General features: G+C 35.0%; 3 protein-coding genes across 3 annotated transcripts in view; all 3 read right to left on the bottom strand.

The window, feature by feature from the left end:
* Positions 1–700: 700 nt before the first annotated feature.
* LOC138700950 (farnesol dehydrogenase-like) lies at positions 701–20,260 on the bottom strand. Its single transcript, XM_069827398.1, has 7 exons — positions 20,207–20,260; positions 18,072–18,224; positions 12,897–13,065; positions 11,421–11,550; positions 11,220–11,343; positions 7,161–7,313; positions 701–855 (listed from the first exon to the last, which is right to left on the bottom strand). The coding sequence occupies exons 2-7, from the start codon at positions 18,201–18,203 to the stop codon at positions 814–816; spliced, it is 750 nt and encodes a 249-aa protein (XP_069683499.1). The 5' UTR covers positions 18,204–18,224; positions 20,207–20,260; the 3' UTR covers positions 701–813.
* An 8,418-nt stretch (positions 20,261–28,678) lies between these two features.
* LOC138700957 (farnesol dehydrogenase-like) lies at positions 28,679–61,268 on the bottom strand. Its single transcript, XM_069827409.1, has 7 exons — positions 61,161–61,268; positions 52,104–52,370; positions 38,143–38,311; positions 36,268–36,397; positions 36,067–36,190; positions 30,692–30,844; positions 28,679–28,833 (listed from the first exon to the last, which is right to left on the bottom strand). Exons 2-7 carry the CDS (start codon positions 52,233–52,235, stop codon positions 28,792–28,794), a joined length of 750 nt encoding a protein of 249 aa, XP_069683510.1. The 5' UTR covers positions 52,236–52,370; positions 61,161–61,268; the 3' UTR covers positions 28,679–28,791.
* Positions 61,269–68,386: 7,118 nt separating this feature from the next.
* The window catches only part of LOC138700949 (farnesol dehydrogenase-like), a 20,322-nt gene continuing 16,619 nt past the window's right edge, over positions 68,387–72,089 (bottom strand). The window contains exons 6-7 of the mRNA XM_069827397.1: positions 70,090–70,242; positions 68,387–68,546 (exon numbers count right to left, since the gene is read on the bottom strand). Of these exons, the coding sequence (XP_069683498.1) occupies positions 68,505–68,546; positions 70,090–70,242 (195 nt within the window). The 3' untranslated portion in view covers positions 68,387–68,504. The remainder of the gene's footprint in view (positions 68,547–70,089; positions 70,243–72,089) is intronic.

Here is a 72,089-nt window from a genome sequence, read left to right as displayed (position 1 = left end):
AATTATTTAATTTTAGCACAACTGCGCTATCAAACTGAAAACAATCACGATTTGTAGAACATGGAACAAGGGTGGCCATATCATGTGCACATGTTCCTGATATGGCCACTAGGTAGACTTTTGGAATTTGGGACTTTTTGGACAATTAAAGCTATTTTTATGAGGAAAGGAAATTGTTTTAACAAAGTCCATTAGACTGAGTACGAGTAAGGAAAAAAGTGGTTTACATTTTTTTTTCAAAATGGCGGCTAGAAAAATTCTCAAACCTTAGCGTGGCCATATCAGGGAGACCTACCTTATATATGTTTTCCTATACAGACTCTGAATCACCTGAAATATATGTTTTGGATGTCCTTTATTTTCTATTATATTCCATAGTTTATTTCTTATAAAACTATCAAATGCCTTCTAATAATTTATGAATAGAATATATGTTGGCAGGAAAAACTTAAAAAGAAAATTTAAGGGGAAGAATTAGAAAGTGTAAAAAGAGAGAGATCAAGACAAAAAGACAAATAGTGCAACAGGAAAGAAAAGAATGTATAAAAAACAAGTAAGAAAAAAGTAAGAAACTACAAGGTGACTTAATTCTTCGTTTCTAGTAGTCTTCACTTTCCTGAAATTGGCATTAGAATCGGAAATTGGACGCGGGGAAGATTTTAGAAGCGCAAGGAATATGAAATAGGGACACACTAAACAGTTGAATTTCTTATTATGTTAATTTATTGTTACATTGTTTACAAAATATATAATACAATAAGCGTGAAATCTTTAAATGAGGCGAAAATATTTGTGAGTTGTAATGAGAAGACGTCACTCCACCTCTCCCACAGGTTTGATCATAAGCTCGTGTATCTGTAACGATAGAAAAAAAAAACATACAAAACAGTTTCACAAGGCCAGGTTGTCATGGTGATAGTCATTGAAAGTTTAAGGGAGTAAAGTTCTATTTTGTCTTCGAGCAGAGAATTTCTATGAGCACATAAATCTTTTTACTCTCATGTGCTACGCAATATTTTGTACATTACCAATATCTAAACCAGAGAATATAAGACACTTTTAATATTAAAGTAGCTTATAGACCGAATTTTTATAATATGTGAATTGTTTATGAGAGAGTGAGTTTACAAATTTATACTAATAATAAATCTGTAGCCGAAATGTTTCTGGTAATTTTCGATTTTCCAAAAATAATTGGTCCTAACATATATAATTAACCACCCTGAAATCGAAAATCGCTTTTTTGAAATTTTTGTTTGTATGTCTGTCTGTCTGTCTGTCTGTATGTTTGTTACCTTTTCACACGATAATGGCTGAACGGATTTCGATGAAAATTGGAATATAAATCAAGTTCGTTGTAACTTAGATTTTAGGCTATATGGCATTCAAAATACATTATTTAAAAGGGGGGTTATAAGGGGGCCTGAATTAAATAAATCGAAATATCTCGCTTATTATTGATTTTTGTGAAAAATGTTACATATCAAAAGTTTCTTTCAAAATAATTTGCGATAAGTTTTATTCCTTGAAACATTTTGATAGGATTGATATTTAATGAGATAAATGAGTTTTAAAATTAAAATAACTGCCATCTAAGGCCGTGTAATGAATTAAAAAACAAATGACTTCGTCTATAAGGGGCCTTGGACAGCAACAATCGAAAGCTATGAAAGATAGCCTACAGAGAATGTTTCTGTGTTTGTATGAAGTAATATCAGAAGATAATTAACCGATTTGTATAATTAATTATTAATTCATCATTGGAAAGTGTAGTTTCTCTAGATGGACATAATGCTATAATGTTATTACAGTAACTTCTGACATAATATAACATAATATAATATAATATAATATAATATGTAATATTATATAATATAATTTAAGTTATTTGAAGGGTTCAGAACCATAGTGGGCCAAACGCCATTTACTGAATACGTAGAAAACAAGGGTTAAAATTAAGTTATTACCATAATTCAATGGAAACCTATAACAAGTAAAATAAAGTATACACATTAAATCTAAATGATGTCAATCTTCATTAAACTATGGTTGCATGTAATAAAAATTAAGAAACATGTTAAAGGAATTCTCATTGCACCAAATGAGTGTCCCTGGACCAAAATGATCGCATTTTAATTATTTCGATGCAATTTAAATTAAGTAACATATTAAACATTTATCCTTCTATCAAACACGAATGTTCCCTGGATCAAATGTCCTATTTCAATTATGTAATTGCTTTATATTTATTTCTAACGGGTGCAGCGGAGCGCACGGGTACGGCTAGTTTTTTTTTTTTAATAAAGTCATTGTTTGGGTTGCCAAGGACGATGAAATAAGACCAGTTTAGATAGCAGTAATGTGTAAGTGACTTTTATCTTATCTTAGTACCAAAGTGTTGTGTTTATCAAACTGTTAGCAAATGTCAGAAATAACTCATTACTTCAGATGTGAAATAACGTTATGTCAGAAATATTATTTCATCCTCTGGAATGATATTTTATTGACTAGAAACAAATATTTCTTTTATATGCGATCTGTAACTTAGCAATATATCGTGCTAGGACTGAACAAATCATTATGACTAACTAATATTATGAGGGGTGTTTTTTTTTCAACTTCCGATCGTCCCGGTAAACAGCCAATCGAATGGTAGGAGGCGGGGATGCTCGGAGGGCGACTGCGCATCTCCTCCACTTCCAACGTCATTACGCCCAGTGCTGCCAATTCAGCAGTTTTGCCGCTAGATCTAGCGTTTTTCAACATTAGTTTAGTGGGTAAACTTTATTAAATTTGTATTGCTCATATAGGGATTAAGCGGTTTTTTTTAACACTGACAGCGGTAATAGTAATATACATTACAAGAGCGGTATGTTGACGTTTTCATGGTCGAGGAAAAGATTGAAAAAGCGAAACGTAGTTGAGCTTTTTTAATTTACGAGAACTTGAAAACAAACATACCGCTCGTGTATCGTACATTATTTTGTGCGAAGATCGTTTATTACATACTTGAATGACGAATTTCTAATTAGCTGCAATGAAATCTCCATGTTGGTTCCTGTTTAATGTCACCAACTTCGGAACACCAAAATATCTCTCTTCAACATTGTTGCTGTAAAATATTTTCTGTGTTTACTATAGTCCAGCAGGCCGTGATATACGGCTGTCTTTTTTTTTTCCCGCAGTCTATAAATGCGAACTTAAAACAAACGGTAAGGTTATGTAATGATTTATTTTTCATTTTAATATTTTAACAATATTATTTAAATAACATATTGCAGTAATAACATCGGCATCTGGAATCTCGTTGATTTTTTCACGGCTTCCTTAATGTTACTTGTATCAGGAATGCAATAAGTTTCGTGGAGTAGTATACTTTACTTAATTTTTGCAAATATTTAAAAACAATAATTAACACTGAAATTTAGGTGAAATTGCAGTGGTAAGTTTCCAATTTATAATTATTACTATGTTAAACGTCTCTGAAAATAATATGTTAAAAGCCTAAAGCAGTAAAATGAATGTCGCGCTTAAGCGGTAAGAAGAGGGAAATTGTTATGTGTGTTACGTTGGGAATACTGAATGTGGTATTTCACACTTGCCGCGTATTGGTTCTGTGCGGAAGACAAGCAAATACGCACGATCTCGCACAAAATAATCTCTTTTTGCATTGACAATATAGCAATTTAGCGGTTCCTGCACTATATCCTAGCGGTTTTTTTTTAGAATCGAGTTGGCAATACTGATGACGCCATTTTGAGCTGAGTTGCAGGCACGTAAACATGGCTGCTACGATTGATTCTGCCAGGAGCGATTGCTAGTCATGAAAGTTAGGCTTGTTCTTTTATTCATAAGGAAAGATGGGAGGATATAATAATTCATAATTTATAAAAATAATCAGACCCACATAAATGATTTATTTTATAATTATGAAATCATTATGAGTCATGGATCATATTCGCTTATCAGATGTAGAAGTTCGATATGATATAACAAACATGGCCAACAAAACAGTTTATTTAGTTTGTTCGACCCTGCCAACCAATGCACATTGTTGTATTGAGCTGTACTGAACGAGCGCACATATTCTCTATAATGTCTGTCTTCTCTTGAATAGTCCTTCGGGAAAATGGATTTAATAATAAGGTTTCAATAACACACAATTCCGAGCTCATTGCAATACTTCAAATAAATGTTTAAGAATTGCAGCAGCTAACACATGCATTCCGCTCATACAATTACATTGCACTATCAAATCACAGCACATTCCCGCTGTCAATACTGCTCTGTGTAACGTTAAATAGAGCTTCAAACAACACACAACAGAAGCATGTGCGCCTAGGACGGACTAAGGAGGAAGGCACTTGCGCGCGCATCATATTCTCGCTATTTCAACGTCTTTCATGTAGCTCCGAGAAATGAGAAGCGTTGCAATACTTGCGGTGTGCATCCTGCGGATGGTATTACGCCTATACATACATACATATATATGTACATACAAATGGCTTTTAAGGAACCCGAAGGTTCATTGCCGCCCTCACATAAGCCCGCCAGCGGTCCCTATCCTGTGCAAGATTAATCCAGTCTCTATCATCATACCCCACCTCCCTCAAATCCATTTTAATATTATCCTCCCATCTACGTCTCGGCTCCCTAAAGGTCTTTTTCCCTCCGGTCTCCCAACTAACACTCTATATGAATTTCTGGATTCGCCCATACGTGCTACATGCCCTGCCCATCTCAAACGTCTGGATTTAATGTTCCTAATTATGTCAGGTGAAGAATACAATGCGTGCAGTTCTGTGTTGTGTAACTTTCTCCATTCTCCTGTAACGTCATCCCGCTTAGCCCCAAATATTTTCCTCAGCACCTTATTCTCAAACACCCTTAACCTATGTTCCTCTCTCAGAGTGACAGTCCAAGTTTCACAACCATACAGAACAACCGGTAATATAACTGTTTTATAAATTCTAACTTTCAGATTTTTGGACAGCAGACTGGATGATAAGAGCTTCTCAACCGAATAATAACACGCATTTCCCATATTTATTCTGCGTTATTACGCCTATACAGTATTCCAAAAATCAAAATAAATTTTAATGTACGTAATCCCATTTTGAGAAATACAGCAAGCATAGCATGCCCTGAGAAATCGCCCCTGGATTCTGCCGTCAAATGCGAGTAACGTAGTGTAATTTGGTTTCTTCAAGCGGAAGGGAATAGTGCAGCGGAAATTCATCGAAGAATGAGCCGAGTATACGGTGAAAACTTCATAAGTGATGGTAATTTAAAGAAGGCCGAACCGATGTTCAAGATGAAGGGGGGGGGGGACGAGGACGAAAATGTGGTACTTAACCCAAAAGGAGTGCTTTCTTGGATGCCTATCTTCTGGAAAACTTGGGATTGTCCCAGACGATTTTTTCCTTTCTTATATAGTTCATTTCCACATTGGTTTTGGCTGTTAAATCCGTTAAAAATGTGTTTAATTATTGAATAAACTCGTTATTAATACACGAATGGTAGCAAATTACGAAATTTGTTGCTATCATGTGAAATATATTATATAAAATTGTCAAAATTGGTAAAATTATGTTAAACTAGCCGTACCCGTGCGCTCCGCTGCACCCGTTAGAAATAAATATAAAGTAATTACATAATTAAAATAGGACGGTTGATCCAGGGAATATTCGTGTTTGATAGAAGGATAAATCATTTAATATGTTACTTAATTTAAATTGCATCTAAATAATTAAAATGCGATCATTTTGGTCCAGAGACTACTCATTTGGTGCAATGACAATTCTTTTAATATGTTTCTTAATTTTTATTACATGCAACCATAGTTTAATCAAGATTGACATCATTTAGATTTAATGTGTATACTTTATTTTACTTGTTATAGGTTTCCATTGAATTATGGTGATAACTTAATTTTAACCCTTGTTTTCTACGTATTCAGTAAATGGCGCTTGGCCCACTATGGTTCTGAACCCTTCAAATAACTTAAATTATATTATATATTATATTATATTATATTATATTATATTATATTATATTATATTATATTATATTATATTATATTATATTACATTATATTATATTATATTATATCAGAAGTTACTGTAATAACATTAGAGCATTATGTCCATCTAGAGAAACTACACTTTCCAATGGTGAAATAATTAATTATACAAATCGGTTAATTTAGCTTCCGATATTACTTTATACAAACACGGAAACATTCTCTGTAGGCTATCTTTCATAGCTTTCGGTTGTTGCTGTCCAAGGCTTCTTATAGACGAAGTCATTTGTTTTTCAATTCATTATTCGGCCTTAGATGGCAGTTATTTTAATTTTAAAACTCATTTATCTCATTAAATATCAGTCCTATCAAAATTTTTCAAGGAATAAAACGTATCGGAAATGATTTTTAAAGAAAGTTTTGTTATGTAATATTTTTCACAAAAATCAATAATAAGCGAGATATTTCGATTTATTTAATTCAGGCTCCCTTATAACCCCCCCCTTTTAAATAAAGTATTTTGAATGCCATATAGCCTAAAATCTAAGTTACAACAAACTTAATTTATATTCCAATTTTCATCGAAATCTGTTCAGCCATTATCGTGTGAAAAGGTAGTAAACATACAGACAGATTGACATACATACAAACAAAAATTTAAAAAAAGCGATTTTCGGTTTCAGGGTGGTTAGTTATATATAGTTTTTGGAAAATCGAAAATTACCAGAAAAATTTCGGCTACAGATTTATTATTAGTATAGATTAAATATAAAATAGATAATACTCCTGATGTGATAATTCATTGATATTGTCGACCTGGTTGGCGAGTTGGTATAGCGCTGGCCTTCTATATTCAAGGTTGCCGGTTCGATCCCGAGCCAGGTCAATGGCATTTAAGTGGGCTTAAATGCGACAGGCTCATGTCAGTAAATTTACTGGCATGTAAAAGAACTCCTGCGGGACAAAATTCCGGCACATCCGGCGACGCTGATATAACCTCTGCAGTTGCGAGCGTCGTTAAATAAAACATAACATTTAACATCATTGATATTTCTATTTTCTGAGTATCTGTATGGTTTAGAATAGATTATCTATTTACACAGAAAACCTAGCTCTAAACAATGCTCTAGGAGCCCACCTGTACGTGTGGCGGCACTCCCAGGACATAGAGGACGGCATCAGCGACGTCCTCAGAAGCTAAGAACGGCATGTCCTTGAACTTTTCCATCATCTCTGGCGTGATTCCTGAAGCTTCGCCTATTTCAGTTGTCACAGCTCCAGGACTGACGCTCTGAAACAAAGAACGCTTGTTATGGCAGGACTGCTTGTATAAAGTACCGTCAGACGATCTAGACGGGCTTAGAACCTCGTACTGCGTAGAAGGAAGAAAGGTAGAGATGTTAAGAAACGGTGGAAAGATGAGAATGAATGAGGAATAGAGTTATACTGGGTGTTAAAAAGAATTTAATATGTTGAGTGTTCGTAGTATTCATCGAAATAAGACAAAACATCTATAAACATGTGTCCCAAAATTAATATGTTCCGAGATATGAGTAGGGTACAGGTGCCTAATTCCGTGATACCCCTAGTCCCGTGATAAAATTTCAATTGAATGCCATGGAGTTGAGGTCTCTCACTTATAAGTTTGTGAAATATTGTAGATTATAATCAGCTGAATCAATGTGCATGATTATTTAAACATTATGAGACAATAACAATGCTACAGGATTTTTTTTTTTTTAGATTTTTAGATTTTATTTCATAATAACATATACATAAAAACGTTACATTAAAATACCCCGAAAGAGCAAAGCTCGTGTTCGGGGACAGTTCCGTTACATAGATACACATACTTTGTACACAAAATACTTAAGAAAAAGCTCACATAAAGATGATAATAAAATTAGTAAATAATAATACTAGTAATAACTGAGTGAAAAAAGAGACGATGTTTAGATTGATGGATTAATATTAAATTATTATTAGTAGTATAATTAGTGCAGGTCACGTTGATATAGTAACCAAGATAAAATAGAAAAATACACTTAGGATAGAAATAAACTTGTTTTACAATACATGGTACATAATATATATACTGGGAAGTCTGTCATATAAATTTTTTTATTCTGGATCTGAAAATTTCATTGCTTAAAGTAGTCAATTCTGGATGAAATTTTATTATCGAATTATATAGATGTGAACCATAATTTGTACTGTGTAGTAAAGCAGCAGATGTGAAATATTTAGGTTCAACTAATTTAAGAATTTCATTTCGTCTTGTATTATGAGCATGTGGCTGAGCTACAAATTTCATTCTATTTTTATGATAGAATTTCATTAAAGAGTATTTGTAAATTTGGTCGATTCTAAAAACATTCAATTCGGAATGGATCAAATTTGTTGGATAATCCAGTCGCCTTTTCAAACAAATTTTGATTATACGTTTTTGTAACATAATTAGAGGAAAAAGAGCTTTCTCATTTTCAGATTTATTTTCATATTTCTCCTTCCTGGTTCACTCGACCAGTGATGTCAAAGCTAAATTGTGAAAATTAATGTCTGTGAAAGAAAACAGTTCGTGGAAATAATGATAGAAATAACTTATAGAAAACATCAAGTATGATTATAATAAAATAATAGAGCATATATTTAACTTAATTATTGCTGTTGTTAGGAATATAAATAATGTGAAATAATTGTGTTATAATTAAATTTGTCCACACATGTGGAGTAACGACTAGCGCGTCTGGCCGCGAAACCAAGTGGCCCGGGTTCGATTCGATGGGGAAAAGTTACATGGTTGAGGTTTTTTCGGGGTTTTCCCTCAACCCAATATGAGCAAATGCTGGGTAACTTTCGGTGCTGGACCCCGGACTCATTTCACCGGCATTACCATCTTCATCTCATTCAGACGCTAAATAACCTAAAATGTTGATAAAGCGTCGTAAAATAATTTCATTTTTGTTTTGGTTTTCCGATAAGCTCACTATAATGTAATAAGTTTCGATTTGAGCATCTATGCTTATCTTATGTTGCAATTGTGAATACAATAAATGTAACATTCAGAATTGCAGCATAAGATAAGCATAGATGGTCAAATCGAAACTTATTACATTGTCGTAAAATAACCTACTGAAATAAAAAATAAGTAATTAAATTTATTAAAATATAATTTTGTATTGAATTTAACTTCCAATTTATTTTGTTCATAATATATCAATATGTATTATGCATTCCTGTAGTTACACAAGTATTTCCTATGAAATTTGTCACGTAGGCTTTTTTCTATGTTGTAATTTTTTGCTTAATCCGTATTAAAACAATGTACCAAGACTTTAATGTATTTTTCCAAATACACGTTTGTTTTCTGAGCTATTAATGAGGATTATTTTAGTATCACGGAATTAGGATATCACTCACGGAATTAGGAAACCACTATCACGGAATTTGGATCCCTGTCACGGATTTAGGGGCCACTGTATAACAATGAAGAATCATATATTATATACCAAACTTGTGAAACTGTTGACACTGAATGTTGTAAAAACTGTAGTTAAAGGTCCAAATAACGTTATTTAGGTATTACTTGAAAATTTTTAGTACAATTTTGGCATAAATATAGACTTTATTAAATATGTCACTTAATTAGGCAACCTTGGTATTCCCAAGAAACTAGTTCGATTAATTAAAATGTGTCTCAGTGAAACAAACAGCAGAGTCCGTATAGGTCAGTTTCTATCTGATGCTTTTCCAATTCACTGCGGGCTAAAGCAGGGAGATGCACTATCACCTTTACTTTTTAACTTTGCTTTAGAATATGCCATTAGGAAAGTTCAGGATAACAGAGAGGGTTTGGAATTGAACGGGTTACATCAGCTTCTTGTCTATGCGGATGAGGTGAATATGTTAGGAGAAAATCCACAAACGATTAGGGAAAACACGGAAATTTTACTTGAAGCAAGTAAAGCGATCGGTTTGGAAGTAAATCCGAAAAGACAAAATATATGATTATGTCTCGTGACCAGAATATTGTACGAAATGGAAATATAAAGATTGGATATTTACCCTTCGAAGGGGTTGAAAAATTCAAATATCTTGGAGCAACAGTAACAAATATAAATGACATTCGGGAGGAAATTAAACGCAGATTAAATATGGGAAATGCCTGTTATTATTGGGTTGAGAAGCTGTATCATCTAGTCTGCTGTCAAAAAATCTGAAAGTTAGAATTTATAAAACCGTTATATTACCGGTTATTCTGTATGGTTGTGAAACTTGGACTCTCACTCTGAGAGAGGAACATAGGTTAAGGGTGTTTGAGAATAAGGTGCTTAGGAAAATATTTGGGGCTAAGCGGGATGAAGTTACAGGAGAATGGAGAAAGTTACACAACACAGAACTGCACGCATTGTATTCTTCACCTGACATAGTTAGGAACATTAAATCCAGACGTTTGAGATGGACAGGGCATGTAGCACGTATGGGCGAATCCAGAAATGCATATAGAGTGTTAGTTGGGAGACCGGAGGGAAAAAGACCTTTGGGGAGGCCGAGGCGTAGATGGGAGGATAATATTAAAATAGATTTGAGGGAGGTGGGATATGATGATAGAGACTGGATTAATCTTGCACAGGATAGGGACCGATGGCGGGCTTATGTGAGGGCGGCAATGAACCTTCGGGTTCCTTAAAAGCCATTTGTAAGTATTAGGCAACCTTACCCTACTTGTTCATCAACATTACAAGATGTGCTCAGTGTGATTTCTATTAAAAAAAAAGAACATTCAATATTCTGAGAAATGGTAATGTTCAGCTAATCAAGGAAAGATGAAAAATATATAACTTATAATTGCTTACTTATATTTATGTGAAATAGATTCTTTGGTGGCCATTTTACGTGTAAGTCATTATATTAAAAAATAAAAATAATGACTTATAACTTAAAAGTTATAAGGGAAGAATGATGACGTGCTAATCACAGAAGCATATACAGTATATCAGAAGTAGAATGGAAAGTTAAGGTAATAGAGAGGAAAGACGAATGTAAGCGTCCATAATGGAAGTACAGGAGACATGTCAAAAGGCACGCATTTGGAAGACAGAATTAATCCCTGTTGGTTACATTCAAAAGGTCTCGCAGCGGTGACTTAAAGGAAATTGGACTATTTTAATGCAATCATGTTTCAAGATATACTCACAGTGACTCTTATCTTTGACTTCTGGTTCACCAGCTCACGACGAAGACCTTCTGTAAGAGCTGTGACGGCGTGTTTGGAGGAAGAATACATTGCGACTGGATCTATCATCTTATGACCTGTAATACTGAAAGAAGTGACCTCATTAGCTGTTGTCTTCTAAGCATGTAAATAACTGCACATAAGTGCAGACACGTCACTAACCTGTTGATGTGTATGATGTGGCCGTCGTCCACGCCTTTCTCCTTCATGGACTGCAGAGCCTCTTTGGTGCACATGCTGAGGGCCAGGACGTTGAGGTCGTATATCTTCCTCCAGTTCTCCACGGGGCCACCTAGTGAACACATTCATATTAACGGACCTATCTAATAGTTGGCCTACGGAATCGCTATTAAGTTCATTTCATGTGCATTATTAATTAGAACTGAAGCTGAGAACGAGTCTTATGTGGCGTTAATACAATCTATGTTAACTGTGTGTGTTGCTAGGTTACTAATTCGTGATAATGCTAAATGTGACATAAGCAAATCGCTATTAAGTTATTTTAGGTTGACTGTTAATACTTATCATATAATATTTTGTCGTGATAAGACGTTTTTGGCCAAGGACATATTATAATTTAACGATCAGAGGGATATTTCATATTCTTGTGCCCAAAAACGCTAAAATTATGGGCGTCACAGATACACAATTTTATACAACATCGTAAAAGCTAGAAAATAAAAATAATGGATCTCAAAGTAGTAGAAGAAGAAATCTCCTGTCTAGCTGAAAATGGGTCAACGAGACGAGTAGATATTTTAGCGTACAATGCTGACACTAAACAGGGCATCATTGTGGACCCCACGATACGTTTTGAAGTAGAATGTCATCAGTCAGCCGAGGTCCACCTTGAGAAGAAGTCAAGTATTTCAAGCTGAAATATGCCTTAATTCACGTTGAGGTATTCGGCTTGCTCATAGGTGCTCGAGGGACTATACCAGCTTTTTTTCGAATAATTTCGTCGGCAGTTTGCTCTGCCAACATCTCTGAGGGATGATATTGTGATAATTGTGTTAAAAAAATCCTGCCAAATCCTAATTAATCACATCGTGCCACATTAATAGCAATTGTAATTTTTCACGCCCTTTTGTTTGTTTCTCTTCTTTAAAATTTAATATCTATGTTTACATATTATGTATAATAAATTTTTTTGAGGAGATACTGAGTCCGTAAGGGATAACCTCAATGGGTGGCAGGTTACTATTATTATTATTATTATTAGAAATTCAAGTGAGGTTATTTAAATTGTTGATGCTATGATACCAATTTGTGCTGAAAGAAGTTCATTTTTTGTACTTTATGAATAATTTCATGTATAAATCACGAGATTTTACTGCAGAAAATTGATGAGTTTATTCACCGATAAGCGGGCTGATGTTTTCATATGTCGGTTTTAAAATGACGCCTTAATATTCGAAACCTGTTTCTAGATGTACTGATACTGTATTATGTGAGTATTATAATACAAGATATGACAAAACTGTTTTAAGAAAATCCTGCTAAACTCATATCGTAACTTATTTATTATTATTTAATGTTAGTCTGGATTCAGTTTCGTTGGAGTTGCTAAATGGTATTACATTTTGTACAATTGTGTAATTACACAATCTTTCCCTTTGCTTTCCTAGTGTGAAATACCTGACAACGTGTTAACAGAGGCAACTCCAGCATTGTTGACCAGAATGTCAGTTCCTTCAAGGTTATCCTTGACCCACTTGAATGCCTTCTTAACTTCTTCCTCTTTGGTGACGTCGCACTTAATTGGGTACAGCTTCCCTGGGGCTGACTTCAAGGTCGTCGCCATCTCCTGCGTAATACAGAATGCAGTAAAGGTTTGCTCTGTAGCATATCCTGCATGCAGAATGCTGCTGCGAGATATTTTTATGTAGGCATTAAACGATCATTTCGTTTTCATTGCAACTGCTTTTCTTTACTTTACAATGCGACATTTTTCTCTAAACTATTCGGCACTCCCCTGGGTTCATGCGTGCATTGAAGCAGGGAGAGGATATTTTGAGCATTTGCTGTAAATTGAGACTAAAACTTTGTAAATGTACCATATCATTTGGATTTAAATATCATTATTTTTCCTTGTGTTTGAATAAATCATCAACTAGTCATTTCCGAACATCCGTTTATGACATTTATTTCTTGTTTTGGTTTGGTGTGGAGAACTCGATCCCTGAGTTTGTACCAATACTTTTGTTACGCCCTGTATATTGATTAATTTCGAAAATGACCATCTTGTGCGAATGTAAATTAAAACTATTTATGCAGAAAAGACGAGAATTTAATCTTGAAACACCTGTGGCTTTCGTCGATTATGTGAAAGCTTTTGATGCAATTAATGTAAATTTATTTATTTATTTATGTATTTATTTATTTTTACTAGCAGAGTTAAGGGAGTTAGACCTTGTATTCCACTCAGTGAGTATAAGGGAACGTAGCAAATATAAAAATAATACCTATATATAATTTATTTCAAGAAATAGTCTGCCCAGGCATCCTGGGTTGCCAAAAACACAGAATAACACACATATAAGAATAGTAACGATTACAGTAAGATAGATGAGTCAAATTGAAATGTGAACTAGGAGCTTAATTTTAAGAAATAATAAATTTGTACATATATATGTAACAATCACACACTAACGAATAGAAAAGGGGGGGGGTATTATGATATTCCGTATAAATGATTTTTCAGAATTGCCACAGACCCTTTAATGGTTGAAGTAATTATTTTTGGAATGATGTCATGGATTCCAAATGTTTTGATAGTGTTTACAGTTGATCGTGGGATGGTGCCCCTCGCTCCGATCATTAAACCATGTACTTCCCAGGTGCCTTCCATCTGATATTTTTCTCGAAAATACGGAATAGTAGGCTCATAAATTTGTTGTTTTTCTTTGTTGACCTCGGATGGTTGGGTCTGGCTCATCTCAAATCTAACAGTTGGGTCCAGTATAAAGCCTTTACTATTAGTCTTGTCTAGAGCCACGATGTAGTAATAATAATAATAATAATAATAATAATAATAATAATAATAATAATAATAATAATGGCAAAATGGAAACAATTTTAGTTAAACCATTACAATCACAATTTAGTTTTAAATAAGCCAATTTGAATCAATTGAATGATTAAAATAATGAAAAAATATATGAGGCTATCAAGTGCAAAACTCGCCTTATCCAAAAAATTAGTTACATATGGGATGCTGTTGTTCTCGCAGCTCTCTATCCACTGATATAGTCGGTTTGTGCATATCTTGTCTAATTCCTCTTCCATAGAGCTCAGAAAACTACTATAAAATGCAAACTGTCCATATCCATAACGGTTTTTCCTCATTTCTGACTAATTACTTTACCTGGATAAGGCGAGTTTTGCATTTGATAGCCTCATATATTAAAAATAGAAATCATATTTTACAATGTACGTACTACTGGGTGTTCATTTCAAAGTCTGTCATGACGTCACTGTTCTTGGGTCACAGATTTGAAGCGAGTTTCAGCTTATAAGTTAGAGAAGTTGCCTATTATTTAAGGCGTTCTTCAATCTGAACTTGAGAACGTGTACGGTATAACTTGAACGTCGTAGCAACAGATGGCGGTCTGTACGGTCTGTGTGCTACCATAACCTCTTTCGAACTGTGTTTTGCGCCGGCAAGTCGTACGCAGGGTATTTGTTATCATCGGTTGCGTACGGTAACATTCCACAACACAAATCAAATGCTCCGTGTCCATGTTGACCGTCGAAGTTAATGTCAACAAATACGTAAGTAAACGTCTTAACCCTCTCCCCATATCCCGACAGTACGTATTTCCAAACAGTTCACATTCCTGCCACTACCGGCGTCACCGTACGTATCGGTACGTACTCTTCAGAATGAACGCCGAACTTGCTAGGCAACTTCTCTACCTCATAGGTTATACACCTCTGCGGAAGTGTAGGAAGATTGAATTCTCTAGGCTCATCGGCTAGCCACATGACGGCATACAGCGAGCCATGACACACTTTGAACTGAACACCCAGTATATTATTATTTGAAATACTATGAAATGATGGAATCCCCAGTCAATTATTATTACTAGACTTCATTGAATTGCCACACGCAGCATGCAATCAGGTTGCCGATGTATGGTAGTATAGAACAGATGAGCGACCTCCCGGTCTCGTAGTATAAGCAGTTCATGTTAAGAGTTGTAACCGGTCCAAATAGATAGAGCAGCTACAGTTAATGTATACCTATGTAAGCACTTGTTTTTGCATTTCTGTGGTTGGAATAGTCAAAGCTTAACATTTGTTCAGTGCAGACAAGAATTCAATCAAACATACTACAATGAGAGTGTTGCTGTTCGAAACAATTCCCCCTGGAATACCCTTACCCCCGCAGCCAATCTTGACCCGTTAGGAAACGTGGTTGGATGCTGTTAATTATTATGCAGAATATTACGGCAAAATAATGGAGGTAATTGATGCATTGGATAGCACAGACAATTCCGCTGTTGCAGCTGTAAAGTCATTGTCTTCTGAACAGCTATTGGAAGATATTCTGTTCATTGATTCTAATTTTAAAATCGTGTCCAAAAGCATCATCCTGTTAGAATCGTCTACACTACAACTCTCAGAAGCCCTTAATATAGTGGATAAAGTATCACAAACCGTTATCCAAAATAACAATTCATTAATTTCAGAAAAAGTGAAATGTAAGTTGAGAAACGTTATTGCTAAAAATTCTGCCTATTCACAACTTCGTATTATAAATGATGTACTACCAGGTCACGACAAAAGTCTGAAGTTGGTGTACTAAAAAGTAGTGACTTTCCGTTCTTCAAATATGCACCTATTACATCGTGTGATGTTGAACGTACATTTTCCCAAAATAAAAACTGTTTAAGTGACCATCGGAGGATGTTACTTTGCAGTCGCTCAAAATGTACGTAACTCTTCACTTCAGTGCACAAATTCAATGATGATGTGAGTATATTACATTAAATTTTAAGAGTTAATATATCTCACTATAAAATAATTGTGTATTTACATGTTTAGACATATCCTACTTCAATGATCATTCATTATATTTCTTGAGTGCAGGATACAGGTTTTATTGTAACCGCAGTATACTGCTCAGTGTTTACATCAGAGGCATACTCCATCCGTTGCACGTCCCCTTCTGATACAGTCTATACCGCGTGCACAGTAAACCTTACGATTCTCTTGGCAACTTCATGAAGTCTAATTATTACCAATATTTAATATCTAGAAAGAATCTAATTTAAGTTAGTATAGGACTGGAAAATCTCCTTGATCATAATTTGTTGAATAAAATGATAAATCGATGGCGATCCATTGCTCCTGGTTCAATAAGAATTACCGTGAATTTAAATATTGTGACAGCTGCAACGGGGTTCGAACACGCGTCCGACAGGGCGCGCGGCAGACGAAACGCTGGTACGGGGAGCATCTGCATGCTGAAGGGCAGAGGCGGTGTACTACTGCGACGCGCGAGGGGAGGCTGCGCGCGCAGCTGCTACTTGCGGAGTGAAGGGGGGGCGGACCCTCCCGAATCGTCTAGAGGAGTCCGTCGAAGTGGAGATATCCAGATAATTCGAGAGAACACCCATAGAAATTTCTCGTAACTATGGTTTAGCTATAAAAGAAGAAACGCGAGCGAACTTGAGCAGTTTCAGTTTCAGTGTGATTCATGATTAGTTCAGTCAGTAAGCCAGTGAACAGAGCAAGCCAGCCAGTCTTGTGTACCGGAGTTCGACTTGAGTGTGCGTCCGCAACTGTGTCAGCATCCGAAGGCCTGAGTTCGAGTGCAGTGGACCGCAGTTGGAGGGACCTGAGTTCGAGTACAGTGGACTGTCTCTGAAGTTCTGTGGTTCGAGATACTGTGAACTCGAGTGACTGAGCTAGAAGAACTGTGCACTGAGAACTGACAGTTCTGTGTTGTAAATAGTGCTTTGTAAATATTAGTTAAGATTAACAGTTCATTGTTGTTCGTAATAATCCAAGTAAATTGTCATTGTCGTCTGTGGAGTGCAATAACGAATACTGTGTTGAGTGCAAATCCTATTGTTGACGAGAGCGTTTAAGGTGAATTGTAGAAGGAATTATTGTTGAGATAATAAAGTTACATTGTTGTCTAGTATAAAACGTTACAATATTAATACTTTAATATTTGCAGATGACCAGCTCATTGTAAAACATTCTGAAGATGCATTACAAAGAAGCACACATAATTTATACAAATTTTTGAAAACAATTTAACTTTGCAAATTTCAACTCAAAAGACAAAAACTTATGTCCTTCATGGGAAAAGATCCAATACGAAGTAAAATTTATGTTTATAATATAGTGATTTAACAAGTCTACAATTTTACATTTCTTGGGTATAACATTTCATATCATGGTTAAAAGGGCTTAAATTCAAAATTGATAAATGTGAATAGAGCTTCAAACCAAACGTAGTTTAAAAAAATACAGATACAGTACTTTCATATGGCAGTAAAGCCTGATCCATTTGTAAAGAAGATGGAAGAAAGATTAAGGCAGTGGAGATGAGATTTACAGTAGTCCACACTTGTTAGATCCAAAATGGAATATAGATTTTTAGAAGAAATACCAGTGCAACCTATTTTGGAATAAATTCAAAATTATCGTAATAATTCAACACTTGTTTTGAGGATGTCTCTCTCCAGGGTTCCTCTGCAACTACTACTTTAACGACTGCGAGGGAAAAGAAGTTTGGGTAGGCTTTTGAAGAGCTGGGACGAGACTGCAATACTTGGGTGAAATATGAAATCTTACCTGCACTCTCTCCACCCTACGCGCCAGTCCGACGACTTTCAGTCCTTTCTTGACCAGTTCCTGGGCGATGGCTGCTCCTATACCGGCACTGGCCCCCGTCACCACGGCAACGCGTCCTGACCAACGTTCCATTTCTTATTTATTTAACAGTATCTGTAAATTGAATAGAGATAGGCTTCGATATTATACAAAGAGCGTAGATACTCAAATTTAATTTATAAGTTGTGTTTATTTAGGTAGAAGTACGAAATAAATTTTGCACACACTATGTTCATATAGCTGTAATTATTTGGTACATTGCTTTGCTGTTTACGAAAATAGATATTAGAATGGAACTAGATACTGATATGTGTTAGTCCTTTAAGGCCGTATTCATAGACATTCTTAGCGCGGGCTTCCGGTGGATGATCAGCGAACTAACGTTTTTCGTATTCATAAGCCAGTGTTAGCCATGTGATATGATATGAATCCCGTACAACTTGATGAATTTTTGGCTAAACCCCCGGGCCTTATTAGCACTGTAATAACTTTATCATCCTCGTATTTCTCAGTATGCCTATTGGTCCATAAAATGTATACAGGGTGATTCACGGGGGCCACTTACGGAGTTTATTTCTGAACACATTCTAATCAAAAACTGCCATATAAACATTTGTCTTACACTCAATATTTTCAGAGTTACACTAATTTGAAGTTGTTAAAAATACTTTTTTTCTTTAGTTTTAAGGGTAAAAGAATATTACAATTAGATAATAAATTGACTATTATTCTGAAGCCAAAAATGTGTTCTTAATTCCTTAGTAGCTTTGTACAGAATTTTCTTCCGCTTAACACAATTGTTTCAGATCTCACTACTTCTAGCAGCTTGATTCTTTACAGTTCAATTTTTCATCCTAATGTACAGTCTTAAAGAAAGTACAAGAATGACTTGATTTATAACAATAATAATTGTTGTGATAAATGTGTACGAAAAATGTTATTTTGTAGTTGAACATTGAAAAAAATTTCTGTACGAAACAACTATGGAGTTCACAACAAACTTTTAGCTTCAGAATACTATCTAATTAAATAAATTTTTTTTAGTTATGAATAGTTAATCCTCTAATTGTAAAATTCAACATCATTAATGTAAAAGTCCAGAGTTGAGAAGGTGCAATAAGAAACTAAGAGAAATCTCAAGTTATTTTACATATGAATATCCATTACGAACTGTTTTTAAGAGTGGAGCAACAGTGCAGATCAAAATACAGTGAAACTTCCCTTAACGGACACTTCCCAATAGCGGACTCCTCTCAATAGCGGACATTTTAAAATTCCCCTCAAAATAACATTGGCCCTTATGATAAAATTCTTCCAAATAGCGGACATTCTTAATAACGGACACGGACACTGAAATGTATCGCCCAACAACAATTAAAACTTCCAAATAACGGACAGCGTGAAAGAAAAAAAGAAAAAGACGGTTGTAAATTAAACGGAATTGTAACGGAATTCTTTGCAACAATCATTATCGTGCATTTGAACGTTCTTGTACTTCATTGAAGGTAAGCAGCACAGTTGTTAGTTGTGATACTGTACGTGAGCAGTCCGTGCTTTCTTAGTTTGTTAAGTTGAGTGTTCGGAAGTACAGTCACATTAAAAATGTCACAAAAACGTAAACGTTTGTCACTAAAAGAGAAAGTGGATATTGTAAAGCATAGTGAGAAGGAGAAATTAAGTGTTCGTGAGCTGGCCACAAAGTTTAATGTGGGAAAAACTCAGGTTAGTGAAATTTTTAAAAACAAGGATGTTGTTTTAAAATCATGCACTGAGAATGCAATTCTAGATTTCTTTGTGTAAGGTGAAGTGGTAGAGTGACTGATGTTTATTTCATTTACAAAGCATTCACTGGTACGATTTCTCTCTGGATGAATACTGTACACAATCTGTCTACTGTACTGTACTGTAAAATATAGTGTTGAATATGTATGAGAAATTTTAATGTACTGTATACATACTAACGGTTTTCTAAATAGCGGACACTTCTCAATAACGGACATTTAATTTTTCCCCGGCGGTGTCCGCTATTGGGAAGTTTTCATTGTATTTGCACCGCACTGTGTTATCGTGTAGTGTACGGAGTTCAGATGACTCACCTTGCTGCTTGACTACAATACGTGCTGCTCCAGCGGATGCCAATTTCAGACTACAGGTATACGCTATTGTAATCTTATTTATATAATGACACGAAAATTTGCTTTGTAATGTGGCCAGAGTTATTGCGTGGTCATTCCGATTACACAAACTTTCGTGAATTCAAGTAGACAAATCTAAAATAATTATAAATAGATCTGAAACTTTGCGAGAACATTCGAAATTACTCGCAATACTCAGACTTCGTGGTGACACATACCTTCTTATTCTTCGTTTTTCTCGAAATAGTTTCTCGTTTTTGCGTATGGTAGATCTATTCTTCATAGTATCGTCCATTCATACTGTTCCGCCCAGTGGACAGATCCTTCACACCAAACCCAACATTCTCCAGCCTTTCCTATTTTCCACTTTACGCTTAGTGTCTGCATAAGATCCATGTATCTTAATGTCGTCTATCATGCCTGTCATATCTCATAGATAGGAAACAGAAAGTCGAAATCAATACAACTATGAAATCTGCCTCGGCATGGGGGGAACTATTAATAATGGAATTCCGCAAGGATCAATATTAGGTCCCCTACTTTTTCTAGTGTTCATAAATGATCTTGCCCCCCTAATAAAAGATGTAGGTCATCCCATATTATTTGCAGATGACACAAGTATAGTAATTACAGCCAATAACTCCAACACATTCCAATCTTCAACAGAGGAAATTCTCTTCAAAATATGTGACTGGTTCTCAGTCAATAAATTAGTATTGAATTGTAACAAAACTAACATAATTCAATTTAAATCCTGTCCAAATTCAACCTCGCAAATTTCTAGCGCAATAATTAATAGATCCCTATTAGAAACAACAACAACAAAATTTCTTGGCTTAAAAATAGATAATGTGTTAAATTGGAAAAATCATATTAAAAAAATTACCCCCAAACTAAATTCAGCATGTTTTGCTATTAGATCTATGCAAAAGATAGTAAATATCAATACCTCAAAAACAATATAGGCTACTTTGCATACTTCCACTCGGTAATGAGTTTTGGAATAATATTCCGGGGAAATTCCATAGATAGTAACAATATACTCATATTCAAAAAGAGTAATTAGAATAATAGTAGTTGCCAAATCTAGGGAATCTTGTAGGACTATTTAAAAAAAACTACAAATAATGTCCATGGCTTGTCAGTATATCTTTTCATTAATAATCTTCCTCTTATGTAATCGTGAAAATACACGTCAAAAAAATGACTTTCATACTCCATCGGCAAGTCTATCGTGCTATCAAAGAGGAGTGCGTTATATGGCAGTAAATATTTTTAATAGCCTCCCTATCGATATAAAAAATGAAACTCAAAACATAAGATTATTTAGGGCCAAATTAAAGAAGTACCTAATTTCTCACGCCTTCTATTCTGTAGGTGAATTCATGACATTCAATAACGCTTCATGAAATTGATACTAAAACTTTGTGTTGTACTAGTAGACTATATTGTAAATCTCGTCTGTATATATTTCATCTAGACTGTGACTATAAATTAAGACTTTATAATAGTATTAAGTTTTTTGACTTGTTACATATTCTAGCTGTGAAGTAATGTATCAATACCATGGAATGTTAATAAATACAATACAATACAATCGCCTGAAATCTTCTCCTGCTCCGAACTTTTCTCCCGTTGATATTCCTTCCAGAACATCAGTAATACGATCTAATTCACTACTTGCAAGAAAGTTCGCCGTTGTTCCTCTTATTATTACGCCCCTATTAAGCGCACTGTGTAGGCCTACCCTGGCCCTTTCATTTATATTAACAATTGTATTCACATGTTTACACATCCAGCAACATGGCGGACTGCGCCTCGCATTCCGAATACTCGGCAAGTCATCCCGCCTAGTATCACTTTTTCTTCCAAGATTGCCTCATTTCAAACAGTAGGGTAAAGTTGCCTAATGCCGTGATACCCCAAATCCCGTGATACTTTTTTTAAACTGAATGCCAGTGAAAGCTTTGCCGTTCGATCATAGCGCCAGACATCTTTCTCGAAAGAGTGCATCTTTCACCTGCTTTTAAGACATCGGTGAATTTCATAGCAAGATATACGAGAACAATCCCGTGATAGTCAGTGAAAAAAAGTATCACGGCATTCGGCAACTTTACCCTACCATAGAGATGGTGCTTGTTTCGAGATGGGAATTTTAAGGGTCGAAGTGAATTGAAACAAAATCCGAGATTTACAAAACTACGTACGATAATATATTGTTGTGAACACAAAGTTAAGTGTTATCCGAGATAATGTTATTAACCTTACTTACTTACTGGCTTTTAAGGAACCCGGAGGTTCATTGCCGCCCTCACATAAGCTCGCCATCGGTCCCTATCCTGAGCAAGATTAATCCAGTCTCTATCATCATATCCCACGTCCCTCAAATCCATTTTAATATTATATTACCATTTACGTCTCGGTCTCCCCAAAGGTATTTTTCCCTCCGGCCTCCCAACTAACACTCTATATGCATTTATGGATTCGCCCATATGTGCTACATGCCCTGCCCATCTCAAAACGTCTGGATTTAATGTTCATAATTACGTCAGGTGAAGAATACAATGCGTGCAGCTCTGCGTTGTGTAACTTTCTCCATTCTCCTGTAACCTCATTCCTCTTAGTCCCAAGTATTTTCCTAAGAACCTTATTCTCAAACACCCTTAATCTCTGTTCCTCTCTCAAAGGGAGAGTCCAAGTTTCACAACCATACAGAACAACAGGTGATATAACTGTTTTATAAATTCTAACTTTCACATTTTTTGACAGCAGACTAGATGACAAAAGCTTCTCAACCGAATAATAACACGCATTTCCCATATTTATTCTGCGTTTAATTTCCTCCCGAGTGTCATTTATATTTGTTACTGTTGCTCCAAGATATTTGAATTTTACCACCTCTTCGAAGGATAAATCTCCAATTTTTATATTTCCATTTCGTACAATATTCTGGTCACGAGACATAATCATATAATTTGTCTTTTCGGAATTTACTTCCAACCCCATCGCTTTACTTGCTTCAAAACCTAGTTTTAGAAAACTGAGATAACAAGTATATTTACTGTCTTTGGTGAAACCGGCCCTAAGTCTAATGATTCATCGTTAAAAACAGAGAAGAAAATATACATAATATAACTTACATCATGCAAGTTCTTGTTTTCGAAAAGAAACGAGCGCCATCAGATAGTGTAATAGGTCTACCTTAAGTGTAGACCAGACGTTTCTATTAGCCTTCGTGATCAAGAATGGGATTATTTACGTCACAGTAAACAGTGGATGCTTTGAACACCTATTGTGACAATATTAAATAAATTGTCACCTAAAAATCTCATTATTCATCACTTGAGTGTTGTCGTGTTATCTTATTTAGGGAAGGTAGGCTCATTTGATAGTAATCTCTAAAACAAGAACTTTGATATAAGTTATACAGAATGTCCCAAAAGTCCCCATACATTGGCAATGTAAGTTCAAAATAAAAATGCCATATAGTGTGTTCAATATAGCCAATCAGCTCCTCAGATATCTCACACACCTTGATTTTTTCCTCTGAGGTCACCTTAAGTTGTAGGTCTGTCAGGAGAAAATCCGGGACTTACAACATCATAAATATATCGGGAGAAAACAGGGAATGTTACAACACATCATCAAGGAGCAAAACAAGTTTTAATACCTGAACATTCATGTTTTTAATCAGTGTACCAAATGTTTAACATTGCCTTACACCAGCGGTGGCGAAAATGTAATCGTGCGCCGAGCCACTGTGTAACCTGCAACATGCATAGCACCTATGGAGGGAGGCGGACACCCGAAGGGGAAGTGAAGCAACTGTCTGACTTATTAACGGAATTTCATTTTCCTTACGTCAAGCAATTAAATATAATTTTATACAGTACAAGGCTACAAACTAATGTTTAGTACGTGTAACGAAGAAAGAAATGAACAATAAATGAACAATATCACAACCTAAAATTAACTGTCTTCAGAATGTCTCTGCGACAGAGTTTCAAAATCAGGAATTATGTCACTTACTGCCAGTCGTAGTTGATCACAAAGGTATTTGTCTGTCAGTCGTGATCTAAATTTGGTTTTTACTGTTTTAATTGTTGAAAATAATTTCTCACAAACGTAAGTTGTAGCGAACATGTCTTCAACAGAGCAAGCGAAATAACGAAGCTTCGGATATTTATTTTTTGGCAAAGATTTGAAAGTTCAACATTTGTCAAGTCCTTACATCTAGCTTTCATTTGACATCACATAGTAAATCAGTGAGTTCAAATTGAAGAACTAACCGCATTATTCGTACATCTGCTGAAAAGGGGTCGATGTACAGAGATGATGATGATGATGATGATGATGATGATAACATCAACAATAACACTTAGCCGTTTAATGTTTCATGAGTAACATGTAGTATAATGCCGTTTTATTTTATACAACCGTTTTCCTCGTAATACTTGTGAACAAATCATACATTTAATATTCTCATCATATTGGCAGCAAAAAAATGCGTCCTCCCATCCTACTTGGAACTTTCGTACATGGTTTCGAGAGAGACATATGCCACTCGCAGGTCAGAGACAAACACGAATGGAACGGAGTTTGACTCCAGTGAGTGAGAGGGTGGGGTTGGCGGAGGTTAGAAGCAAGCGAAATGCACAGCTATCACTGCGAGCCACAATGTCTCGCGAGTCACGTTCTCGCCACTGCTGCCTTACACGGACATTTCCACTTTTAATTTTTTCGTGACTTGACAGTTCTGTAGTCCCAGTTCCTACCTGTATATACAATAAAATCGCTAAAAATGAATATTCGTTGCCTTCCTCGCAATATCCTTTATCTGCAAGCCCGTATCGTCTGCGCTTGTCATATGACGACGGACATATTGCAGCTTTTGCTTCAGAACTGGTTGGAACTAGAGATGCGATAAACTGTTCTTTTTAATAAAAAGTTTCGACTGTAACTGTTTCATTAAAGAAGCTGTTCCAAAATAACAGTTTCAAAGAAACAGTTTCATAAGAATATGTTTCAACATCAGTGACAACTGTTCCAAGTGTTCCTACTGTTTCAACTTCTCATCTGTTTTAGGAACATGTTTAAAAGCCCTTGAATCGTCTTTAAATCACCGGTTCAGTGTATTATGATGACGAAAGTCATTTTTCGTAGGTTACTATTAAGGGTACAGTAAATAACTACAATTCAGAATGAATCGATTTTAGTAAAAATAACGCATATAGCCCTAGGAGTTTAATAACGATGACATTAGCCGATGATATTTTTCGCGGTATATTAATAATTAACACTATGTCAGGGCACCATGAACATATTCTCCATCAATGAGTGGCTAATAATGATTTATATCAGATTTATTAGGGAATTTGATTCGTACAACTAAATTGCGCGATCCTACATAAGCTTCTGTTGCACGAAGGCCGTGTGAAACATCGATATTATATCTACTTTCGATTGGAGGTCGATGATAGCGCTACACGTGGTATTTGCAGTCAGCAAAGAACAAGGAAGCTGTTTATAAATTGAACTGTTTATCTGTTGGAACCATGTGGAACGTTGAAGTGATCACTGGAGCAGTGTAATACTCTTGGAATAGTTGGAACAGGTTATTCTACGAAACTGTTTCGATAAGAAACAGTTTAAAAAAAAACTATTCCAGCTTTTCTTACCCATCTCTAGTTGGAACACATTCACCGACTTGTGCCTGACTCTCGAAAGCAGTTATATTGAGCACATTATGTGACATTTCTATTTTGAACCTACTCGTATGTTCCCTCTGTATGGAGACTTTTGAGACACTCTGTAGAAGACATATTACCTTCTCATTATCTGACATTTCTATTTTGAACCTACTCGTATGTTCCCTATGTATGGAGACTTTTGAGACACTCTGTAGAAGACATATTACCTTCTCATTATCTGACATTTCTATTTTGAACCTACTCGTATATTCCCTATGTATGGATGCTTTTGAGACACTCTGTAGAAGACATATTACCTTCTCATTATCTGACATTTCTATTTTGAACCTACTCGTATATTCCCTATGTATGGATACTTTTGACACACTCTGTAGAAGACATATTACCTTCTCATTATCTTCCATTTCTATTTTGAACCTATTCGTATATTCCCTATGTATGGATGCTTTTGAGACACTCTGTAGAAGACATATTACCTTCTCATTATCTGCCATTTCTATTTTGAACCTACTCGTATATTCCCTATGTATGGAGACTTTTGAGACACTCTGTAGAAGACATATTACCTTCTCATTATCTGACATTTCTATTTTGAACCTACTCGTATATTCCCTATGTATGGATGCTTTTGAGACACTCTGTAGAAGACATATTACCTTCTCATTATCTGACATTTCTATTTTGAACCTACTCGTATGTTCCCTATGTATGGATACTTTTGAGACACTCTGTAGAAGACATATTACCTTCTCATTATCTGACATTTCTATTTTGAACCTACTCGTATATTCCCTATGTATGCATACTTTTGAGACACTCTGTAGAAGACATATTACCTTCTCATTATCTGACATTTCTATTTTGAACCTACTCGTAACTTCGCTATGTATGGAGACTTTTGGGACACTCTGTAGAAGACATACTACCTTCACATTATTTATCCACGAACCACACTACTTAGACATTACGTGGGAATTTAGGTTCATTCTGTAGATGAAAGTAATTATCCATATTGGTTCCCTCCTACAGACATGGAACCTTACACTTCAATAATATTATATTAACTTAAACTGTTATATATACAAAGTTATATTCTTTTGACTTTAAAATCAGTAGAGAAATGACACATCCTTAGCTAAGCAATGCTTATCTATGGCACGCGAATATATTTGATAAGTGCAGAGATATCATTTAATATTTGACAGCTGGTATTGTTACGATAAGATATCAACACTTGTGTCACGTGCCTGGGCCGAATAGCGTGATTCACTTTAACAACGAAGCAGATTTGTCCGCGCAATGTTGTCTGTCACTCTAAACACACTGATTCCGTGCAGGATCACACAAAAAATTTCGAACTTATTTGCTGAATAAATACAAGGAGAATAAGGGGGATATGAGGAGAACAGCGCACAATGAATCTAGGATAAGTTATCCCTATATCTCTAGATGCCACTCAAATTCCCTAGATCTAGGGATAAATACCTAGGGTCGGTAACACTGGTGTCACTATATCAGGATTTTCTGGTAACGATAATGTGACGCATGCGTAGAACATCGATCATGTGAGTTTACAATTTTCGGTTACGTGAGGCACTCGATTTGAAATAGTTTGTTTACTAGGAGAGGAGACTGCAGAGTAGGATGGGAAATATAAACTGCTGTGACCTGCGTCACCTTATCGGAATCGCTAAGGCGGTCAGTGGCGAATTATTAGGAAAGCGCTTGGTTAACGTGAGAGACTCGAAAACTTTTATTCAATTTGGCAAATTAATTCGGCAGCTTTAATCACACACCTCTTTACTGTTTCTCCATCATTGAATTGATTTAAATCACAGGCGAGAAATTGCGTAACTAGCCAATAATATTCCATCACGTTGTCTACGTTTATTTTCTTGAATATTCTGGCGTTTCTCAAGATTACTTAATAGATTTGCACGTTCTCGACCTAAAATAATTTCAGAAAATCATATTTTGTTTTCTATGCGCATTTGATATTATTTTTTATAAATTTATTTTGGAAAATACGTACAAACAACATTTAATTCCTCGTACCTTTTAATGCAGCGTGTTTAAGGTATAATGTCGTATTTAGTATACTATGCAAATGTTAAGATCATAAATTTTCTTCGAAATAGTACGAAAAATAACATTTAATTTGTCTTACCTTCTAATTCAGCATGTTATTTATGACATAAGGAGTAATGTCGTTGTATATTAAATTTATTAATGCCTAATAGGATTTTCGAGCATAACATACATCGTAGGCCTATGTTCTCCCTTTCTAAACAGCAAAAAACTCTTCTTCCCATTTCTCATGAAATAATCGTTTTCTAACGCGTTCACACTGCTTTGATAATGCCATTATGCCACCACTGATATTGCTTATGAAACTGATATAGGAGCTACGTGAGGGAGGAACGGGGAATGTGAAGATGATGTCACTCGGAGCGATAAGCTCTGTGAAGGTAGTGAGGCACAAATTCTTAAGTGAGGCACGATGACCATTTAAGGTTTACACTAATCGAAATCCAGTTTGGCAAAAACTCTGTATTAATGCATAAGATATGTATTAAAAGGTTTGTTCTGTTTACGTTCATACTCCCCTTACCTAAATGGTTCGTCCAACTTTACAGATAGTGTGACGTAACTCGTTCCCGTTGCTAAGCAATAGAGTGTCGCAACTCGTTGCAATTACTAAGGAAGTTACAAGAGATTTTGGTATGATTTTATTTAAATTTTATTGATACATTATTTACAAAATACATGTATGATCAGCTTGGCATTTAATATGAGACGAAAGACTCTGTGGGTTGTAATAAGGAGCAGAACTATTCAAATCGTCTCTCCCAAAGGCTTGATAATGAGTTCGTGTATCTGTAACAATAAAAATGAACATAATTTCAGAGCCGGCCCTCAAATCCAGGGTGTCATCGTAAATCACTACTGTAATAGACTGTTGTTGTTTAGTTAGACAGACAGACATACAAACAAAAATTTCAAAAAAGAGATTTTTGGTTTCAGGATGATTAATTATACATGTTGACACCAACTATGTTTGGAAAAGCAAAAATTACCAGAGAAATTTCGGTTATAGATTTATTATTAATACAGATTATTAATAAAAACAAATAAGTGTGTCGCGATATCTTGGGCGTTCAGTAAAGTGTGTCGCCAATCAAAAAGGTTGGGAACCACTATCTTATTGAACAACACGGTGGTGTATATATTTAATTTTTTCCTCTTGTAATAAAATTCCATTTCTTTACGAAGAAATTGGTGTTTCTATTTTTGTGTAATAAAAAAATTTGACATACTTATTACCATTTCAAAATGGGAACTTACTTTTTGAATAATATTATATATACATGTAGATTATGTTTCACCCGTCTGTCATATTTTAAGCTTGTTTTCTTCCAAAACATCGCCAAACCTTGTCTAAAATTTGTGTTATAGTGCTTGCCACTTGAAAACTCACTCAGTCCATTCGGCCATTTTTATGATTTATACATATAATATGATATGTTTAGACCTCTTATCATCATATTTTAAGCTTCTTTTCTTCCAAAATAACGACAAACCTTGTCTAAAATTTGTGTTATAGTGCTTGTCACTTGAAAACTCACTCAGTTCATTCGGCCATTTTTATGATTTATACATATAATATGATATGTTTAGACCTCTTATCATCATATTTTAAGCTTCTTTTCTTCCAAAATAACGACAAACCTTGTTTAAAATTTGTGTTATAGTGCTTGTCACTTGAAAACTCACTCAGTCCATTCGGCCATTTTTATGATTTATACATATAATATGATATGTTTAGACCTCTTATCATCATATTTTAAGCTTCTTTTCTTCCAAAATAACGACAAACCTTGTTTAAAATTTGTGTTATAGTGCTTGTCACTTGAAAACTCACTCAGTCCATTCGGCCATTTTTATGATTTATACATATAATATGATATGTTTAGACCTCTTATCATCATATTTTAAGCTTCTTTTCTTCCAAAATAACGACAAACCTTGTCTAAAATTTGTGTTATAGTGCTTGTCACTTGAAAACTCACTCAGTCCATTCGGCCATTTTTATGATTTATACATATAATATGATATGTTTAGACCTCTTATCATCATATTTTAAGCTTCTTTTCTTCCAAAATAACGACAAACCTTGTTTAAAATTTGTGTTATAGTGCTTGTCACTTGAAAACTCACTCAGTCCATTTGGCCATTTTTATGATTTATACATATAATATGATATGTTTAGACCTCTTATCATCATATTTTAAGCTTCTTTTCTTCCAAAATAACGACAAATCTTGTCTAAAATTTGTGTTATTGTGCATGTCACTTGAAAACTCTCTCAGTCCGTAGACCGGCGTATAAAAAAAACTAGTCCAGTCCTTTCATAAAAATGGACTTAACGTGTTTTGGGATCACACTCTTCGATTTGATTACCACGTGATTTACAAGTGGGGGATCAAATTATTGAGCCATATTCCAATTTAGCTCGTACACGGACATTAAAAAGAAGTGTAAAATTCGGAATGATTTTTTTTATGAAATAGATCCGAGGATGTGTCAGGTAATAACCCAAGCGAGTTTCGAACCCAGGCCATGCGCATTCTCGCGTCACGACTCCCTCCCGATGACCGTAGACCACAATGGTGACTCGTTATCGTGATGGTGGTTGTGATAGCAGGAATATTGATAATTGATATTAAGGACACACCTGTACGTGTGGCGGTGTTCCCAGTACATAGAGGACGGCATCCGCGATATCCTGAGATTCCAAGAACGGGGCGTCCTTAAAAGCTTCCAACATCTCCGGTGTGAAACCCGATGCTCGTGTTATCTCTGTCCTCACGAATCCTGGGCTGATACTCTGCAACAAAGGACACAGTATACAGTGATTAGGCCTACAGCAGCGCCGGATTTAGATCTAACCAACATAGGCGGCAATTTCTAGGAGGCGGCATTTTCTTCGTCTCTCTCTCTCTCTTTCTTTTTTCCCCTTTTTCCCCACTTTCACTTTACAGTGAAATTTGTTTCTAAAACATTTTAGTTTGTAAATCTTTTCTCAAGTTTGTTCTTGAACACCTTGTGGAAGTCGGGTATTGTTTTCTTATCGCATTGTCGCGGTCGCGGCGAGAGTAAAAGGAAAGTGTGCAGCTGCATAATTATCCTACTACAATGTCGGTTATCACATTATTATACTATGAAACTACTTAAATTCAACTGCTTGTATAAACAGAAATGCATTGTTGAAAGTTAAATTGGATGTGTGTTTATTATTTATCGCTATGAATATCAACCACAGCTCTCATTCCCAGTACAGTATACATATATCGTTAACAATACTATTTAATCACTTTCCAGTATGTGCACTATATAATATGATATGAAAGGTTTATTCTGCAAAGACTTGCAGTTTATTTTTCAATTTACTTCATACATCCTATCGAAGTAAGAAATACTCGTAATAATTATACCATCAATAAAACCAATGCTTAAAAATAAACCACAGCCTGGCTTTCACAAATCAATTTTGTTTCAATAGTGAATAAGTTTGAATGTATTTCTTTGCATCGAGTCTGATGTGCTTCTTCAGATCGACTTTAATGACATCAATGCTTTCTCTGTGAAGAAAGTGCGAAGGAAATCTTTATAATTCACAAGTAAGATGCATTTATTTTGATACCAGTAATTTATTATTTCCTGAATTGTAACATTGTATCCTACATCTATATTAAGCATTAAACTACATAATTCTGATTGTTGTCTTATACAGTGTAAATGTCCGATTATTAAGGAGTCCTCTGAAGTTAAGTATTTAGGCATAATTTTCGATAATCATTTAAAATGGAACCAACACATTAATTATCTTTGTAATAAATTACGTAAAATAATATATTATTTTGTTTTATTGAGGAATTACTTGTCAATAAGTTTATTACGCACAGTATACTTAACTTTATTTCAATCGGTAATTATGTATGGAATTATAGGATGGGGTAGCTCATTTAAATCAAATTTTAATCCACTTTATTTATTACAGAAGAAAATAATTAAAATATGTCTTCATAAACCTATTGATTTTCCATCTCAAAAATTTTTTTTTAGACTTTAATGTACTTAACGTAAGACAAATTTATTATATTGTATTAATAAAATTCATACATAAAAATCGAAATAATTTTGAATTGTATTCTCATAGTTATGAAACAAAAGGTATGAATTCTTTAAGATTGTTTGAATCAAAATGCAACACTGTTACAGTATTTAATCATAGTAGTAATTTAGGCCCAAGAATATATAACAAATTTATATTTAAATATCCTAATCTTGTCAATTCGAATAGTTCTAGTATTAAATTTAAAAAGTTATGTATGGATTTTATAAAAATTGAAAAATTGTAAATTTAAATGTATATATTATAATTGCATAGTAGACATAAGACAAATTGTATTGTATAATTATTAATTTCAATTCAAGAATCCGCCAATGAGCACGAGTTCTACTCTTTCAGGGGCGGACTGAAGTTTTTCTGTATAGCCTATATTATATTTTATGTTACAATTATTAGCAAAATATAAATAAATAAATAAATAAATTTAAAACTAATTTGAACTAAACGTGACCTGTATAATAGCTGCTTATAAATTGTTTGAAGGAGTTGGGCGGCAAATTTTAACACTGCCTAGGGGCGGCACTGTACCTAAATTCGGCCCGACGGTCACAACGGGGCAAAGAACCGTGTAACTTACTGCATAGAAAGAAGAGAGCTAGAGATTTTAAGAAAAGATGGATAGATGAGAAGGATGGCTGAGGAAATAGAGTCGTATATAATCGGGAAAGAGGAAGAATCACGGGAAACCGTGGAAAGTTGAACTAAAATACTTGGGATGAGAATAGAAAAGGATAAGAAGAAAACGAGAATAAAGACGTTGTATGAGAAGTTCTCGTGACGAGAATATTGTACGAAATGGAAATATAAAAATTGGAGATTTATCCTTCGAAGAGGTGGAAAAATTCAAATATCTTGGGGCAACAGTAACAAATATAAATGACACTCGGGAGGAAATTAAACGCAGAATAAATATGGGAAATGCCTGTTATTATTCGGTTGAGAAGCTTTTATCATCCAGTCTGCTGTCCAAAAATCTGAAAGTTAGAATTTATAAAACAGTTATATTACCGGTTGTTCTGCATGGTTGTGAAACTTGGACTCTCACTCTGAGAGAGGAACATAGGTTAAGGGTGTTTGAGAATAAGGTTCTTAGGAAAATATTTGGGGCTAAGAGGGATGAAGTTACAGGAGAATGGAGAAAGTTACCCAACGCAGAACTGCACGCATTGTATTCTTCACCTGGCATAATTAGGAACATTAAATCCAGACGTTCGAGATGGGCAGGGCATGTAGCATGTATGGACGAATCCAGAAATGCATATAGAGTGTTAGTTGGGAGGCCGGAGGGAAAAAGACCTTTAGGGAGGCCGAGACGTAGACGGAAGGATAATATTAAAATGGATTTGAGGGAGGTGGGGTATGATGATAGAGAATGGATTAATCTTGCTCAGGATAGGGACCAATGGCGGGCTTATTTGAGGGCGGCAATGAACCTTCGGGTTCCTTAAAAGCCATTTGTAAGTAAGTAAGTGTGAGAAGTTATAGGGAAACGAACAGGGAGAAATAATGAGAAGAAAAAATGGAAAGGAATGGATAAAAGAAACGGAGAATTCATAAAATCCCTATAATTGCGTGGAATATTTATATTGTGACGAGAGCTTTTATTTGAAATAAATAGAAGACAAAAATTAATCAATAATATATTCTCCTACATTATCTAAAACTATCTTCCAATGCTGGGGTAGTTTTTCGATTCCGCGTCTGAAGAAACCTGCTGATTTGGAGTTAAAGAAGTCATCAAGCCAAGTTTGTAAGGCATCTGTTTTTTTTTTATCAAAAGAGTTCCTTTGAAGATTGTTGGATAGATGATGGAAAAGATGGAAATCTGAGAGCACACTATCGGGAGAAAATGGGGGATATGGAATCACCTCCCAACCAAGCCCCTGGATAGTTGCTTTCGTCATGTTAGCGGAGTGTAGGCGACATTATCGTGTTGCAGCAGCACTTGATGAAGTCTTCTCTGTCGTTTTTCTTCAATTACGGCCGCAAGGCGTCTAAGTGGTTGGAAATAAATGCCAGCAGTTATAGTTACTGTCCTGGGAAGAAATTCGTAATACAAGACGCCTTTTTTATCCCACCAGACGCATGACATCATCTTCTCTGGATGGACAGTAACTTTTGTACGGGGTATTGTGTTGAAACGACAGAACTATTGTCTTGTAGTACTATCTCCGATGGCATTCTCCCCGTACACGGCACAAATGTTTCGAGCCGCCTCCGCTTCCCATAATGTAATTAAAAAAAACTCAGATATTTCCAATTTTTTTACTTAAAAACCTGGGACATTTTGGTAAAAAAAAACGGGACACAATAAAAACGACAAATTTTTAAATAAATCCATCACATACGTCACAATCATATTTTAATCAAATTATAAAAATACATCCTAATATCCATTCAGCGAACCTTGAAATTATTATTATTACATATTATTATTATTATTATTATTATTATTATTATTATTATTATTATTATTATTGTTGTTATTAAAATACAACTTGATGATAGGTACTGCAAACAAGAGTGATGATAACATTTTAAGACGCATTCAATTATTTCTCAGATTTATGGTCGTGGTTGACTATGTCTGACGGACCACATGTGAAATACAAAATCTAGAATTGCACAATGTACATTCCACATTTTCATCCGCACCTTTGATGAATGGGAATTCTCTTCTGATGCTATCGTTTATACTACACTTACGTTTCGGCATGTTGAAAAACGGTAAAAAAATAATAATGCACTATAGAACCTCAACTTTCGGCTATGATGCTATGTATGTATGTATTCACACTGCAATGGGTATATACCCGGTGGCAGTGGTAACTAATTACACTCAATAAATACAATAATAAACACAATTAATAAAAATACAATTAATAATAATACTAATAATTAATACTAACAATAATTAATAATAATAATAATAATAATAATAATAATAATAATAATAACAACAACAGGGAACATCCTAAATTAAATGAAGCACGATCGGTTAAAATAACATTTAAAGTAAATCTAATTTGTACCTTAAACCTATGTTCGAACTAAAACCCACGAGTATGATATGTTCATATCTGCACAAGTACCTTTCAACACTACACTCATTTCGCTGTCAACTCACTCACTGCACTGGAACTACGACACATTTCACTGATTCTATCCTGATTCCACTAACACTTCAAAAACATTTCACAGTTCAAATACTTTGCACTGCCACTATAAACTATAAAGCTTCACTGACCGGAACACGTTTCACTTACTCAACACACTTCACTGACACAACATAATTCTTCACTGATAGAACACTTCAATAACAAAATATCTATTACACCCTTTAAATACTGTGTATAATTATCGTCTATAAGTAAAGTCCTTAAGCCTATTTTATGATACTGAGTATAATCGAAAACGGAAATTGTAACTAATACTGCCAACATAATCATGGGGGGAGAAGAAATGAGCGTCACTCTAAGTATCACTAACATTGCAATAGAATTAGTCACCAGGAGCGCTACTTATTGAATAGAGAACAACTTTCGTAATCCATTTTTTAGGAAGGCTATTCAAAAGCGGGACATTTGAAAAAAAATCGGGACACAGGGACATATGATCAGAAAACGGGACTGTCCCTGGAAAAACGGGACGAATGGGAACCCTACTCTCACCCCATTGACGCCTGCCGTGAAAGCGTACCTTCGAAGATGAAACAGAAGAATGTGTCGGAAGTGTTATTTTTTTCCGCTTGACATCCGGTATTGTTTAGCCCATAAATAGCACAAAGAATGTTCTTCGAAAGCACAAATTCAAAGGGTATTGACAAGCAAATAACAAATAAATAATCTCTTGAGAGTGCAGTATTGGGATTAACAAAAACGCTACGAACTTAATCAATAAATTGATGCAATACTTACAGTGACACGAATCTTGGACTTCTCGTTCACCAGCTCACGACGAAGACCTTCAGTCAGGGCTGTGACGGCGTGTTTGGAGGAAGAATAGAAGGCGAGTCCTTCGAGTACCTTATGACCTGCAATACTGCATCAAGTGACGTCGTTACCTTTCGTGTTCTAAGCATGTAATTAACAGCACATAAGTGCAGGCACGTCACTAACCCGTTGATGTGTATGATGTGGCCGTCGTCCACGCCTTTCTCCTTCATGGACTGCAGAGCCTCTTTGGTGCAAATGCTGAGGGCCAGGACGTTGAGGTCGAATAGCTTCCTCCAGATCTCGACAGGGCCGTCTGTTGAACATAATCACATTAACTGAGCTTTATTTCTTAACTAGCCGCACCCGTGCGCTCCGCTGCACCCGTTAGAAATAAATATAAAGTAATTACATAATTAAAATAGGACGTTTGATCCAGGGAACATTCGTGTTTGATAGAAGGATAAATCGTTTAATATGTTACTTAATTTAAATTGCATCCAAATAATCAAAATGCGATCATTTTGGTCCAGAGACCAGTCGTTGGTGCAATGACAATTCCTTTAACATGTTTCTTAATTTTTATTACATGCAACCATAGTTTAATTAACATTGACATCATTTAGATTTAATGTGTATACTTTATTTTACTTGTTATAGGTTTCCATTGAATTATGGTAATAACTTAATTTTAACCCTTTGTTTTCTGCGTATTCAGTAAATGGCGTTTGGCCCACTATGGTTCTGGGCCCACTATGGTTCTGAACCCTTCAAATAACTTAAATTATATCATATAATATTACATTACATATATTATATTATATTAGAAGTTACTGTAATAACATTATAGCATTATGTCCATCTAGAGAAACTACACTTTCCAATGGTGAAATAATAATTAATTAAACAAATCGGTTAATTTAGCTTCCGATATTACTTCATACAAACACAGAAACATTCTCTGTAGGCTATCTTTCATAGCTTTCGATTGTTGCTGTCCAAGGCCCTTTATAGACGAAGTCATTTGTTTTTTTATTTCATTATACGGCCTTAGATGGCAGTTATTTTAATTATAAAACTCATTTATCTCATTAAATATCAGTCCTATCAAAATTTTTCAAGGAATAAAACTTATCGGAAATATGTTTAAAGAAACGTTTGTTATGTAACACTTTTCACAAAAATCAATAATAAGCGAGATATTTCGATTTATTTAATTCAGGCCCCCTTATAACCACCCTTTTAAATAATGTGTTTTGAATGCCATATAGCCTAAAATCTAAGTTACAACGAACTTAATTTATATTCCAATTTTTATCGAAATCCGTTCATCCATTATCGCGTGAAGAGGTAACAAACATTTAGACAGTCAGACAGACAGACAGACATACAAACAAACATTTCAAAAAAGCGACTTTCGGTTTCAAGGTGGTTAATTATATATGTTAGGACCAATTATTCTTGGAAAATCGAAAATTACCAGAAAAATTTCGGCTACAGATTTATTATTAGCATAGATGTGGAATCGCTATGGATTTTACTTTTCTGTCCAAAAATTACAGTTGAACCTTAAAGTGAGTATTGTTAATTGGTGTTACACTGCTCCACCGATTTAGTAGAATGCTTTTGAATCTAAAGAAAGCAGCAAACAGTACAACTTGGTCTGTTGTGACGAGAATCCAAGCACCGCATACCGGTAAGGCATCGTGTCACAAACACGTTCACGTCTGAGTATTTTTGAAAACGTATATATTATTCAACGCCTGAAAGACAGCGCAAATATTAACAATATTACTGGAGAGTTTAAGGTAATATTATTTTATTTATTTATTTACTTTTCTGTTCATTTCTTATTTATCTATTTACTATTTCTTTATTTACTTTCTAATTTATTATTTAGGAGAAAATCCACAAACGCTTAGGGTAAACACGGGAACTTTACTTGAAGCAAGTAAGGAGATAGGTTAGGAAGTAAACCACGAAAAAGACAAAATATATGATAATTATAAATGTGTAATAATTGTACACCACTACTATGTTCTTTTCGTAATATGCTAATACCTGCCAATGTGTTGACAGAGGCAACTCCGGCATTGTTGACCAGAATGTCGGTTCCTCCAAGGTTATCCTTCACCCACTTGAATGCTTCCTTCACTTCCTCCTCTTTGGTGACGTCGCACTTACGGGGATACAGCTTTCCTAGGGCCGACTTCAGAGACTCCTCCAACTCCTGCGAAAATGATCACTGAAATTAGACATTAATTTGCGAAAGGCTAATTTTCTGACACAATTATAATTTGGTTATGGGTGGGTTTCGTATTCCAGCTACCTATAAACTGAAATGAAGTTGCCTGATTCGAAGTATATGTGACGTCACAGCGCAGGTACAAGTACGTTCGTATACAAAATAGTTATGCATCCTCTGCCCTCTTCCTCTAGATCAGTCATGTCAACTGATGCCCATAGGAGCAAGCGCGCGCTTTAGAGCCCAGGAGAGCCTGAGCGCTTTACAGCGGAAAGGAAAGAGACAGACGAAAGAGGTGGTATATGTCGCTTGGTCGAGCTATATTCAGGGATGGCCAGCACTGATTCAATAGATAAAGGGAAGAGAACTTATTAAAACTGTATCCATGTTAATTTTTAGATTTGTCTGAGAGGTATAAGTGCATTATAAGAATGTAAGTTTTAATTTTAATGCTCATTTTTCACAAGTTTGATTTTTTATTCAAAAGGAATATTTTCTCAACTTATTTTTACGGAAAAGTGAAATTTTTCAGATATGTTTGTTTAGTAGCCTTACAGGTACTAAAACAATGTTTTCGTAAATCTAATATACCGTATATACGTATTACTGAAGATAGTGTATTAAAATGTTCGAAAATATTCGCATGGAAAATGTTTGTAAGGAAATGAATTAACAAAGTAAATACTGTTACATCACAAACAAAATATATGTGCCTATATGTAGGTAAAGCGTCAGCTCTATAGCTTCAGGTGATTTCGAGTTAATTTACTATTCTGATAACAGAAAGTTGCGCACCAATATCACCTAAAAGCATAATGCGATAAGAGTTTTATTATGTAATATTAGTTACAGTTAAAACATATACCTAGACAACTTTGCTTTATACTATAATATTATTTTGATTACTTTTATAAGGCTAAAGATACCATCAATATGAATTTCAACTTATCATGTCATATTCAGTGCCTTTCTTTGGGATAAAACTTTCTTTATGAATGACGTGTTTAATTCACTTAGTACAGTATAGTTGTAGTTATTATGAAATTTGTGTGAATATTCCTTCTTTCCATGTATGGTGGGTCCCTATCACCACGGCATGGCGCGTCCTCAGGTTGCGGATAGAGGAGACGGCCTCCAGATATGGAGGGTAGCTGCGAATATATTGAATAAGCAGTCGTGGACAGCCGATAAGGGGTGGTCCTCCAGCTTGGGGGTTGGGCGAAGGGCTAACAACCCATCACCGTAAAAAACAGCTTGTTACGAATTCCTACAGTAAGCCTCGGAATAGGACTGATTCTCTGGCACGACCACAGCAAAGGAATAAGGTTTTGAGATTTGGCACTTGGAACGTAACTAGTCTTTATAGAACAGGAGGGGTAACATTAGTAGCAAAAGAACTAGCTAGATACAGAGTAGACTTTGTGGGAGTACAAGAGGTTAGGTTAGATGGGAATGGCATATCACAAATAGGAGATTACTTGTTGTATTATGGGGAAGGAAACAATAATCACCAATTAGGAACAGGATTCTTTGTACATAAAAGAATAAAATCAGCAGTAAAAAAGGTCGAATTTATCAGTGACAGGTTATCATATTTAGTACTTAAGGGTAGATGGTGCGACATCATGGTTATAAATGCTCACGCCCCTACAGAAGAGAAAGACGACTATATAAAGGATAGCTTCTATGAGGAATTGGAACATACTTTTGATCAGTTCCCTAGATATCACATGAAAATTTTATTGGGGGATTTCAACGCTAAAGTAGGACGGGAGGATATTTTTAGACCAACTATTGGAAAAGAGAGCCTACACGCAATTAGTAGTGACAATGGAGTTAGATTAGTCAACTTTGCCACATCGAAAAATTTAATTGTCAAAAGTACAACATTCCCCCATAAGGATATACATAAATATACTTGGACTTCTCCAGATGGATTGACACACAACCAAATAGATCACATCTTGATAGATAAACGGAGACATACTAGTATAGTAGATATTCGAACTTTCAGGGGTGCAGACTGTAATTCTGACCATTATTTGGTGATTGGAGAATTAAGAGAAAGATTATCAGTAGCCAAGCGAGTAGAGCAACAAGTTAATATTACTAAATTCAATATTTTGAAATTAAAGGACGAGGAAGCTAAGCAAAATTATCAGGTCGAAATTTCGAATAGGTTTGCCACTTTAGAAAGTTCCGACGAAGTTGAGAAAGAATTAGATGTTAATAGCGTGTGGGAAAATATCAGAGATAGTATCAAAATTGCAGCTGAGCAGAGCATAGGTTATTATGAAACTAAGAAAAAGAAACCGTGGTTTGATGAAGATTGTTGCATGGTAGTAGAAAGAAGGAAACAGGCAAAATTGAAATTCTTACAGGATCCAGTTGAGGAGAAGAGAGATAATTATTTCAATGAAAGACGGGAAGCAAGTCGTACACTTAGGAATAAAAAGAGAGGTTACTTGAAGGAAAAACTGAATGAGGTAGAAACAAATAGTAAGAATAAAAACATTCGAGATTTATATAAGGGTATAAAGGAATTTAAGAACGGATATCAGCCAAGGGTAAACGTGATCAAGGATGAGAATGGTGACTTGCTTGCAGACTCTCCATCAATCCTAAACAGATGGAAAAACTATTTTGCGCAACTACTAAATGTACATAGGCCAAATAGAAATGATCGGGACGATATTGAAATACAAACTGCTGAGCCATTTATACCCGAACCCACGCTTTCAGAAGTCGAAATTGCGATAGAAAATCTGAAAAAGTACAAGTCTCCAGGTATCGATCAAATACCAGCAGAATTAATACAAGAGGGTGGAAGTGCATTATATAGCGAAATTTATAAACTTGTACTTGCTATTTGGGAAAAGGAAATTGTACCAGATCAATGGAAGGAGTCCATAATTGTACCTATTTTTAAAAAGGGGGACAAAACCAACTGTGGTAACTTTCGAGGAATATCACTTTTGTTGACGTCGTACAAAATTTTGTCCAATATTCTTTTGAGGAGATTAACTCCGTACGTAGATGAAATTATTGGGGATCATCAGTGCGGTTTTCGGCGTAATAGATCGACTATTGATCAGATTTTTTGTATTCGGCAGATAATGGAGAAAAAATGGGAGTATAAGGGTACAGTACATCAGTTATTCATAGATTTCAAAAAGGCATATGACTCGGTTAAGAGGGAAGTATTATATGATATTCTTATTGAATTTGGTATTCCTAAGAAACTAGTTCGATTAATTAAAATGTGTCTGAGTGAAACATACAGCAGAGTCCGTATAGGTCAGTTTCTATCTGATCCTTTTCCAATTCACTGCGGGCTAAAGCAGGGAGATGCACTATCACCTTTACTTTTTAACTTCGCTTTAGAATATGCCATTAGGAAAGTTCAGGATAACAGGCAGGGTTTGGAATTGAACGGGCTACATCAGCTTCTTGTCTATGCGGATGACGTGAATATGTTAGGAGAAAATACACAAACGGTTAGGGAAAACACGGAAATTTTACTTGAAGCAAGTAAAGCGATCGGTTTGGAAGTAAATCCCGAAAAGACAAAGTATATGATTATGTCTCGTGACGGGAATATTGTACGAAATGGAAATATAAATATTGGAGATTTATCCTTCGAAGAGGTGGAAAAATTCAAATATCTTGGAGCAACAGTAACAAATATAAATGACACTCGGAAGGAAATTAAACGCAGAATAAATATGGGAAATGCGTGTTATTATTCGGTTGAGAAGCTCTTATCATCCAGTCTGCTGTCCAAAAATCTGAAAGTTAGAATTTATAAAACAGTTATATTACCGGTTCTTCTATATGGCTGTGAAACTTGGACTCTCACTCTGAGAGAGGAACATAGGTTAAGGGTGTTTGAGAATAAGGTGCTTAGGAAAATATTTGGGGCTAAGCGGGATGAAGTTACAGGAGAATGGAGAAAGTTACACAACACAGAACTGCACGCATTGTATTCTTCACCTGACATAATTAGGAACTTGAAATCCAGACGTTTGAGATGGGCAGGGCATGTAGCACGTATGGGCGAATCCAGAAATGCATATAGAGTGTTAGTTGGGAGACCGGAGGGAAAAAGACCTTTAGGGAGGCCGAGACGTAGATGGGAGGATAATATTAAAATGGATTTGAGGGAGGTGGGGTATGATGATAGAGACTGGCTTAATCTTGCACAGGATAGGGACCGATGGCGGGCTTATGTGAGGGCGGCAATGAACCTTCGGGTTCCTTAAAAGCCATTTGTAAGTAAGTAAGTAAGTATTCCTTCTTTACTCTTTACAGAGGTGTGAAAATTATTAGAATAATCTTAATTTTAAAGGTTTTTTAATAGTTCCTTCACAAATATTAATTGAATTGATGAATATTGGTATATATTACTATACTGATGTAGAATATATTTACTACTAACAATGCCGGAAAGCATTGTTGTACATTGGTATTTTTCTTATTTTACAATTATTATGGGAATTCAGAAATTATTATATTATGTTGGCGGAATTGGAAACATAAAAAATTATATGCACAAAACAGATGTATACGTTCATTTGAACCTTCACAACAATGTAAACGCAAAGAACAATTTGTTTAAAGCATTTATTAATTAATTTTTGATGTTTCCAATTCCGCCAACATAATATAATAATTTCTGAATTCCCATAACAATTCTAAAATAAGAAAAATACCAATGTACAACAATGCTTTCCGGCATTGTTAGTAGTAAATATATCCTACATCAGTATAGTAATATTATATACCAATATTCATCAATTCAATGAATATTTGTGAAGGAACTATTAAAAAACCTTTAAAATTAAGATTATTCTAATAATTTTCACACCTCTGTATTATGTTATTAACGTTTAAAACACAACTGCAATATTAGGATAAGAAATAGGTGTTAATACTTTTGTTTTACAGACAATATAGAAAATAACAAACAGAAAGAAGCCATATAAAAATAACGACATAAAATTTCACGTTCCGTTTGAAGTTTGTGCACCACTGTTTTCTTAATCCAACAGGCTGCTTATTCCTCCTAGCATATCTAGCGCTTAATGCCCGCGCACGACGTCAAGGTCAGAAAAATGCGCTTGCTTTGACATCACTGCTTTAGATTGTAAAAAGTCAAAATCGGGACGCAGTCATAGTGAGTAGTCTTATCGATCACTGCTCTTACTAGTATTATTTAAATAACTACATCTTTGTGGCTGATTGAAAGTTCATTGCAGAGGTAAAATGCCTTAGGTAAGACGCTCAAGTGTGTAATATTATAGGGCATAGTTGAGGATATTTGAATTAATATTTTCTCTGTCAGTATAGACAACATTACATATAAATTGTTTAAAATAAACTTAAAAGTGAAAGACACTGCAATACCAAAAGGCACAGAAAGCGTGTTGAACGTAATCCAAAAGAACCAGTACCATCAAAATAAGGAAATTATGAAGATATTAACTGGACGTTTAGCATGGATTTGTGTAGCCTATCATGATGTTCAGTGCCAAATTAAATAATATACATTTTAGGGAATTTCTAGAAAAGTACATAGATCACCGTCTCTGCAGCTCATCTCTGAAACTCTCTACCACAACATGTCAGAGACTGTCGGACATTGTCTAGTTTCAAAAATAAATTAAAATTGTACTTTTTCAATTCAGATTCCTTTCAATTATAAGCCCTTTTCTCTGCGATAGTTTTATAGAAATATAGGCTATATATTTCTTTTTCCTTCCTTTCCCCTTTTTGTTCTCTTTATCAGCCGATGAATTTATTATCATAGCCTTTTATTGTGAATTTTATTTAATTTCCTTTTTTTATTATTATTTTATTACATTCCATTTTGTTATATTCTTCCTTACGTTTTCCATATTAACCATTTGTACTAAATGAGTTGCTTTTGCTGTATTCCAATGTATTTTACTTTCTTTTTTTTATTATGGTATTATTTTCATGTTGTTTGGCGTCGATTTTATTATGCTATTATTATTTTTTTTTTTCGTAATATCTTAGTATTCTGTTCTTTAACCTTTTGTTAAATTTTAACTGCTTGTATACTTTGTGGCCTGGTAGAGTGTAAGAGAAGGCCCCATGGCCTTAACTCTGCCAGTATAAATAATAATAATAATAATAACAATAATAATAATAATAATAATTATTATTATTATTATTATTATTATTATTATTATTATATAATTAATTATAATGGAAATACAAAAATTGGAGATTTATCCTTCCAAGGGGTGGAAAAATTAAAATATCTTGGAGCAACAGTAACAAATATAAATGGCACTCGGGAGAAAATTAAACGCAGAATAAATATGGGAAATGCGTGTTATTATTCGGTTGAGAAGCTTTTATCATCTAGTCTGCTGTCAAAAAATCGGAAAGTTAGAATTTATAAAACAGTTATATTACCGGTTCTTCTGTATGGTTGTGAAACTTGGACTCTCACTCTGAGAGAGGAACATCGGTTAAGGATGTTTGAGAATAAGGTGCTTAGGAAAATATTTGGTGCTATGCGGGATGAAGTTACAGGAGAATGGAGAAAGTTACACAACACAGAACTGCACGCATTGTATTCTTCACCTGACATAATTAGGAACATTAAATCCAGACGTTTGAGATGGGCAGGGCATGTAGCACGTATGGGCGAATCCAGAAATGCATATAGAGTGTTAGTTGGGAGACCGGAGGGAAAAAGACCTTTGGGGAGGCCGAGACGTAGATGGGAGGATAATATTAAACTGGATTTGAGGGAGGTGGGATATGATGATAGATACTGGATTAATCTTGCACAGGATAGGGACCGATGGCGGGCTTATGTGAGGGCGGCAATGAACCTTCGGGTTTTAAAAGGCATTTGTAAATAAGTATTATTATTATTATTATTATTATTATTATTATTATTATTATTATTATTAATACTATTATTATTATTATTATAGAAAATTAGTGGATTTTCAACGATGATGAGTGACATGCGATATCCTAATTAAACACGAAAAAATATCAGACAATAGGAATATTTTGTACTACACCATGCACCAATAACGCCATGTGCTATTGAAAGAAGTTCTTGAAATATAAAATCATTTCAAGTGACATCCGCATATGTTCAATTTCCGTAACTTACAAATGCACGTTATTATTCACTGCAAATATCACAACGAAAATGAACATCACGATTCAAGTATGTGTTTACTAGTACAGCTTCAGAATGACGACAGTTGACTGTACTCCACGAACACGCAGCGACGATAGTTTGTTTATATCCTTGTCCTTTGCATTATCTGTGTTCAGTGTACTATACAGGGTGATTCACGAGGATTTACCGTCACTTACGGAGTTTATTTCCGAAGACATTTTGAGCAAAAAATGTCATGTAAACATGTCTTAATCTCAATACTTTCAGAGGTACACTAATTTGAAGTTGTTAGTAAAATACTTTTTTTCTTTAGTTTTAAGGGTAAAACAATATTAAAAAAAGAGAATAAACTATTAATAAGTATCATTTTCTTTAACTGACTAGTGTTCTGAAGCTAAAAATGTCTTGTGAATTACTTTGTACAGATTTTGTTTTTCAATTTTTAACTAAAAATTACATTATTCTTACGCTCTTATCACAAAAATTGTTACAAATCATACGACTTTAAGAGCTTGATTCTTTACAGTTTAATTTTGCATCCTAATTTAAACTCTTGAAGAATTTAAAAGAGTGGCGTGATTTGTAACAATTGTTATAATAAATGCGTAAGAAAAATGAATTTTGTAGTTAAAAATCTAAAAAAAAAAATCTGTACGAAGCAATTATGGAATTCACAACACAATTTTAGCTTCAGAATACTAGCTAATTAAAGAAATGATATTCCTGTAATCTGTAATCTTTATCTGTAATATTCTTTTGTGCGAGATCGTGCGTATTTGCTTGTTTTCCGCACAGAACCAATACGCGGTAAGTGTGAAATACCACATTCAGTATTCCCAACGTAACACACATAACAATTTCCCTCTTCTTACCGCTTAAGCGCGACATTCATTTTACTGCTTTAGGCTTTTAACATATTATTTTTAGAGACGTTTAACATAGTAATAATTATAAATTGCAAACTTACCACTGCAATTTCACCTAAATTGCAATGTTAATTATTGTTTTTAAATATTTGCAAAAATTAAGTAAAGTCTACTACTTCACGAACTTATTGCATTCCTGATACAAGTAACATTAAGGAAGCCGTGAAAAAAATCAACAAGATTCCAGATGCCGATGTTATTACTGCAATATGTTATATAAATAATATTGTTAAAATATTAAAATGAAAAATAAATCATTACATAACCTTACCGTTTGTTTTAAGTTCGCATTTATAGACTGGGGGGAAAAAAAAGACAGAACGTATATCACGGCCTGCTGGAGTATAGTAAACACAGAAAACATTTTATAGCAACAATGTTGAAGAAAGATATTTTGGTTTTCCGAAGTTGCCGTCATTAAACAGAAACCAACATGGAGATTTCATTGCAACTAATTAGAAATTCGTCTTTCAGGTATGTAATAAACGATCTTCGCACAAAATAATGTACGATACACGAGCGGTATGTTTGTTTTCATGTTCTCGGAAATTAAAAAAGCTCAACTACGTTTCGCTTTTTCAATCTTTTCCTCGAACATGAAAACGTCAATATACCGCTCTTGTAACGTACATTACTATTACCTTTAAAACTAAAGAATAATGGTATTTTACAAAGAACGTCAGATTGGTGTAACTCTGAAAATATTGAGATTACAAGACATGTTTATATGACATTTTTTGCTCAGAATGTCTTCGGAAATAAACTCCGTAAGTGGCGGTAAATTCTCGTGAATCACTCTGTATACCCAATGTGTCTTAAACTTCAGTCTTTAGGTAGCTGGAATACGGAGCCCAGTTATGGGAGATGAACAAAACTGCTACAGAATATATCTGTGTAAGCAGTAAATGTATATTTCGTTGTCAATAAAACTCTTATTTATCTTGATTATATCACACCTTTCTCAAAACTTAAGTTGTTATAAATATTCTTCTGTGAGGAATATTACAAGAGAAGTAAAACGACAGATGCTCCTCTTACTGTAATACCTGGGCAATATTTGAATATACAGTAGAAATTGTTGAATTTCATCTTTTGTGAGTTGTTACTCTCTCGACTGATTTCTTTCCTCTTGGATTATATATTTCTGATGCAAGTGCCAAAAACGTATTTAAAAATAGGCTTAAGGACTTTACTAATAGACGGTAATTATACACAGTATGTAAAGGGTGTAAATGATATTTTGTTATTGAAGTGTTGTATCAGTGAAGAATTATGTTGTGTCAGTGAAGTGTGTTGTGTCAGTGAAGTGTGTTGTGTAAGTGAAACGTGTTCCTGTCAGGGAAGCTTTATAGTTTATAGTGGCAGTGCAAAGTATTTGAACAGTGAAATGTTTTTGAAGTGTTAGTGAAATCAGGATAGAATCAGTGAAATGTGTCGTAGTTCCAGTGCAGTGAGTGAGTTGACAGCGAAATGAGTGTAATGTGGAAAGGTACTTGTGCAGGTATGAACATATCATTCTCGTGGGTTTTAGTTCGAACTTAGATTTAAGATACAAATTAGATTTATTTTAAATGTTATTTTAAGTGATCGTGCTTCATTTAATTTAGGATATTCCCTATTATTATTATTATTATTATTATTATTATTATTATTATTATTATTATTATAAATTATTGTTAATATTAATTATTGGTATTATTATTAAGTGTATTTTTAATTAATAAGTTTATTATTGTCATTATTGAGTGTAATTAGTTACCACTGCCACCGGGTATATACCCATTGCAGTGTGAATAAATACATACATATGATAAACTAGAATCCATAGGTGTAGAGCAGGCATGTCAAAACCCTGGACATTGTGCAGTCGCGCACATTGTGCACTGGTCTCTGTGCATGTGCAGTTCCTATTCCCCTACCTGGAGGGAGAGAATCGGCTTGGAGGGGAACGCGACAGGGCTGTACATTACTTGCAGTAGCAGATCAGCCTTTGTTTCAGTAACACAGATCAGTACGGGTGCTCATTGAGCTGTGATTGTGAATGCGTTATGAATATAAAGTGAGGAGTCCACAGATATAACGGAGAAGAGAAATCACAATTCATATACCATAACATAACTGTTATGATGTTTTCCTCAGCCAATAGTAATTATTTTAAAATGAAAGGCTTTCATCATATCATGTGGACCTAATAGTGATGTGAGAATTTAAATGAGATTAGTAAAGTTCTCAAAATATGATATTCGCCAGCTCTTATTTCTTTTTTAGTACTCTCACGGCAAGACAAACATGACAATGATGTTGTTTTGGAGTCTCTACTAACACAGCTATCAATGGTTAGACGACTTACAACTTTTATTTGATAAGCTGATAAGTGATGAGAATATAGTGAGGAATACATGTGAGGCTCTTGAGGTTGTAAGGGAAGGAAGAAAGCAACTATTTGTAAGGCGGAAAAATTTTCTGGAAAAATAATACATAATGGCAAATTTTCCACCTCACGTTACTATGTTATCTAATATACTTAATTTAATAAATCTTTAAACCTGACATAAAGAAAATGTCCTCGCTTCACAGCTTGTGAAGTACTCTTTTAACTCAATTCAGTAACGCTCCCAACTTGCTGATACTTGCTCAACGTTTTCCAAATAAACTATATATAAATTTAAATTCAAGCTTAATTTATCCAATTTATTAATAATAATGTGAATTTATATCAATATACAGCAAGGAAATGATTCCAGTGTAAAAGCCTCACAATGTCCTATTGCATGTAATTGGGAGTAAAATACAGGGACATCATTTTATTTTTACTAACATTTTTAATATTAACTTGCCTGTACCTCTGGATCAACGCCGTTTGCTATCCCCTTCGACGACTGGCGTTCGATGATTCTGGAGTAATATACAAACAAATCACTTTACTAGGTATAGGAGGGAAGAAAAGCAGTTCATCCATTTACGTAAACTAGGAAATATCGCGATTTTGAGTTTGATCATTTTCATTAGGTTTTTGTTTAATCAAAATACACTACAGTATTAAAAATGAGTGTTTTTACTCACGAACTGAGCTGTCCATGTGAACGTATTCATTATGCAGTGTATATTATACTGTCTACAGCACATTAGCGTACACTATAGAGAATGAAGTTAAATTGAAAAATAATCATAATATGGTTATTTAAACACATTTTTGAAAATGGTGGCCGTTCATTTCGATAAAGGCTTCAGTTCTAATGTGCATATTATCGCACTATAGACTATTGCATCTAATCCCAATTTACCAGTTTCGTTCTTCGTACTAGTAACTCAGGTTGAAATAATTCTGTACCTACTCTATAAAAGAGTACCTTACGTACTGTAAATTCAATCTTCACTTCTGCCCGATCCGAAAAGTAAAAATTACTCAGACATGCTACCTACTCTCCGTCCAAGTGGTTATGCCGTAGGGTCGTAGAAAGGTAGGAAATCACGTGATAGTTAATTACTTAACGAGGCCCTTTTTATTTATATTATTTTAAACAATTGTATAATATTACGTATACGTCCAATTCCTAACAGAATTTATTGTTTTACAGAAAAGAGCTAAGACAGCCCAGCCACTAGCTGGCGAATAAAAGCTGGTGGGGGAAACCGGGATACGACGTAGGCAAATGGACGACAGTACTTGTGCGAAAATTATTCAATATTGAAAGCTCTTTCGTCACTGGAAAACGCGAACATATTTTTGGAACGTACTGTTTACTATGACCGTAAGGCTACTATGACTGTATATGCGGTCTTGGATCTGTGTGGAGGACGATTGAACTTCATTAGTAGAAGGGGTGGGAGTGAAGTTACATTAAAAAACTCAGGTACAATAAAATTGAAGTAAAAATAAAATGATGTCCCTGTATTTTCTTTGTGCACCAATGGTCCCAATAATGCTTGAGGAACAATGAAAGAGTATTACTTTGAAATGATCAGTACCTACTATGTAAAATGAAATACTGTGTTCGTTTTTTGTTGTTTCGAAATTACTGCAATATTTATATTTTCTTCAAATACTGTAGGCTATACAAATCGTGTAAATAAATGATTCTTTACCAACGACTGCTTTGTGAATTGTAACTGAGTAAGTCTGTTGTTTCTTGTGTTACAATTATTGTCAAATATAGACACTGACAATAGTTGTGTTTTTTCCTTCTGCTAAGTATGTTTATAATGTTCAAATGTCAATTTAATTGAACACTAGAAGCGCAGAATGGATTCTCGTACATCCCTCCCGCTAAGAACTGGTAAGAGCAACAAGTGAATGACGCAATCTGCACAGACCGGCGTTCCGCGCACATACACTGCACTTTTTCAGTGTCTGATTTCTGACATGCCTGGTGTAGAGAGACTGGAATGAATGTACAGGTCTGTAATAAAAATCCATCACAGTAAGGCAGCCGTGGCGAAAAGGCCATGGTGCGCCGAGCCACTGTGTAAGCTGCAACGTGCATAGCACCTATGGAGGGAGGCGGACAACAGAAGGGGAAGTTTATGTTTAGTACGTGTAACGAAGAAAGAAATGAACAAGAAAACATAGGACACATTATCACAACCTAAAATTAACTGTCTTCAGAATGTCTCTGCGACAAAGTTTCAAAATCAGGAATTATGTCACTTACTGCCAGTCGTAGTTGATCACGAAGGTATTTGTCTGTCAGTCGTGATCTAAATTTGGTTTTTACTATTTTCATTGTTGAAAATCATTTTTCACAAACGTAAGTTACAGCGAACATGGCTTCAATAGAGCAAGCGAAAGAACGAAGCTTCAAATATTTATTTTTTCCCAAAGATTTGAAAAGTTCAATATTTGTCAAGTCTTTACATCTAGCTTTCATTTAACGTCACATTGTAAATCAGTGAGTTTAAATTGAAAATCTAATCGCATTATTCGTACATCTGCTGTAAAAGAATCGACGTACAGAGATGATAATGATGATGATGATGATGATAACAATAATAATAATAATAATAATAATAATAATAATAATAATAATAACACTTAACCTTTTAATGTTTCATCAGTAACATGTAGTAACTTATAATGCCGTTTTATGTTATACAACCGTTTTCCTAGTAATACTTGTGAACAAATCATACATTTAATATTTTCATCATATTGTAAGCAAAAGAATGCGTCCTCCCATCCTACTTGAAACTTTCGTTTTTTATAGAGGTACATGGTTTCGAGAGAGATATTGCGACAATACGCCACTCGCAGGTCCGAGACAAATACAAATAGAACGGAGTTTGACTCCAGTGAGTAAGAGGATGGGGGTTGTAGGTAGGAAGCGAGATAAAAACACTGCGAGCCACAATGTGCTCGTGAGTCACATTTTCGCCGCGGCTGCAGTAAGGTATTTAAAATTTTAGATGATACACGTCACGCTCTAAAACTGTTGTAGAAAACGGTGAAAGTGTGAAAAGGAGATGGACTAAAGACAAGTAGCTAACAGACATTCTCAGTGTCTGCGCATTATTCAGTCCTTACTGTAAAGATATCGTCTATGTTAGCCGGAATTGTTTGTCCAGAATCCCTCAGAATATTTTTTACCTTTCTTCCTACGACACCGTGTATACAAGAATTTTGATTTCAGTGTCGAAGAGAAAGTAAATTAGTTAGGTAATGGTTTATTGTAAATCTTACCTGGACTCTCTCTACCCTACGCGCCAGTCCGACGACTTTGAGTCCTTTCTTGACCAGTTCCTGGGCGATGGCTGCTCCTATACCGGAACTGGCCCCCGTCACCACGGCAACGCGTCCTGACCAACGATCCATTTCTTGTTTATTAGCGCCATACAGGTAATATTTCTAACGTTTACGAAGCTGCAGTTATTTTTTGTTCATTGTTGGCGATTGTTTCAACGGAGACTTCCGGTTTTCCTTGTTCTTTCTTCTTGTGTTTTAAACTCTCTGCCAAACAGAAACACGTAAATACAACAAAAAACACGATCGTGCGAAAAATAATATTCTTCTACGTACTTCATATTTTTAAATGTCATTTCCAGGTCATTCACAAACGATATAATTTATAGCTTATCAAAAGTAAGAAAAAAATTCATTTCCTTTAAAGCCCAATATTGATATTTTAATCACAGATAGATGTCTAAAGTCCATCCACTCTTAAAGTGATCCTAACATAAACAAACCCCAATTGTATCCTTCCGCCATTCGCGCCGCAATCACTGTCACATTGACAGGTAGCACGTGTGAAGTACAGAATTATGACATGTGATATAAGTACGGTACGCTATACAGAGTGTTTAAAAAATACGGGACATAATTTCAGGTATGTATTTCCCACATGTAGACAATCAAAATAGTTCATTACAACATGTGTCCGGAAATGCTTTATTTCCTAGTTATGGCCTTTACAACATTGAAATTCACCGGAACGTTTTTCTTTCCGCAGGTCGTTGCCGTCAAAGGAGACATTAAGAGGGCACTCTGACAGTTCATTCCGAGGCGAAGGTTACATTCAGTGTTGTGTAGGCGTTAGACTGTGCGACATGTATTCAAATCAAGAGCTGGCAGATCGATGGATAGGTAGAGGTGGCCCAATTACTTGGCCTCCACGCTCACCTGATCTGAACCCTCTCGATTTCTACTTCTGGGGCCATTTAAAATCATTGGTTTATTCGTCTCCGGTGCCTGATTTAGAATCCCTGATGACATACGCAATACTCCTGGAGTTTGAGATCGTGTTCGCAGGTCAATGAGACATCGATGTGAGGTCTGTATTCAAACAGGAGGTGGACATTTTGAACATCTTGTGTAATGACAACGACCTGCGGAAAGAAAAAGGTTCCGGTGAATTTCAATGTTGTGAAGGCCATAACTCGGAAATGAAGCATTTCCGGACACATGTTGTAATGAACTATTTTGATTGTCTACATGTGGGAAATACATACCTGAAATTATGCCCCGTATTTTTGAAACACCGTGTATATTAGCGTAATAAACGAAGTAAAATACAAATATATACTCTACATAGAATTAGTTAGTATTAATAGTGTTAATAATAAGGTAATAAGTTTTAGCAGAGCAATTAGTAGTTTAAGCATCAATTATACAGTATATTATATACACGGTGAGAGAGAGCATAACATTGAAAAAAGTGCTATGATCACATTGTGACACTGTTATTTGAAAAAATGTCCTTTTTCCGTTGGCAGACCGTTGATTAAATTTGAAGTGATTGTTGTCAATGTTATTCATATCCTTTTCATTGTGCGTTTAAGTTCATGTACTCTTTAAAGAGTTATGAATAAAATTTGTCGGGAGTTACAACCTTACCAGTTTTTGTTTTTTTCTTTCCGAGCACTATTAATGCTTGTACACGACACACGGTAAACTCAGACGTTAAATTCACTATCTCTTTTATCGGAAGTTCTGGATACTTTTCACTGAACTTGTGAAATACATTTAAAATAACCGTTTTTTTGGCCACTAGTCAAAGGTTTGCTGACTTGTGTTTTACAAATTTAATTGGCGACACAGGAACCGAAGACTCAGCACCTTCAGCCATTTTGTTGCATCAGAAGCGACTGAAGTGCTGCCGCCCTCAAACGCGTCACGCATATGTAATAAACTATTTTAAATTGTAATTATTGATCTCAGAGTGATTAGGTACACTTTATAATCATTTCTGTGTTCTGGATATTATTATTTCAATTGCGGAAGAATAACAACTATATTCAGGGGACATATTTTTAATTCAATGAAGGGATCTACTTTTTTTCGCGCGATTATTGCTTATACATTGTGCTTCAGTGTCATAACCAATGAAACGCGAGCTGGTCACATGGGTTTGTTTTGGCGCGGATCACTTTAAGTGTGGATACATAGATGTCTAACTTATTTTATATGTTGTATGAGTTAGGTAAATCTATTTGAATACTGTATTGTACTGTACTGCATACGATCTCTTTTACGCAATTTTCGAAACGTATTGAATGCGGAAGCTGAGGTTTGGAAAATAGCTATATTGGTCAACATGTCATTGAAATGTTAGCATGTTGGTCATCCTGCAAAGATCTTGGCTATAAACTACTTTGTGTTTCCTAAATGATTCGCATGCAGTGGCGGTTTCTCGGGGAGGGAAGGGAGGAACGTCCTCCTCACATTTTTCTTCTTTTGAAAGTAAATACCAAATAAAATATATGCCTTGAAATTCGAGGAAGATTCGATAATTTTTAAGTTCACAGCTATAAGAAAAACTCGGTTGATCGAGTTTTAAACAACGCACATTCATGTGTTGCTAGGAAACTGTGAGAAAGATGCGAGATTGTTTGTGTGGAGGAAAGTCAATCCTTTCCTCCTTTACTGCAGTTAACACACATAGACAACAGCGCACTAGCGGCCAGAGACAGAAGCAGAGTTTGAAGCAAGTAAATGAACGGAGAGGGAGGAGATCCTCCTCTGAATCAGCGCATGGGCGGGAAATAGAAACCGACTGGTCGTGCAACAAGCTCGCTACCGCTGCCACCTAACGATGTTGCATTCAACCGGACTGTAACACATCTAGGAGGAGACACAACAAAAACAGTTTTAACGCAACGCTATGAAAGACAGCATATAAAATTTTTTTAAAGTTATAAAACAAAATATATTATTCATTGCACTTTATATAAGCTACTATTCATGGTTTGGAACTTTCCAGGATATCTGAAAGTTAAAGTTGGATTTATATAAAACAAAGAAGAAGTAGTTCTACATTAGTAACGCAGTTCTTTTTGGCCCCTGAAATTCACTTCCATTCATTGTCTATTAGACAGGACAACAGCCAAGTTGTCAATTTTGTACAAATATATTTGAAATTGAAAGTACTCCAAACTACATTAATTTTAAGATAAAAATATTAATTGGCCACCGGCAGCTTTGAACAATAATGGTAGTATGACTTTACAAGAACTGACATCCTTCAAAAGCATGTGATACTGAACTTGTAAAATGTACATGTGGCAACACAGACCACGTGGGTGAGTGCAGTGTTCTCGCTTTCCTAACAGATTATTTCCCATTTCCATTTCCGAAAAACGGTTCCGGTTACGAGTTAGTAGCTGGTCTCTTCCAACACGTGTGATGCTGTAGTGTGCGTGAAAAATGCTACGAGTTTGTGAATTTCCTTGTAATTGTTAATTTGTGCAATTATTCGGCAATGAATGGAAGTGAAAACTTTTGGACAATTTAGGAAACTCAGTTTACAAGAACAGATTATTGCTATACAAAAGAGAAGGCCAATCCTAACACTACCTGGTCTTACATGTATGCATGTAGGCTAATTTGTAGCATGTTTCATTCAAGAAGGTGTTATTTTGCGCTTTTAACTTCTTTCCTCCTCTTAAGAAATATGCAGGAGCCGCCACTGGTCGCATGAAAACTTAAAAGGTAAATCGATTTGAATACTCTATGAAAACGCAGTACAGTGTGAACACAAAGCTCCGTTCCCCCCTATAAATACCTCAAATATAAGCTTACACACTATTTATGTAATTCCGGTCATAATGGAGACATACGAGACCACGTATATCCACTTTACACTAACAGTGTGTTCTATGGGTCCCTCATCATAAACCGTTAATCAACATTCCTGGCTGCACATTCTGCGGACTTGGTTTATACCCCAATTACAACGTCCCGGGATCAAGGATGCAGCAGATGGGGCATCTGCCCGTAAAGGCTGGTTCACAATAAACCGGAAACGAGAATCGGAACGAAAACGAAAACGGTAAAATTGTTAAAATGTATACGTTTAAATGTGAGCATTCACAATTAACGAAAAGCTTGCCGGAGCCCGGGATCGGGAACGGAGAGTTGGCCAAGTTTCAACTTTGGCGTTCACGTTTCCGATCACAGCCCACTAGATTCATTCTATTGCCATCTAAAAGATATTTTGTCGTCGTATATTTTGTAGCAAGAAGACCGTGACATAACCTATGCATTATTTTGTTCTGTGCTGTGCATCATGGAGCAAGTTTTATTTGATGAGATTCTGATATTGAGTGTTGAGGAAAATCCTCACGTTTACGATAAGCGGCGCGCCTCGTATAAAGATGAGAAAATGAAGGAGAATACGTGGCTTTCAGTAGCTGCATCTTTGAACACCGATCGTAAGTGAATAATATTTTATTACTGTACTGGTTGTATTACACACTACATATTGTTGTGTTCATTTTTGTTCTATTACAAATGTTTGTCCTCTAATTATTTTACGTTATGGTAGACTTAAAATAGGTTGTGATAATAAAGATGCATGGGCATATTTATAGTACCGTACCTAATGAAATGTTTCAGTTGAAATTTCGAAGTTGGTTAACCTTTGTTAAGGTTGGCTGCCTTGAATTCATGAGAGAACGCCATTGGTCAATTATACAGAAATGACATCAGAATGCGTAATATCTACTTTACATATCGTTATTGACATGCATATCGATATGCATAGTCGTCTACGTTCTCGGTTTATTGTGAATCAAAAATTTTCATATTCACGTCCTCTGCTTCTCGTTTTCATTCTGGTTCTCGTTCCCGGTTTATTGTGAACCAGCCTTAATGCCATTTCCGTTCGTGAGTACCTCAGTGAGATGTTTGCACAACGCTGGATTGGCCGTGGGTCTCCCATCTTACCAGCTCCTCTCGACTGGCCACCTCGCAGTCCTGACCTCACAACCTTTGGCAATGCGCTGTAGGATTTCATCAAGAGCATTGTTGCACACGAACGGTACGACACCATTGTTGAATTGAGGACACCGTGAGACGTGCTTGCCAACAGATTATACCAGCAATGCTGAGGGGGATGTCACACCGAACCTGGTGACGCATTATTTTGTGTGAGGAGAATGATGGGGGACATACTGACCCTTTGGACGCTTGGGGTACACAGTTAGTGTAAAGAGGGTGCAATGGCGGTGCGTCAATAAGAGCACAAGAGCACGTGAACACATTGTTTCCATTAATGCACGACCAGTTTTATTATTTGACTAGCCGTACCCGTGCGCTCCGCTGCACCCGTTAGAAATAAATATAAAGTAATTACATAATTAAAATACGACATTTGATCCAGGGAACATTCGTGTTTGATATAAGGATAAAACGTTTATTATGTTACTTAATTTAAATTGTATTTGCATAATTAAAATGCTATCATTTTGATCCAGAGACCACTCATTTGGTCATAAAAATTATTTTAGGAAATACAGGAAACGAATGTACAGAATAGCCTATCAAGTTTTCTGTGCATAAGAAGCTATTTTAATCTTACCTGTCCTCGATTCACTCAGAAGTTACTGTAATAACATTATAGCATTATGTCCATCTAGAGAAACTACACTTTCCAATGGTGAATTAATAATTAATTATACAAATCGGTTAATTTAGCTTCCGATATTAGCCTACTTCATACAAACACAGAAAGATTATCTGTAGGCTATCTTTCATAGCTTTCGATTGTTGCTGTCCAAGGCCCTTTATAGACGAAGTCATTCGTTTTTTAATTCATTACACGGCCTTAGATGGCAGTTATTTTAATTTTAAAACTCATTTATCTCATTAAATATCAGTCCTATCAAAATGTTTCAAGGAATAAAACTTAGCGGAAATTATTTTTAAAGAACCTTTTGTTATGTAACATTTTTCACAAAAATCAATAATAAGCGAGATATTTCGATTTATTTAATTCAGGCCCCCTTATAACCCCCCTTTTAAATAATGTATTTTGAATGCCATATAGCCTAAAATCTAAGTTACAACGAACTTAATTTATATTCCAATTTTCATCGAAATCCGTTCAGCCATTATCGCGTGAAAAGGTAACAAACATACAGACAGACAGACATACATACAAACAAACATTTCAAAAAAGCGATTTTCGGTTTCAGGGTGGTTAATTGTATATGTTAGGACCAATTATTTTAGGAAAATCGAAAATTACCAGAAAAATTTCGGCTACAGATTTATTATTAGTATAGATACCGTATTGACGTAGTGGGGATATATAATATCAGAATCGAGTATTTTAAACTTTCCGCATCTTGCATAAACTTCTTATGTAAACTTGGAAACATCCGTTCACGTACAAGCCGTGCCCTTTTCGAGATGGTTACAGGAATTTCACGCATGCGCGGGAGAAAATTGTCTTTAGCTGGCCGCTTATGACTCGTCAAGAGCACAAAGCATTAAGTGAACATGATGAGTATCTATCCTAGAGATGTCAGGTGCATCGATGCCTATCGTTCACGTGCTATACCTTGAGGAGGAAATTTAATAGTCTGTAGATGTCAGCATCTTACGGTAGGAACGTTTACGTGGATTTGTGTATAGTGCTGCTGCGAGAGTGTAGTTTGTGAATTACTATACTTCAGTGTCGGCATAACAGCATAGTTTGGCTTTCAAACACGTGCTGGCTGACTGTGGTGGTGGTATGAATTTAAGTATCTGTATGGCAATGTATATTATTTAAGAATAATATTTACTGGCATGTATTCATAGTAATCAATCTATGCGAATGGGGTTACAGTACTGGTATAGGCTATAGTGTATCAGTGTGTTGTGAATCAAAATATATTACTGAACACACGCGTTTGTAAATAACGGGACTGTGGTATGTATTCATTTTTAACAAACCTAAACAATGAACTGCGTTGAAGTAATTTTGGACAGTAAAGAACTGGGTAAACTGGCTTACCAGGAAAAATTGGTAATAAAAAGACTGGGTTTCACTATTATTATTATTATTATTATTATTATTATTACTATCATCATTATTATTATTATTATTATTATTATTATTATTATTATTATTATTATTACATGTTGTTTTGAATTTATATACGGTTTTTTGAATAGTGAAACATTGGAATCATGACATTTCATATTAGACTAAACGTACGTTTTCAAATTCTCTTCGATTTTGGAACCATAAAATTTTGAACACACACAATATTTTATCACGAGCCGCCACTGAGAGGGTGTATGTATCCATTTATGACCAGAATTACGTAAATAATGTGCATATTTGAGGTATTTGTAAGGGATAACGGGACTTTATGCCCACCTTGTATAATTATTAGTTCTTGGTATAATTGTAACTATTTGTAACACTGTTTTGCTACTTACGAAAATAGAATGTTAGAGTATTAAGAGATATTGAGAGGTGTTGGGCCTTTATAATGGAGTTCGTGCTGAATGTATGAATATCACGAAAGAAAATTTAATGTTGAGATTCTGTCATGAGTACAGATTTTAGCATCTCTGATTACTAAGGAGCGGATTCCTATGTAATTAAATATTATTTTTGCGTGTGATAAAACACAATTAACAAAGTTAAAAATTCCGAATGTCAAGTTTCAAGTTTAAAACCCGAATTTTATTTCACATAAAAACACATATTTTCACAAAAAATTATGTAAATACATATTTTCAGGAAATATATTATAAACACATAAATCTTGGACTTTTTTTACTTAAATAATTTTTTACAATAACTTTTAAACATTTTAAAACTAAATCAATTATGTCACTCAGAAGTACGTTATCTTTTTAAGAATTCCTGGTTGCTTCGTGTTTCTAAGCGCTGTGTGGTGTATCCGTGATCCATTTTCGTAATAGTATCGCCTCAAGTTCTGAGAACTGCTAGGCAGAATATCAGTGTTATTATTAGAGAATAAATTAACATGGATGAGGAGGAGAGATCTTGCAACACATAATTAGGAATGTTTATTGTTGCTGAAGATGATTTCATTCCACGCTTTGTTTGTGAAACACAACAGATAAGAGCTCGGGTATGAACATTATTTAATTTAAACAAATCTCTCGCCTCTCGCGCCAATCGATATCCTTCAAGATATATTGAAAGATGGTTGTTTAAGAAACAATTTGGCTTTCCTATTAGAAAATCTAAGCTTTTTGTCAGACACCATAAAAAACTCGAAACATCCAAAAACCTGTTGTCTGAAACAGGGAGGTGCGTGCCGTGGAAATTAAACTAGACTCGCTACCAGGTTCAGAAGTACAAGTACTAAGGGACAAATTCCAGAATGTGTTTGGAAAAAATAGTGGATATAAAAAACTGTGTAAAGTTGCTCAAGTATTGGAGGGTTGCCTGTAGGTGAAATTGACAATGTTTGTGTTTGTGACATTCCTCTCTTTAAATATGCACGTCTGCCGTCCTGTGATGTGGAAAGATCGTTTTCACTGTATAAGTCGTTGTTCAGAGATAATCGGCATGCATTTGTGATGGAGAATTTGGAGATGACCTTCGTTGTTTACTGCAATTCTCGGCCAACTACTAGCACTCAAGTGTGGTTGGTGAGTACCTAGTAACATTTTTTTTTTCCCCCAAGCTAAGTAAGGTATTTTTGTCATATTTAAAAGAAATATTTTTGTATTTTTAGCAAATATTTTCGTACTTTTTAGCACATAAAAATAAATATATTTACATTTTTTAGCTCATAAAAATCCGCTCCCTACCGATTATATGCTGTCCAGAGTTGAGAAGGGTCCGTACAATAAGAAAATGAGAGAAATTTGATGTTATTTTACATTTAGATATCCAATAAAAACTGGAAGAGTGAAACAATAGTGTAGTGAAAATATTTACTCACCAAACTTTGTTTATTATTATTATTATTATTATTATTATTATTATTATTATTATTATTATTATTATTATGTGGCGTGCGGAGAAGTGGAGTTAAGTTTACTCACCTCACGGCCTTCGTGCTGCTCCGGCTGATACAACTGCAGTTCACATGCGCTATCAGATCGTTTTTATTTATTAAGCAGGCGTGCCAGAAATAACACACTGAATGCGCAGTGTATGCGCGCAGATTGCGTCATTCACGCGTTGCTCTTACCAGTCCTTAGCTGGAGGGGTGTACAAGAATCTATTCTGCGCTTCTAGTGTAGCAATAGACGCGATTTTCCTTGGGTGGAGAGAGACGTATAATGAAAAAGGGTATCCTTTACGCCAAAATGCACAGCGGATGCTTGAACACCCCTTGTAGACAGAGGATTTCTTTTAAATAATTTGTTTGACATCTAAAAATTACATTATTCATCACTTGATTCCTGACGTCTTATCACTACCTAGGAAAGGTAGACCCCATTTCAAAACATCATTACAGACACACAAACGTGCACAAGGAAATGGAAGGTCCACGTATATGGAATGATAAGCGATAGATTGCTATAGGCCTGGCCTGCACAAACAGCGCTCGCCGAAACGGAGAGGAAGATACGTCAGAATGACATAGACTTATGAATGATCGTTTGCGTTTGTAAATTTAATAATCTGATTGGCTATGTATTGTATACTTTTAGTAGAGCCATCGATGTTGGTCAGTCGACAGACTCGCTGGGCTGCTGATCCGGAGCTGCGTTCGGGCTTGGGTTGGACCCCCCTTTGGACTTCGGTTTCTTCGGAGGTTTTCCCCAGCCGTGGGACTGAAGCCGGATGGTCTATAGCGAGTCCTTGACATCAACCCCTTTGATTTGATTACCCCCTTTGATTTGATTACCTGGTTGGGTTTTTCCGAGGTTTCCCCCACCGAAAAGGCAAATGCCGGGTAATATTTTGGCGAATCCTCGGACCTCATCTCATCTCACTACATCTCGCCAAAATGTAAAAAAATGTAAAAAAATGTAAAAAAAATGTACAAAATTGTAAAAATTGTAGAAAATTACTAAATTGTAAAACTATAAAAATTTGTAAAAATTGTAATTGTAATATTGTAAAATGTTGACATGTTCCACATCTTAAAGCTTCATTGCTCATGTAAGATCTATGGAATAAAATAAATGAATGAATGAATGAGAGGAGAGGGAAACGACCACTCAGCAGTGTTGCCAAGTGGACGGAAATTCCGTCAAAAGGGACGGAATTTCATTGTAGCGGACGGGAAAAGAATGGCTTTGACGGGTGACGGATTTTCTGGCGGAAAATACGATTTACATTGTCTTTGACTTTTTTAGCTGCTGTCATTTTTAATTGTTTAATTTTTGGGGGAACGTAGACCCACAAAGTACTGCAGAATTAGTGGCAGATGATGTGGATGAATTATTATTATTATTATTATTATTATTATTATTATTATTATTATTATTATTATTATTATTATTTTAATCAAGACTGGTAAAGTTGCGATGAAAGAGTGATGGAACGGAGAAAAATTCTCTCCGGCGCCGGGACTTGAACCCGGTTTTAAGCTCTACGTGCTGATGCTTTATCCACTAAGCCACACCGGATACAAATCCGACGCCGGTTAGAATAGTCTCAGATTAAGCTCCAACTCTTGGGTTCCCTCTAGTGGCCGCCCTCTGCACTACGTCATAGATGTCTATGAACGCAGGACCGAAGTCCACACATGTGCTGAGGTGCACTCGATATGAGTGACTAGTTTAAGACGGCGCTTATTCCGTCGGATCCCGGCCAACTAGTCACTCATATCGAGTGCACCTCAGCACATGTGTGGACTTCCGTCCTGCGTTCATAGACATCTATGACGTAGTGCAGAGGGCGGCCACTAGAGGGAACCCAAGAGTTGGAGCTTAATCTGAGACGATTCTAACCGGCGTCGGATTTGTATCCGGTGTGGCTTAGTGGATAAAGCATCAGCACGTAGAGCTGAAAACCCGGGTTCAAGTCCCGGCGCCGGAGAGAATTTTTCTCCGTTCCATTACTCTCTCATCGTATGATGACGCAGAATATCTGCATGGAAATATCATATGTACTTCGGTACATTAAAATAATATATATATGGTAAAGTTGCGTTAATAATTGCTTTATTTTTATATAGATATATTGAGTAGGTCTTATTATTATTGTTTTTTAACTTTGACGAATTCTGACGGATTTCTAGGTGTTAGACTGACGGGAATACAATTTATATGTTGGCAACACTGCCACTCAGTATTTAGTGGAGTGCAGTGTGTAGGCCTATTCTCAGTAACTGTTTCACGTTGCTTACCTACTGCTACAGTACAGTATGGAGGAATCTAAAAGACGGAACGTAACATTTAACATTTAACGATTTACAGCTCGAACTTATTGATCTTCAATGTGATCTAAGGGCTAAAGATCGTTTGAATAATACTACTAGCCTGGTTGAGTTTTACATTAGCAATAATATCCACGTACACAGGCTGGCTGTGAAAATGATTGCTATGTTTGGCTCAACATTTATATTTGCGAGCAACTGTTTTCTATAATCAACTTTAATAAAGGCAGACATCGAACATCTGTAACTGATGTTTCATTACGATCAGTAGGCTACTGTTCCTTTCAGCTGCCAACAGCATAAAACCTCGTTTTGATGTACTGATAAATAAAAATATAACAAAATGATATTGTACATTTAAGTAGCTATAGAATTTCTATTACTTCTGTAAAATAAATATTTCTTTATTAATTAATAATAGTCCAAGATAGTTCTGCAAACACTGAACGGGAATTCATTTCATAAACACTCGTAATAGTACTTCCTTCTGTGTACATTTTGTACGAGATCACCCCTTCTTCCAGTCCACCCTTACACAGAGCGCAGCTAATATCTGCATTCCGCCCATGAGCTGTGAGCCGGCTCGGAGAGCGCAAACCTTGTGCCGGCCTGGTATAGACGAAGAGGAACCAGATCTGTTGGAAGATCCAGGACTTGATGGAAAGATCAAAATTTTAATCAAAATTTGTAATGTATTGCTTCGGAACGGTGAAAACACTACTCATACAGCTTCTTGTTACGGATGGTGGTGGTGGTGGTGGTGGTGGTGGTGGTGGTGGTGGTGGTACAGACCAGGAGAGGGACACTCCGTTTTAATATTTATAGAGTATTATTTTTAAACTACTTTTTATAAATTACAGTGGTATATTCCTTTAACTTTAAAATAGGCAGAGAAATGGCACATCCTTAGCTAAGCAATGCGTATCTATGATATTCGAATGCATTTATTAATGCAGAGAGATAATTTTATTTATGATTTGAGAAGCGCACAAGGTTGCGATAAGTTATCGGCACTTATCAGCGAAGCAGATTGTGAGTGCATTACTTATGCCAGTCCAGGACACTGATTCTGTAGAGTATAAATAGAACAAATATAGTGAGAATAAGGGAATACGCTATAAGGATTACACGAGGAAGACAAAGCGAACTAGCGGAATACAATGACAAGAGAAATCCAAGAAGAATGGAAGAAGTGGAGAACAAGGTGAAGACAACAAAAAAACAAGGAGACGACACAGAGGACAAGAGGATTACACGGAGGACGAGAGGAATACAAGAACAAGTGAAAGACAAAGGGGATAAAAGGAATACAAGGGCATAAGCAGAATAATGGTAATACAAGGTGAATAATCTATATATATATATATATATATAATTTGAACTAGTAATGGAAATTACGGGAAAACGGCTGAACGGATTTTAATAAATAGCCCCTCATTTTGAAGCTTGGAACCCAAAGTTTTTCGGAAAAGTAGTAGTTTTCAGTGAAATGTCAATTTTCCTACATAATTTTCCTATTTTCCAAAATCCATCTGTTGTCAGTTTTGAGAACTAATTTTATTGAATCACGGCCGACTTGATTGAATTTCAGAACAAAACACACACTACAATAAACAATAGGCTATTACACGAAGGCCATGACCTGCAGGATTGCCGACATATTTAGAGCTCAATTCAGTTTGTTATTAAAAACTGATTCTGCAGTGTATAATTTTCTGAGTACAGCTGTGTTTTGGATATTCAAATCTACGAAACTTGAGGTGGTTTGATGACATTATTACCATTAGAAATTAAATATTATTATAGTTAATATCATGATGCGTCTATTTTTCATTAATTGTACATAATAAAGATGCTATATTGATGACATGAAAGTGAAAAGTTTTGAGGTTATGTAAGTAAATGTAGAGAATATCTTGATTTAGATCTTCATTTCTATAATTTACCGAGTGACTGCTATATATAACTATAAAACTTAAGTAAGATAACAATATTGTTACTAAAAAAAAAATATTTTTATACTTATTAACCCAGTGGGGTTGGGTCTTTTTCGTATACTTAATGGCGGTGTAGTGTAGATATTGATATGTGTCATTGTCTTCAATATTGGCTTGAGAGAGCGCAAAAATTACAGTTCCTAACGAAAGATAAAAAGGTATTACTTACTGATAAAATAAGAGGCCTAGAAAATTTTGTAGTCTCCAGATCATTTCAGCAAGATCTCTTAGTAGGATAAAATGATTTTACGCTCTACATTTCAAGTTCTACATGCAGCAGCTATACGAAAATGCTAGTGTTCGAAAGCTTAGCAAACCTGACATTTTTTTAACTTCTGCCTACAATCCACAATGACCTGAAATAGCTACTGCTATCGTCCTGACATTGATACTTGCGTTTTCGCGTTAAAACTCAAAAACTGAAGTTGGATAGGTTCAACAAAAAGTATTTGGCCTAAAAAAATCCATTCAGAGGGAGTATGTTTCATTATTATGGACGCAAATAACTATCAAAAAGACAAGTATTCTTCATTGAAAATAAATCTGAAACATTTTTATTTGAACGTCTAATGAACTTAGTTTGCAGCAGCATTTGCTGCATAAGCCACTAGTAAGAATACAATTAGAACTAGACCAGGCCTGCACAAGGTTTGCGCTCTCCGAGCCGGCTCACAGCTCATGAGCGGACTGCAGATATTAGCTGCGCTCAGTATAGGGTGGACTGGAAGAAGGGGTGATCTCGTACAAAATGTTCACAAGGTGTTCATGAAATGAATTTCCGTTCAGTGTTTACAAAACTATCTTGCACTATTATTAATTAATAAAGAAATATTTATTTTACAGAAAGAATAGAAATTCTACAGCTACTTAAATGTACAATATCATTTTGTTATATTTTTATTTATCAGTACATCAAAACGAGGTTTTATGCTGTTGGCAGCTGAAAGGAACAGTAGCCTACTGATCGTAATGAAACATCAGTTACAAATGTTCGATGTCTGCCTTTATTAAAGTTGATTATAGAAAACAGTTGCTCACAAATATAAATGTTGAGCCAAACATAGCAATCATTTTCACAGCCAGCCTGTGTAGTCGTGGATATTATTGCTAATGTTTAGTCTTGTAAAACTCAACCAGGCTAGTAGTATTATTCAGACAATCCTTAGCCCTTAGGTCACTTTGAAGATCAATAAGTTCGAGTTGTAAATCATTAAATGTTAAATGTTATGTTTCGTCTTTTAGATTCCTCCATACTGTACTGTAGCAGTAGGTAAGCAACGTGAAACAGTTACTGAGAATAGGCCTACACACTGCACTCCACTAGATAACTGAGTGGTCGTTTCCCTCTCCTCTACCTATAGCAAGTCTATGTCATTCTGACGTATCTTCCTCTCCGTTTCGGCGAGCGGTAAACACAGCTCTCCCGCTCCGAAGGAGCGCGCGCGCTCGTTGAGTGCTGTTTGTGCAGGTATGCCCTAAGGCATAGAGTTAGGGTTTATTTTTCAATTTACTTTATACTTCCTATCGAAGTAAGAAATACTCGTAATAATTACACCACCAACAAAAGCAATGCTTAAAATAATCCACAGCCTGGCTTTCACAGATCAATTTTGTTTCAACAGTGAATAAGTTTGAATATATTTCTTTGCATCGACTTTGATGATATCTTCAATGATTTCTCGTGAAGAAAGTGCGAAGGAATACTTCATGATTCACAAGTAAGATGCATATATTTTTGTGCGAGATCGTGCGTATTTGCTTGGTTTCCGCACAAAACCAATGCGCGAAAGTCTAAAATTCCACATTCAGTATTCCCAACCTAACACACATAACAATTTCCCTCTTCTTACCGCTTAAGTGACTTATTGATTTTACTGCTTTAGGCTTTTAACATATTATTTTTAGAGACGTTCAATATAATAATAATTATAAATTGGAAACTTACCACTGCAATTTCACCTAAATTGCAATGTTAATTATTGTTTTTAAATATTTGCAAAAATTAAGTAAACTCTACAACTCCGCTAAAGTTACTGCATTCGTGATGCAAGTAACGTTAAGGAAGCCGTGAAAAAATCAACAAGATTCCAGACTCATCATAGACTGGGGGGGAAAAAAGACAGACGTATATCACGGCCTGCTGGAGTATAGTAAACACAGAAAACATTTTAAAGCAACAAGGTTGAAGATAGATATTTTTGTTTTGCAAATTTGCCTTCATTGAATAGAAACCAAGATGGAGATTTGATTGCAACTAATTAGAAATTCCTCTTTCAGGTATGTAATAAACGATCTTCGCACAAAATAATGTACGATACACGAGCGGTATGTTTTCTTTCAATTCTCGGAAATTAAAAAAGCTCAACTACGTTTTGCTTTTTCAAACTTTTCCTCGAACATGAAAACTTCAACATACTGCCCTTGTAACGCATATTACCATAATATCAATAATTCATTTTTTTTTATTGTAACATTTCATTTAAAACTAATTTAAACTAAACATGACCTGTATAATAGCTGCTCGTAAACTGTTTGAGGGAATTGGAGGCGGCAAATTTTAGCAATGCCTGGGGGTGGTACTATACCTAAATTTGGCCCTGAGCGCACACTATCTTTTGCAATAAAGAATTTCATTTATTCTGTTACTTTTCATAATAAAATAATGACAAAATTATGGCGCAGTTTTATAACAGTTGTATTGTTATGCTCGACGTATGAAGTGATTATTAGTCGAGAATTTACACAATACACATTATAAACGAGACTTTCACTGTTTAAGTATAACGCAGTTAAACATCTGTATAACAATTTTTTTTTTTGTAAGACCGTAAAAGGATTGTTCTGTTTACTTCCATACTCACCATGCCAAAATGGACTCGTCCATTGTTGCAGGTAGCGTGATGTAGGGTGTTGCCGTTGTTAAAGAAATGATTTGAGATTTTTATGTTTTCATATTGAAATTTATTGATAAATCATGAAAATATAATAATTAATTATTAAGATGAGCGTGACAATTTAATATGAAGCTAAACGTCCTTGGGTTGTAACGAGCAGAATCAGATTGACTCTCCCACGGGTTTGATTATGAGCTCGTGTATCTGTAAAGACAAAAAATAAATAAATAAGTAAATAAATACGTATATGAGTAAATTAAATACGTAAATAAATAAATAAATAAATGAATAAATAAATAAATAAGTAAAGAAGTAAATAAATAAGTATATAAGTAAATCAGTTAAGTAAATAAATAAATAAGTAATAAGTAAATAAATAAGTAAAGAAATAAGTAAATGAATAAATAAGTAAATAAATAAATAAGTATATAAGTAAATTAAATAAGTAAATAAATAAATAAGTGATAAGTAAATAAATAAGGAAATAAATAAATAAATAAATAAATAAATAAATAAATAAATAAATAAATAAGTAAAAAGGAGTAACTACGTAAATAAGTAAATATGTAAGTAAATAAATTAAGTAAATAAATAAATAAATAAGTAAAGAAGTAAATAAATAAGTAATTAAGTAAATAAATAAATAAGAAAATAAATAAATATATAAGTAAATCAATTAAGTAAATAAATAAATAAGTAATAAGTAAATAAATAAATATATAAGTAAATTAAATAAGTAAATAAATTAATAAGTAATAAGAAAATAAATAAGTAAATAAATAAATAAATAAGTAAAAAGGAATAAATAAGTAAAGAAGTAAATAAGTAAATAAATAAGTAATTAAGTAAATAAATAAATAAGTAAATAAGTAAATAAATAAGTATATAAGTAAATCAATTAAGTAAATAAATAAGTAATAAGTAAATAAATAAGTAAAGAAATAAGTAAATGAATAAATAAGTAAATAAATAAGTATATAAGTAAATCAATTTAGTAAATAAATAAATAAGTAATAAGTAAATAAATAAGTAAAGAAATAAGTAAATGAATAAATAAGTAAATAAATAGGTAAATAAATTAAGAAAATAAGAAAATAAACAAAAAAATAATTAATTACTAATAAAATAAAATAAATAAATAAATGAACATTGATAGGAGTGGCTACAAAATCAGGATGTAATCGTGAAAGTGTACTAAACTATTTAATCACTGTATTAAGCTGATGGTACTTGATTTTCATCCGTAGGGCGTGGATTTATATCCACTAAAAATAAAAAATGTCTGCCAACATTGTACCGTATTCTGTCCGTACAGTGTGGCTTATATTAAAAAGCATTAAATTAAATTCAGTAAGTAGACTATTGTACGAAATGTTACTATGAAAGGCCGAATAATGAAATATATTTTTTTAAAATAAAGGTATCTTGAAAATTGTTTCTTTATTTTATTTTCAATTTGATTATTATGCGAGTTAGAAGTGGAGGACTAAATTACTGAGGCATATTCCATTTTAGCGCGCACATGACAGTTGAAAATAAGTGTCATATTCGAAATGATTTATAATTTTTTTTAGTTTTGATGTTATGGATCCGAGGGTCCCCTTTGCAGTTTTGAAGAATCAGGGAAAACACTTTCAGGTAAATATCCGACCGGGATTCGAACCCATAACCGTAGATCACGCTGGTGACTCGTGATCATGATGGTGGTGGTAGAAGGAATAGCGATGTTTATGCTAGTAGGACACACCTGTACGTGTGGCGGTGTTCCCAGGACATAGAGGACGGCATCCGCGATGTCCTCAGACTCCAAGATCGGGTTGTCCTTGAAAGCTTCCAATACCTCCGGTTTGAATCCCGATGCTTCTCCTATCTCTGTTCTCACTCCTCCAGGACTGAGACTCTGAAACAAAGGACACAGAAAAGCCTACTTATAAAGTGACATCCGACGATATCTGTTTGAAACCAATTCAGTACCCAATAAGAAGATGAGTCTGTAACAGTCGATTTGGGCTATTTTTTTTTTTTTTCAGAAAAGTCTCTTAGGCTTGCTCGCCTAATAATTAGAAAATAATGAATGTCAAGAACCCTCAACACCTTTACAGTAGATATACAGGGTGTTAGAAAAATAAATATTCACTATTTTGAGAAGTGGTGGCAATCATCGAAACAAGGAAAAAAATCTAACATACAAGTGTCCTGAAATTAAATTTTGTATGGCTTTAGTACAATAGACAAGTGGACGGACAAAGGAAGAATGGCTACTAATAATTTATTTTAATAATAATTTATTTATTTAATCTGACAGGATTAAGGCCATAAGGCCTTCTCTTCCATCCTACCAGATAGCACATATAAATAGAAAAAAGAAATACAAACACTGATGAAAATAATAGCCTACAATAGTACATTATGCAACGAGCCTATAATGAAGGTAATTAAGAAGTGAGTATGGATATTTATGAAACGAGTGCAAGCGAGTTTCATAATTTTCATACGAGCTTCTTAATTACCATTATAGGCGAGTTTCATACGACTTTTTATGCTCGACCATATTTCTAACTTGATATTATTAATTTTTTCGCAATGTCCCTTATGTTGTGAGATGTGCGCAGACGCGAAAGTATTGATTTTTTCCGAGGAACAGATGTCCACATTGACCTTGCTAGGCCATAAGAACCTACAGAGATAACATTGAAATTAAATTAGACATTGAAAAACGAGATGACAAATTGAATTTATTTGAATATTATTTTAAATTAACGCTAATTATTATAGTAACAGAACATAACCTTCTGCGACAGTATTGGATTTCCAGCCTCCGTGACTTTTAGCTAATTCTCTTTCGATTGCATATCCGAGAATAATCGATACTTGAGGTTTTATAACGGTAGAAAGCTGACCTGTCATTGGCTGAACAGTTGTAACCTGAGTCGTCATTGGCTGAAAGACCTGACCTTTAATGAGTAGGTGTACTTTAATGACATGCATTAAAGGTCTGCTACCAGGTGTATAATTACTACATTTCGGCATGGCCGAGCATAAATTAAGTTAAAGCTCTATAGAGGGTCAACAGAGTTAAAAGAACACTGTAGAGCTCTCATCGAGCTTATACAAGGAAAAAAAGAAAGAAAACAGATAACAGTGATGGTAGTGATAACTGATAATAATAATAATAATAATAATAATAATAATAACAATAATAATAATAATACATTATATATTAATTGTCAATTTTACAGCAGCTTATTTACTATATGTCATGGGTTAAGCCGAAGTTGCGCAACAACCTGACAGGTGTTCAACAAGCAATTCCATGAACTAGAATGCGGTTTTTTAATTTAAATTTGAATTTTGATATTCTTCGACAGTCTCTGGCATGGTCAGGGAGAGAATTCCAGAGGCGTGGAATAGATATGCTGAAAGATGATGAGTAGAAGGATGTTCTGTGCAGAGGAATAGAGAGAAGGTACATGTTCCGGGTTCGAGGTAGTGAAAGGTAAACAAAACGAGATGCTAGGTAAGAGGGTGTGGAGGTGTGGATGATTTTAAATAGTAATAAGAGAGAGTTGAAGAATCTTCTTTCTTTAAGTGGACTCCAAGACAACAATTCTAGTGACGGTGTTACATGATCGAATTTTCTAATGTTACAAACGAAACGAACGCAGATATTGTGAACACGCTGTAGTCTATGGGCAAGATCAGTATTTAGATTCGTGAATAGAGAATCGCAATAATCGAAGTGCGGCA

This window comes from Periplaneta americana, chromosome 6 (genome assembly GCF_040183065.1).
Source record: "Periplaneta americana isolate PAMFEO1 chromosome 6, P.americana_PAMFEO1_priV1, whole genome shotgun sequence".
NCBI lineage: Eukaryota > Metazoa > Arthropoda > Insecta > Blattodea > Blattidae > Periplaneta > Periplaneta americana.
Note: the sequence above shows the minus strand (reverse complement) of the source record. Positions and strands in the feature narration are given on the sequence as shown.

What these genes read in the sequence shown, in the direction of transcription:
- LOC138700950 (XM_069827398.1), bottom strand. Translation starts at nt 18,203, where the DNA reads ATGGAACGTTGGTCAGGACGCGTTGCCGTGGTGACGGGGGCCAGTGCC. An exon ending in CTCTGTTAACACGTTGTCAG is followed by an intron (nt 11,551 to 12,896) that starts GTATTTCACACT and finishes TGTGTTCACTAG; the next exon opens with GTGGCCCCGTGGAGAACTGG. An exon ending in AGTCAAAGATAAGAGTCACT is followed by an intron (nt 7,314 to 11,219) that starts GTGAGTATATCT and finishes TCTTTGTTTCAG; the next exon opens with AGCGTCAGTCCTGGAGCTGT.
- LOC138700957 (XM_069827409.1), bottom strand. Translation starts at nt 52,235, where the DNA reads ATGGATCGTTGGTCAGGACGCGTTGCCGTGGTGACGGGGGCCAGTTCC. An exon ending in AGTCCAAGATTCGTGTCACT is followed by an intron (nt 30,845 to 36,066) that starts GTAAGTATTGCA and finishes CCTTTGTTGCAG; the next exon opens with AGTATCAGCCCAGGATTCGT. An exon ending in GAACACCGCCACACGTACAG is followed by an intron (nt 28,834 to 30,691) that starts GTGTGTCCTTAA and finishes TTATTGTTACAG; the next exon opens with ATACACGAACTCATTATCAA.